The following is a 72,089-nucleotide window of genomic DNA, read 5'->3' on the forward strand; positions in this document are numbered from 1 at the left end:
GGACACTGAGTTCAAAGACTAAAAAAGGTCACCTGCTTGTAACAGGAATTTCTTTGACCAAGACAATTTTCCACTTAGCCTACTGTCATTCAGTGAAGATGGAGTACTCAGTAATGAAACAAAGCAGTAGGCTCTGCCAGAAATATCGACTCATAGACAATGTGTCGAATAGTGTATTTTAATACGACTGTACGCCATGTTAGGCAGTTTATAACACTTGTAAGTAAGCATTACAAATATGTATTGTTATAGGGTTATATCACTTGTTATGTATTTCACTGTTATCGTCTGATCTGCTTTCAGAAAACACTTGATAATGGCACGTTGAAGCCGAACTCATGATTGTGTAAGTGTAAATGTAAGACTGTAAATAAACAACAGTCTAATGGCGGTACTGACCTTAAAGAAACTCTGTAAGACTGTACACAGATGATAGAGTTGTCTATGAAAAAGCAGCATCGCCAGAAGACAGCGTCGATTTCCAGAACGGTCGGCAGACGATTGATGAACGGTGCAGGCTGATCTTGAACGTAAATAAATGTAACGTATTCCACGTACGTACGAAAAGAAATCCAGTACTGTATAAGTGCTCTGCTGATACAAATTGCTGCAAACAGTAACTCCCGTAAAATACAGAGTGGTGCACATGAAAGTTTTTCGGGAAGAGTCGGACAATATTATTTCTTCCCACATAAATCTAGCGAAATGACCATGACGAGAAAGTTCGAGAAATTAGAGCTAATACGGAGGCTTACCGACAATCATTTTTCCCACTCGCCATTCGCGAATGAAACAGAAGGGGCAGATAGTGTTATTAGAAGTACCCTCCACCACACACCGTCAGGTGCCTTGCTGCGTAGTGATGTAGGTGTAGAGTTATGAAGCATGTCAGATATTTTTAACGCGTATTTGAACGTAGACCAATAAAATGGAAGATCGCCAACTAAGTCACAAGGAGGCTACCTTTCTTCTGCGTAGAAAGTTGGGAGACGCCATATTGGTTGTTAGCTGAAGGTCATACTGGGCGTATTTTGTGTTATAACTTACGTGCTATGAATAAATGCCGTTTTGAAACACCAAGACATTGACAATCTCTCGAAGACACGGCGTCATTGGTACGATTTGGTGCAATGAAATGACGGGAAACGTCATCTGCTGGTGAAAGAATTTTCGCATTATAACTTGCTTGTTATGAAAGTATGCTGTTTCACGTAATCAACACACTGAAGATTCATCGAAAACCAGTTGTTCTTTGTATCATGTGTCGTAATTGAAGCCTTCAGGAGATGGTAATATACGTGACATGGGTGTAAGTTATGGAAGTTGAGTACAGTGTAATGGATGGATCTACGGAGTTACAAAGTGGTGTGTGCAGTGTGTAGCTTCTCTGTGGCTCTTTATATACAATAACATTTCATTCACCTTTTAGTTCACAAGTATAGGTGCCCCTTGTCTTAGGAGTGAGTTTGTTGAGTGTATTTATCTGTAAAAGGAAAATATTTTGCACTTTCTTGTTTTAAATCTTGTATTTCGCATGTTGAAAAGATTTTTCTATTGAATAGGGACGGTAGTCAAAGTGTCAACGCGAAGTTTTAACTAAAAAATGAGAATGATGAAATAATTTTTATCTTATGTGGAGGACTATTGTAAATTTGTATCACAATATTTGTAATGGAACTTTGGAAACTGATATCCTTGCTGACTGGAAATGGAACTTATCTTTTCGTTTTATAAAATGTTCATGGATATTGGCTTTTTTATTCGCGTATACTACAGATAGAACAACATACCTAGTATATGGACAAGGGAGGAAACGTCCATTTCGTAAACAGAGTGATGTGCGAGCCAGATACAGCCGACAGCTGCTGCTGAAGAGCGCTGCAGCCTCGTGTACCACACCTTGAGGGACACGTGCCGTATGTACAAGCCAGTTCGCTTCTGAGCATCCAGCACCCCGTTGCACTTTAAACGCCACTGCCCGTGTGGCGACGGATTAAGGCTGCACATTAGCACTTTGGCTGAAGAGGACGCCTCTAAAATTGGCAGTCACAAAAGTTATACCGACAGATAAAGGTAGAAGGAAGGTAACTGTGAAGAAATCTTCGGCAACAGAAAAATACTTCATCTGATCAGCTAAATAAATAAGTACAATCAATGCAGGAATATAAAATACTTAGGAAGATAATCAACCGAAAGCGCAGGGAAACTGCAGCAATATGGCTTCAGGAAGAATGTGAGTAAACTGCAAAAAGAAATGGTCGTCGAAAGGAGAAATTTGGGATATAGAAATGTCAAAAACACCTTCTGTGTAACAAATATCAAAGGCACCAACATCAAGAACATGACATGAACTGCACTGTAAACGCAGAGGAGAGAGCGGATAGGTGGAAAGAGTACGTTGAAGGTCTCTACGAGGGGCTGGACTTGTCTGATGATGTGATAGGAGAAGAAATGGGACAGAATGAATCACTTAAAACCTGCATCGCAAATATTGCAGAAATGGGGAGTGATATTGATGTGCTGTTTTCCCAGAACTGATTGGCAATCAGGGACTCGTATTGTTAGCCAATCAACGTATTGTAATAATACTTTAAAAAGTGTACTTTTGTACAAACATACACTTTTCTAAATGAGACAATGCCTATTAACATTAACAAACTGAAAGTTGGGTAAATTCGAATGTCAGTGGTGATTGTTGCAGGATTCTAGTGCGAGTCGTTTACGGGATATAGTATTTTGAAAAGCACCCACACCTGCACTTGTACAATATCTGTGGCAGAACACAATGAAAAACAACGCAAGAGTATGCATTAGTTACGTGGATTCTAACCAGTGACGAGACAACTGACCGCACAGGTTGTTCAAAATGACCACCGGCAGCGGCAATACACGCGTGCAATCTGGTACGGAATGCCTTTTGCACACTTGCTAACATTGCAGCGGAGATGGCCTAGCAGGCTGCAATAAAGCGTTGTTGCTTATCATCTGGTGTAGTTGGTACGTCCTAGTAGACAGCGTTCTTCAGCTTTCCCTACAGAAAAAGATCTACAGGCATCAAATTCTGGGAAAAGGCAGACAAGATGCAGGTCCCCTGCGTCCAACCCAACAATTTCCAAACAATTCGTGAAGACATACTGTAGTGCTTCGTGCACTATGGACTGCATAGCAGTTATGTTGGTACCACAGGTTCGTCCTAGTCTGCTGCAGGAATCAGCATTGGTTTCGAAAAAGACGATCGTGTGAAACCCAGCTCGCGCTATTCGTCCACGAGACTCAGAGGACCATAGACACAGGTTCCTCGGTAGATGCCGTGTTTCTTGACTTCCGCAAGGCGTTTGATACAGTTCCCCACAGTCATTTAATGAACAAAGTAAGAGCATATGCACTATCAGACCAATTGTGTGATTGGATTGAAGAGTTCCTAGATAACAGAATGCAGCATGTCATTCTCAATGAAGAGAAGTCTTCCGAAGTAAGAGTGATTTCAGATGTGCCCTAGGGGAGTGTCGTAGGACCGTTGCTATTCACAATATACGTAAATGACCTTGTGGATAACATCGGAAGTTCACTGAGGCTTTTTGCGGATGATGCTGTAGTATATCGAGAGGTTGTAACAATGGAAAATTGTACTGAAATGCAGGAGGATCTGCAACGAATTGACGCATGGTGCAGGAAATGGCAACTGAATCTCAATGTAGACAAGTGTAATGTGCTGCGAATACTTAGAAAGAAAGATCCTCTATCATTTAGCTACAATATAGCAGGTCACCAACTGGAAGCAGTTAATTCCATAAATTATCTGGGAGTAGGTATTAGGAGTGATTTAAAATGAAATGACCATATAAAATTAATCGTCGGTAAAGCAGATGCCAGAATGAGATTCATTGGGAGAATCCTAAGGAAATGCAGTCCAAAAACAAAGGAAGTAGCTTACAGTACATTTGTTCACCCACTGCTTGACTACTGCTCACTGGTTTGGGATCCGTACCAGATAAGAGTGATGGAAGAGATAGAGAAGATCCAACGGAGAGCAGCGCGCTTCGTTACACGATCATTTAGTAATCGCTAAAGCGTTACGGAGATGATAGATAAACTCCAGCGGAACACTCTGCAAGAGAGACGTTCAGTAGCTCGGTACGGCCTTTTGTTGAAGTTTCGAGAACATACCTTCACCGAGGAGTCAAGCAGTATATTGCTCCCTCCTACATATATCTCGCGAAGAGACCATGAGGATAAAATCAGAGAGATTAGAGCCCACACAGAGGCATACCGACAATCTTTCTTTCCACGAACAATACGACACTGGAATAGAAGGGAGAACCGATAGAGGTATTCAAGGTACCCTCCGCCACACACCATCAGGTGGCAGACGTCGATGTAGATGTAGACGAACGTTTTCTAGCATCCGTAGGAAACGGTGTGTTCGAAGGCTGCGATACTTGTGCGCGTTCACTACTCCCGCTATGAAAAACGGGCCTATGAGCTGATGGTTCACTATCCCACACCACACGTTTACACTCCATGGACGCTGACTTTCCATTTGACGAAGCTAACGGGGATTGTCAACAGATCAATAGTGCATGATTCGGCGGATTACCTGGCCATGATTAATAAATGTGGCTTCATCACTCAACAGGATATGCCCGTCTACAGGAGTTGACGCGATTCTCATGATCGTTTCATGCAGCACTTGAAAGAGAGAGGTGATAGGATTGAAACCTATGTCGATGGAGCAGGCGTAGAACACTTGCAGGACTCATACCACTTCCTCATGCGACTGTGCGGGACTCGTTGTGCGGATCAACTGCAACAACAGCAAGAACATTATCCCCCCGCCCCCCTGCGCTCTCTGCACTCGTCACTAGTTTCCCTCTGTTACGTTCTCTAGGTGTTACATTATCACTTTCATGTAACCAGTTGAAGAGATTGATAAATAAACGCCGACATGGTTGACATCTATTGGGAAATCTTGCTCCATACACCGCACAAGAAGTAACTGCAATCTCCTACACTCTCCATGCACCATGACCATGTGGGCTTTCTCTGAATTGGTAAATCCCATCGTCCATTCACAACCTACTGCTTGGACTGTCATACACTAACTGACTAGAAAGTCGCAGAGCACTCACGGAACACACAAGCACACTGTAAGCAAACGTAACAACATCGCACCTAGCAAATACGCAGGCTGAATGGCACAAACAAATGTCGCTGCGGCAACTTTTCAAAATACCATGTCTTGCAAACGACTCGCTCTAGAATCCTGTCATCCTAATTTACCCTACTTTTGGTCTATTAATGTCAATAGCCATTGTTCCATTAAAAACTGTATGTTTGCGCAAAAAAACACGCTTTCTAACTATTATGACAACCTGTTTATTGGCTAACAATACGAGCCCCTGACTACCAATCCACTCTGTGAAAACCGCATATTAATAGCACTTTCCATTTGCGCGATATTTTCGCTGCAATTTTTAGTTGATTCACTCTGTATTTTTCCTTTTTGTGGTCACGATTCTTATATTTGTTCTTATCTATGACAGCTTGTTCTAGCAATCGCTTAAGTGGTCACTGTAACAATCTTTAGTCAATGGCATCTCGGTGTACTCTAGGCTATTAGTATTCATTCGCAGGTGTTGAGAAATATGGCCCTTCTCGTCTGCAAGTAGCACTACATTATTGTTGACCACTGGCTGTTCTGATTTGCTATGGTAAAGGCACTTTTGGCTATGTTCTCATGTTGAGAAGGAAGCTGCCTTTCTCTGGTGACTTGAGCAGACATTACAATGCATCAGGAAACGAGTGAGACCTCCACAACTTAAGTTTTACGTGACGTGGTTAGTTTGACAATGTTTCTTTGCGTTACTCCATGAGTAGGTATCAGGCCGCCAGCTTCCGAGAAATAATAAGCGCCCACGGGTTGCTACTACGAACTGTTTGGAAGCTGGTTTCTGCATCACGTGTTGCTATTTCACTCCGTGCTATTACAAATTCAAAGATTTTTAGCGTTTCCTGAAGTGTAAAGATTAGTTTTTCAAGAAATCAGAATAATGTGCGTCAGACGATATTGATTTGGACTGTAATATTAAATCTTGGAGTACGTAGGTTGAAAGAGCCCTACAGGGTTTCTAACATTCTGCGTGGTGTCTGTTTGTTCTATATCGTGTCTCCCTACCACTTTCGCGCAACGACGCTCTGAGCGTGTTTTTTAGGGAATTGACTAGTTTGAACCTGGGACCTGTTGCTGGTAAGGAGACGCCAGACCACACATGACATGTAGAATTCAGAAGAGTTCAGTGAGACTAGCGATGATATAACCAAATACTTAATGATTTCAGCGTCAGCTCCACTGCACTCCCTGTAAAAGAATCTTAATACTAACTAAATTTAGTGGAAGGGGTTCAAGGCTTTCCTATTTTTAGTTAGCTGGTAAAATAACGTCGAAAAAGCAGTTAAGTTTACCACTGGAAATTTTATTCTACTCACAAAACATTGTTTATAAATTGCACTATTGATAAAAGGAAATGTTTTAATACAGGATGATAAAAACCAACTGTGTTAAACAAAAAAGTGAACGAATATTCCCTGAATGGGTTTCCAAGTTCTACAATGGATCGAAGGATGACCTATGCCATATCACATCTATAATCTAGGTTTAAATTAAGTTTCACAAAAGAGAAAACTATCAAAATGGTCTACAGTGACCCTCAATTATCTTTAATTACTTATCTAACTTGTCATAAGTTACAGTGGCTGATGTGGCTTCTCAACAACTATATAACAGAAAAATCATCGCGTTTCAGATTTTTACTTCAAGTGGCAAATGTGAACACCATGAGCTTTAATTGACGGTCGACACTAGTATTACGCAAAAAGGGGGTGTAACAGATGAGACTTCTGCAGTTCTGAGTGAAGCTTTATGCGCTGTTATGCGGTATCGCGTGCGTTCATTACCTTGTTGGTGTTCGTCAGGGGGCGGTGGCCAGCACAGCTCCGCTCACTTCGCCGTCTCAGAAGCAACTCTCTCCTCACTTCTCCTTACTACAATTTACCGAAGTTGGTTTAAAAAAACTATCTGGCTGTGTTTTCATCTGACCAATCAGGGTCTCAATGTAAACCTTAAGCTCCGCCTACAAAAATTCTGTCTGTCCAATGAGAAACGTTATACTTTTCGTGGTGGGGCAATGTTTTTAAAGTTTGCAACGTAACAGAGACGCGAAAAAGTCTCACGCTAAAACTTGCGGCTGGTGTGGCCCTTTTTGTGTTATCGTAAGATCTATACTGTTCTTCTGGAGGGCTCTAGCTTTTAACATGGGCTGGGGGGTGGTCCTAGCGGTTGGCTGGCGACGTGAGTGTCCGTCCCTTATCGTAGGGCCTTCCAGCTTAAAACGGTTCTGCTCTCGGCTTCTGTTCTCGTTTCTCCCCACGGAACTGCGTCTGTCTCACGGTGGGAAGGTATTGACATGCATTTAGGCATTCTTGTGTTAGTCTGTGGTATTCCATTTGCTCACTCGTTACTCGTATTACTTTGGTTAATTTAATGTCACGATTTATTCGGAGCTATGTGACGTACTACTGGATTTGCTTATCATGTCAGGGTTTTCATGGAAGGTGTTGGATTTGCCTGACACCTTACAGATTGTAAAATTTTCTTTTTGTGTTCGTTGATAAAATACTGCTTGTTACATTCACTTCTCTCGACTTCATGCTACCAAGAACCACATAACTCCTTGTACTTAATCTAAATTACTTGTGTAAAATAACTACATGAATCAAAGTGATTTCGAGAAATAGATAATCGGGCACTGAAACACAACTGAGGAATCGGTATGCATGCGACAACATGCTTACCAATATGTTCCCAACTGTTGCGCATAGAAACGGAATTTTGCGGTGTTCGTACCTCGAGTTTTATTAGTCATAAAAAGATTGCGTCAAGTGTTTTGGATAGCCCTTTGATTAGGGACCTTTCGTATACTCTACAGAAGGATGGCTTTAGTGTCACTATCCTACAGTACAGGGTAAAAGTGTGAATATTAGACACTTCCTCCTGCTTAGACAAATGGAGCAAATGGGTTGGTTCCGTTTTGCATTTGATGTGATCTACGGTGGGCGTCATGGGACTTGTGCGATGCAACATTAGTTCGGTGCGGTACTTCGGAAAACCCCCCAAAACCATTTTTGTCAGCGTAATAAACTCCATACGAGGATTCCAAGGCGGCTATGCACAGCAAAACATAAATGTTTTCATAATATATTCCTAAGTTTTCGGTCTCAAACAACGTTGAAAATTTTCTTGATAACTTTATCCTTTTCCCACTTACAGGGGTTCAAAGTTACCCTATCCGTAATCGTAAAATATGCACATAAAATTAAATTGATTGACTGATTGATGACTGGATTAGATAGATTGATTGATGACGTGTAAACCCGTGATTTAATTAAACTGGCGGGTATAGCCATGAATAAATGAATATGCATTTGCGTAAATTCATGGGCGGTTCCCGAGGAAATCCCAAAAAAAGCGTTTTTCACTATTTTTCGCCGTCAGCAGCGGACCAAACCACAGTCGCGGATTCCAAAACCGCCATGCACAGCAAATGGTTGTACTTTTAACGATATTTTCTTAAGATTCCGGTCTCGAACAATTTTGAAAATTTTCTAGATTTCTTTATCCGTTTCCAGATTCGAAGTTGCCCTACTCGCGCACTTGAAATACGCGCGTATTATGTGATATGAGGCAAAAATGTAGTTTATAACGTGACGTAGCACGAAAAAATGTGATGTAAAATGTCTTCGTTATAATTAGAAGCGCATGCAAACTTCTGGTGCGCCTAAAATCCGGTCTGAGGTGTAAAATTAGTTTTGCGTTATTTAGATTTCACATGCGTAAACAAACAAAATGTTGCTGATCCATCAAGTTCTTTTCATATGAGTGATATGCCCGCTGTGGCAAGAAAAGAAGGAAACCAGCGGAAAAATGCTCGTATCGGAGCAGAAAAAAGGCTAATATGCTCCTCTATATTAAGAGACTCTGATTGCATAGTGGGATACCAGCTGCCTCATTCTGCCTTCCTCAGCATCTTTAAAAATGTTCGCAAAAATATTGGGATGCGCACATATTCGTGCTTTTTATACTGAGAGATAACGAGACAGTGGCAGTCGGAAAGAGACGGAGAAGTAATACACTACTGGCCATTAAAATTACTACACCACGAAGATGACGTGCTAAAGGTGCGAAATTTAACCGTCAGGAAGAAGATGCTGTGATATGCAAATGATCAGCTTTTCAGAGCATTCACACAAGGTTGGCGCCGGTGGCGACACCTACAACGTGCTGACATGAGGAAAGTTTCCAACCGATTTCTCATATACAAACAGCAGTTGACCGGCGTTGCCTGGTGAAACGTTGTTGTGATGTCTCGTGTAAGGAGGAGAAATGTGTACCATCACGTTTCCGACTTTGATAAAGGTCGGATTGTAGCCTAACGCGATTGCGGTTTATCGTACCGCGACATTGCTGCTGGCGTTGGTCGAGATCCAATGACTCTTAGCATAATATGGAATCGGTGGGTTCAGGAGGGTAATATGGAACGCCGTGCTGGATCCCAATGGCCTCGTATCACTAGCAGTCGAGATGAGAGGCATCTTATCCGCATGGTTGTAACGGATCGTGCAGCCACGTCTCGATCTCTGAGTCAACAGATGGGGACGTTTACAAGACAACAACCATCTGCACGAACAGTTCGACGACGTTTGCAGCAGCATGGACTATCAGCTCGGAGACCATGGGTGCGGTTGCCATTGACGCTGCATCACAGACAGGAGCGCTTACGATGGGGTACTCAACGACGAACCTTGGTGCACGAATGGCAAAACGTCATTTTTTCGGATGAATCCAGGCTCTGTTTACAGCACCATGATGGTCGCATCCGTATTTGGCAACATCGCGGTGAACACACATTGGAAGCGTGTATTCGTCATCGCTATACTGGCGTATCACACGGCGTGATGGTATGGAGTGCCATTGGTTACACGTCTCGGTCACCTCTTGTTCGCATTGACGGCAGTTTGAACAGTGGACGTTACATTTCAGATGTGTTACGACCCGTGGCTCTACCCATCATTCGATCTCTGCGAAACCCTACATTTCAGCAGGATAATGCACGACCGCATGTTGCAGCTCCTATACTGGCCTTTCTGGATACAGAAAATGTTCGACTGCTGCCCTGGTCAGCACATTCTCAACATCTCTCACCAATAGAAAACGTCTGGTCAATGGTGGCCGAGCAACTGGCTCGTCACAATACGCCAGTCACTACTCTTGATGAACCGTCGTGTCGTGCTGAAGCTGCATTGGCAGCTGTACCTGTACACGCCATCCAAGCTCTGTTTGACTCAATGCCGAGGCGTATCATGGCCGTTATTACGGCCAGAGGTGGTTGTTCTGGATACTGATTTCTCAGGATCTATGCACAAAAATTGCGTGAAAATGTAATCACATGTCAGTTCTAGTATAATATAATTGTCAAATGAAAACCACTTTATCATCTGCATTTGTTTTTGGTGTTGCAATTTTAATGGCCATAAGTGTAAATACTGGAAGTTGGCAGACAATGGTTGTGGTATAGAAGGAAGGAAGGAAACAATAGTAATGTGAGAGAAAGAGAGGTACACAGTGACAGTGGGACGTAGTTGAACAGTAACAGAACAGTGCCAAGAAGAGAGAGAAGTAGAGAGACCCAGTGGGAGAGCAATAAAGAAAAGGAGAAAGTGGAAGTGGCAGAGAGCCGTTGGTAATGAAAGACAGAGTATATGACGATGACAACAAGAAAGAGAGAGATAGTGACAGTAAGAACAGAAAGCAGAAGCGGGAAAGAGTGTATGGTAAAGAAGAAGGAAGAGAGAACAACAGGAAGACAGTAATAGAGAGGGGAGACAGCAGTAGTAGGCCTGTGAGATGGCAAACAATGACGATTAGAGAGGCACAGAGAGAGATATTGACTGTGAACTGGGATGAATGAGTGGGTGAGAATGGACAAGTGAGAGTGGATGGGTATGAACGACGTACAGCGGTGGAGTAGTTGGTGTGAGCGAGCTACAGCTAGGGTTGCCTTTGGGAGTGGGAAGTGAGTTTCATGTTAAAAGGAGGGTGAATATGTTTATATGCCAATATTTTTGCCAAAATTTTTAAAGGTGTTGAGGAAGGTAGGATGAGGCAGCTCGTAGTACACTTTCCAGAAAGAGTCTTTTAATAAAAGGAGGATATTCGTCTTTTTTGTGCTCCGATAGGAGTATTTTTACGCTGGTACTAGTAATGAACGGAATTTCTCTACACGCAAATTAAGTTACATCTGCTGACAAATGGCAATTCGTCGTGTGCTGGATTGCTGACTGCTACCATGAGACATTTATATAGAAGAGCGATATAAACGAAATGGCTCACGATTTTTCACAATCTTTCTACTGGTTAACTATTTTCTGCATTGTGAATTTGTGTGCTCACAAACAAGGAGGTTGCCTCACTGCACAACTGAACGCTGTAAGCGAAAGGCTAAGACATATTTTTTAAAAAAATGGTTCAAATGGCTCTGAACACTATGGGGCTTAACAGCTATGGTCATTTTTGTGGCGGTGTTCGTAGCGACAAACACTTGGCTGTGGAAATGGCTTACGAAGTCACCGCCACACTTTTAATAGCGGGCCGACCGGTCCGCTGGAACAGTGAACAGAAAGATGAAAGCCCAAACACTCAGATTAAATAAAAGTCGGTACTTATCTTTATTCACTAAGATACAGAAACAAGGTCGTGAACTCCGTGTCTACGGAAATCTGTCTAGTTCGAATCGGAGCGGCTAGGTCAGCGTCGGCTGACGACAAACAACAACTCTGCTGCGATGAACACACAACTGACTAACAAGTACACAATTCGGTGGCGAGTATACAACTGAGCGGCGAATACAGAACTGTCCTAGCGCTCGCGACTCCAGCGCTTAAGAAGCCAGAAGCCAGCGGTGGCGCGCGCAGACTTGCGGCGATTTCCTGTACCGCTGGCGCTGCTTATGCGGACGGCGTCCGGACTTTGATGCTGCCAACCTTTTGGCAGCGGGCTCGGGTGGCATTACTGGCTAGGACATAACACTCCTCCCCCCCAAATCGCCGCACCGTCGTTGAATAATGACGTGGCGAGCGTCGACGGCGGGGGAGGGGTCTGGCCGCAGGCGTAGCAGAAGAGACCGGGGCGGAGACTGTTGTCGGTGGCAGTCCCCGGTCCGCACCCCAGCATTGGCTGCGGGGGGCCTCGGGAAACACCGACTGAAAACCGAGGTCAGGGTGCACGCCTGTGACCACGGGCGCAGCTTCTGGTACTGGACGCGACGGGGCGTCGGGATCCACGAAGAGAGGCAGCGTCTCCTGACGCTGCGTCGACGGCTGCTGAGTGGGCGCCAGACAAGGCGCTGCGGTGTCAGACTCCTTGGGGGTGCCCAAGGGAAGCGGCTGCAGGACAGGCTGCACAGCCACCGCTTGGGAAGGCGGCCCGGCTGAGGGGTCGACGTCCATCAGCTCCGAAGGCGGTGGCGACTGAAGAGGGACCGCAGGCGCCGGAGCGACCACCTGGGGCGCTCCCGAATGAAGCTGCGCGGGAGGCATCAACGGGACGGGCTGTCGGCGTGGTAGCGGCGACGGCTGCTGCTGCTGCTGCTGCCCTGGGGGCGGCAGCGAAGTCGGAAGGCGCGGCTGGAACCCGCCGCGGACCAAATCTGTGGACAAAGAACGAGCGGCAGAATCCGGGCGGCCAGCGCGGCGCAACTGGTTCTGATGCCTCCTGTGCACCCCAGTAGCACCTTGAACAGTATAAAACCCGCGACCCTGGACCCTTATCACGGTACCACGTTCCCAACGACGGCGTCCGTGATAAACTCTGAAAAAAACGGCGTCGTTGCGCTGAAAACGCGTGCGATGCTCAGAAGCGGCGGGTCGATCCGGGGGGTGCAACAACCGTAGTAGGGTCTGATGACGACGGCCGTGGAGAAGCTCCGCAGGCGAAGGGCCGTCGCGTGGCGTGGTCCGGTACGACGACAGGAACGTGATGAGGGCCTGCTGACGAGAGTGCGTAGCACGAAGGCGGTCCATATGATCCTTGAATGTGCGTACAAAACGTTCCGCTGCACCATTCTATTGAGGGTGGAACGGCGGAGTAAGAACATGGCGAATGCCATTGGCAGAACAAAAACTTTCAAATTCAGCAGAGGTAAATTGTGGACCATTGTCAGACACTAAAACTTCTGGAAGACCCTCATTACAAAAAATTGAAGTCAACGCCTGTATAGTTTGTGCAGACGTTGTAGACTGCATGGGCACAACAAACGGAAAATTACTAAATGCATCTATCACGATGAGCCAACGAGAATTCCAATATGGACCAGCGAAATCAATATGTACTCGCTGCCAGGGACCGGCAGGGCGTGCCCACTCAAAATAGCGTTGAGGCGGAGCAGCTTGGTGTTCGGCACAGGTCGAACAAGCTGTAGACATCTGCGTAATCTGCTTAGCAATGCCGATCCATGTACAATGACGGCGGGCAAGCTGCTTGGTGCGGACCACTCCCCAATGACCTTGATACAACAAGGCGAGGACCTTGGATTGGAGCACGTGGGGAACCACGACACGAAGCTGGTCATTCTCGGTGCGTAACAGCAAAACTGCGTGCGAAACAGACAACAGATGACGTTGCGGATAATAGCGACGAACCACAGGATCCGATATGTCCTTTGCCTTGGACGGCCAAGCACGTTGAACAAAACGTAGTAGTAAACTCAGATGAGGATCCGTAGCTGTCTCCCGTGCCACCTGACGATAATCAATCGGAAAATCCCGGAGGGATTGATGCTCATCGGCGTCAATCTGATGGCAAGAGTCTTCAGAGGAATCGAAGACATCATCCGCAGCAATCGGCAATCTAGAAAGCGCGTCAGCGTTTGCATGCTGAGCTGTAGGGCGATACAGTATCTCATACTGGTATTGTGATAACAAAAGAGCCCAACGTTGTAGTCTCTGAGCTGTCCGCTGAGGAACTGGTTTAGACGGATGAAACAGTGACGTCAGGAGGCTTGTGATCTGTTACTAAATAGAATGGCCTACCATAGAGGTAGTGATGGAATTTTGTGACACCGAACACAATAGCCAACGCTTCCTTGTCCAATTGGCTATAATTACACTGAGCTTTGTTTAGCAATTTAGATGCGAACGCAATAGGACGTTCGGTGTTACCGACTCGGTGAGACAACACAGCACCGAGGCCGAAAGAAGAGGCATCACAAGCTAACACCAGAGGCTTGTTAGGGTCGTAATGGACCAGACAACGATCATTCAATAAAGCCTCTTTAAGCTGCTGAAAGGCCGATTGGCAATCAGCTGACCACACAAACGGAACATTCTTACGGCGGAGACGTTGCAACGGTGCAGCAATCTGTGACGCATTAGGTATAAACCGAATATAATACGTCAATTTGCCAAGAACTGCTTACAATTCATGCAGATTGCGAGGGGCGGGCAAATCACGAATAGCTGCTAAATGTGACTGGGAGGGATGAATGCCTTGAGCATTAATAACATGTCCCAGATACTCCATCTCCGTAAGGAAAAATGAACATTTATCAATGTTGCAACTTAGGCCTGCCTGAGACAACACTTTAAACAAACACTCCAAATTACGGAAGTGCTCAGCAGGCGTCCGACCGGACACAACAATATCGTCTAAATAGTTGCAACACGATGGCACATTAGCCAGAAGTTGGGACAAAAAACGCTGAAAAACAGCTGGAGCTGACGCACAACCAAAAGGCAAACGCAGAAAACGGAACAACCCCAACGACGTGTTTATGACAAAATACTGTTGTGATTGCTCGTCGAGGGGCAATTGCAAATATGCTTCACGGAGATCAATTTTGGAAAAGAAACGAGCTTCCCCTAACTTATCCATCAGCTCGTCCGGTCGAGGCAAAGGAAAAGAATCAATGACAGTCTGAGGATTAACTGTCGACTTAAAATCAGCACACAAACGTAACTTGCCAGACGGTTTCTTTATAATAACTAAGGGAGAAGCCCACTGGCTCGCTGAAACGGGTTGAATAACACCGTTGTTTTGCCAACGACGAAGTTCATTTTCTACAGGTGCCCGGAGGGCGTGAGGCACTGGACGAGCACGACAAAATCGAGGCTGAGCATTATCTTTTAACGTAATATGAGCGGCAAAGTTCGCAGCACAACCTAGTTCGTCTTTAAATATGTCACTGTATCGTTTACACAACTCGGTTATGCTGTCTTGAGGAACAACAACAGAATTAATTTGCAACACATTGTCTTGGATAGACAGGCCAAACAAGTCAAAACAGTCTAATCCGAAAATGTTTACACTGTCTGTAGCGCGGAGCACTGTGAATGAAACTGTTTTTGTATTGCCGCGGAATGTGACTGGCACGCTACATACACCTAACACAGGAATTCGTTCTCCACTATAAGTAGCCAAAGAATGTTTTGCCGCCGAAAGTTTAGGGCGGCCGATAGCCGCATACGTAGCACTATTTATGAGAGTCACAGACGCACTAGTGTCTAATTGAAAATTGACGGTCTTATCCTGGATGCGTAGCTTCACAAATAGTTTATTACACTGTCTCTGGATCGGTGCAGTGGAGGCGGAAGACACAAAACCAGCGCGTTTAGCGCGTGTTCGCTGCTTACGACAACTCGTGGGTTGGGCGGGCGGAACAACAACTCCCGCTTCACTTGCAGTCTGTACATTACTTTTTACAGCGTTGGAATTATGCTTGGGTCGCATAGCAGAGGGCTGGGTGGGTGGCTTATTGCGAACAAGTTTATTACCCACACGAACCGTGGAAGAGTCTTTAAACGCGACCTTCTGGGCGGGCTGGCTTTGAAGAACATGAATATCCATGGGCTGGGCAGCACTAGAATTGTTCTTGCGTTTACGCAAACAAACAGTCTGGATGTGTCCTTTCCTTTGACAAAAGTGACAAACCGCGTTTCGTAACGGGCAACGTTCACGAAGATGAGCAAGAACACACTTAGGGCAAGACTTAAGTCTATCATTTTGCACACGCGGCTGACGAATGTGTTTAACATGACGCGGCCGGCTAGTGGTTACAGTCTGACTCTGCCGGTGGGGCCGCGGGCGTGACATAACGTGCTTAGCACAGGCAATTTGAGAAATACATGGCTGATCTAACTCACACTCAGCATAGTCAAAAGTATCTTGGGCTTCAATGATGTTCATCACAGTCTCTAAAGCCGGGTCAGGCAACTTTAAGATAGCAGCACGAATACGAGAATCTGCAATGTTTTGAGTAATAGCGTCTCGTAACATGACATCACTGTAGGAAGCTCCACACACACAAATCGGCACTGACGGGTGACGCCCCGTAAATCTGTTAACCACTGTTTATTAGATTGATGTGGCAGTTTCTTTAACCTGAAGAACTTGAATCTGGCTGCTGCCACATGAACTCGCGACTCGAAATACTCAGCAAGCTTGTTAACAACAACGTCATAGTCTAAAGCTTCTGGCTGGGATTCCGGGAACAACTTACAAAGTAGTCGATAGATTTCCACGCCTGCAGTGGAAATTAAATAAAGCTGCCGCTCAGTACCTGTGATTTTGTAGACTGTCATGTGCGCCTGTAACTGCGCGAAATATTCTCGCCATTCTTCTCTGGATTCCTCAAAAGCCCGGAACTGTGGTGCTGCCTGTGCTTGTTCCTTTTGTGTTGGAGGATTAGCCGCTTGTTTGGCGATTGCTTCCACCAGACTTTGTATTTGCTGACTCTGTAACAAGATCAACTGTTGTAATTCGGCAGACATAGTGAACACAAATTAAACCAGCCCCCAAAAGTTTATCGCTATAATTAGTATAACAAGAACAAGTTGAACCAGCCCTGCACACGAGTTCGGAAGACCTCGTCGCCAGTTTTGTGGCGGTGTTCGTAGCGACAAACACTTGGCTGTGGAAATGGCTTACGAAGTCACCGCCACACTTTTAATAGCGGGCCGACCGGTCCGCTGGAACAGTGAACAGAAAGATGAAAGCCCAAACACTCAGATTAAATAAAAGTCGGTACTTATCTTTATTCACTAAGATACAGAAACAAGGTCGTGAACTCCGTGTCTACGGAAATCTGTCTAGTTCGAATCGGAGCGGCTAGGTCAGCGTCGGCTGACGACAAACAACAACTCTGCTGCGATGAACACACAACTGACTAACAAGTACACAATTCGGTGGCGAGTATACAACTGAGCGGCGAATACAGAACTGTCCTAGCGCTCGCGACTCCAGCGCTTAAGAAGCCAGAAGCCAGCGGTGGCGCGCGCAGACTTGCGGCGATTTCCTGTACCGCTGGCGCTGCTTATGCGGACGGCGTCCGGACTTTGATGCTGCCAACCTTTTGGCAGCGGGCTCGGGTGGCATTACTGGCTAGGACATAACAGTCATCAGTCCCCTAGAACTTAGAACTAATTAAACCTAACTAACCTAAGGACATCAGACAACACCCAGTCATCACGAGGCAGAGAAAATCCCTGACCCCGTCGGGAATCGAACCCGGGAACCCGGGAGCGGGAACGCTACCGCACGAACACGAGCTGCGGACCGTTTTAGTTGCATTCAAGGACCGGTACCACCATATGCTGCTTACAGATATTACATATGGAGGCCCCATTTCTTTGAGTTGCGCTGAATTTATGAAAGTGTGTGTTGTGTGACTATTTTCTATTTAATTTACGAGTCAGATTGCTTTACTAAATTTCTTATATTCTGCATCAAAGTGTCGCGGCTTATTTCTCATTCTCTCTTGTGTCACTTCACAGAGACACAAAAACACACACACACCTTTCCAGGGGATCCGTTGTTAGAATTTCATAGATCTTTCGAAGACCTACGATTAAGTAAGGTAGCAGGTATAGACCATATTGCTTGTAAATTTCTAAAATCATCGTGGGAAATGGCAATGAAACAATTATTCAAGCTGGTGTGTAGAATCTATTAGACTGGAGACATACCATCAGACTACTCGGAAAAGTATCGTCCAAGAACCCACGAAGATAACAAGAGCAAATAACATCCAGTCACACGGTCACCTTTTAACATGTTACGCACTCAAACTGCTGAAAAAAATAATACACAGTAAAATACAAAAGAAGACTACCTATTAGGATTGTGCGACCGTGGTGTGCGAACTGTGATTAGTTTCAGTTATAATTCCAGTTTCCCAGTTTGAATGTGCATGTGCTTGCGTTTCTTATGTTAGTTATTTTTCTGTTTCATTAATTACATCTGTATTGCGTAATTTCTATCCGTTAATACGTGTATCTTTGTCCAACCCCATGTGTTCGTCGTTGGTTTGGAGAGCCTCCAGTTCTCGGAATCTGCTTCATCTTGCAATTCTTTCACCTGATTAACTGACTTTTCGGAATTTTCATATTGTTTCTTGGTCTGGCTCTGTGTGGCTAACGCCACACGTTTGAAAAACGAACGAGCCTTCAGCTCGTCGGTTTTCAGTTCTTGTTTTGTATCAGTAGGGCATAAATTACGTTGCCTTCACATGTGTGTTGTGTCTTACATGAATTCCCGACCTGATTTGCATTTCGGATCGTGACTCTCACTCAGTTCGATGGCTTCAGGTTTCCGTGTTGTACGTCAGGCCGATGGAGCAAGCTTTTGCCGACAATGTGTGTTTGTGGTGCACGTCTCGTTTATTTAGTTTCTTTTCTATCTTCCGCTTGGTGTTAGTATGAATGCGAGGTGCAAGTTTGATTCTTTACCAACATGTTATTCCTATTTAGTATTTTATGAGAGCTTAATGCTTTAAAAGCCCATCAGGCAAGGTATCCGATTATTTGTTGCAGTCGCGTGATTATTTTAGGCAGGCCTCAGCAACCATTATGTTTTTATATAAATGTGTAGTGTTTTCCTAATTGTTTGCAGAAAATAAATGTTCAGCCACGTTGAATTGAATTTCACTGTTACTGCTGATAATTTATCCCACACATCATAATCTTTTTTCCATGGGATACATCCCATAGCGTTTACCCTTGTGAGAATGTATACAGGTCCATTCATTTATTAAGTAAAGATTTATTTTGTAAAGTAGTCAACACAGGAACAGAATGGCTGTTTGATTAATGATAGATTTAAGCTGTTAGTCATCTACTTTCAGCTTGCCCCTTAATCAAAGGACCAGTATTTTGAATCTGCACTATTTGTCGATTAAAGGCTTCTCCTCTGCTTGTTGAATGCAAATTATTTACTATTGAGTAAGAAAATTACATGTTGCTGGAGATCCTTTTCACTGATCCTAAGCCTTGTACAGCAACTGCACCACTTGCTCATTCAATCTATTAATGACAAATAAAATATTTGATATCATCGATTATTTTATTTAATGGCGACCCTGAACAAAATCTGTATCGAGTATGTCTCTTAACTGAGTAACATGCATAAAGCAAAATAACTTAAATTGTCATTCCAGTATATAGTTTCATCATTTTATCATCATTTATCGCTAAACGGAACAAAGTGGGAACAAAGAATAGCTTCCAGAGTGGGATTAAAATTCAGGATGAAAGTGTATCAATCATACAATACACTGACAACATTGTTACCATCCGTGACAGGAAGTATTTTAGGAACTGTTGAATGGAATGAGCCGCGCGGGATTAGCCGAGCGGTCTCAGGCGCTGCAGTCATGGACTGTGCGGCTGGTTCGAGTCCTCCCTAGGGCATGGGTGTGTGTGTTTGTCCTTAGGATAATTTAGTTTGTATGCAAGCTTAGGGACTGATAACCTTAGCGGTTAAGTCCCATAAGGTTTCACACACATTTGAACATTTGAATGGAATGAGCAGTCTAAGGAGCACACCCTATGGACTGAAAGAACATCAAAGTAAGAAGAAAATAATGAGGAACAGCAGAAATGAGATTATAGGCAAAGTTGACGTCAAAATAAGGAACCGCGAAGTAGATGAAGTGAAGAAACTGTACTACTTTGAACTCAGAATGATGCAGGACGGACAAAGCTGGGAGGATACAAAACGTAGACTAGCACCTTTCTTGCTAAAAGCAGTTTACTGATATCGGACCAAGGCGATAGTTTGACGAAGAAATTTCTGAGAATATACGACTGGAGGACAGAATTGTGTGAAAGTGAATCACAGGCTGTGGAAGAAGAAGAAAACTGAAGCGTTTGAGACGTGCTATTACAGAAGCGTGTTGAAAATCAAGTGGAATGATAATAAATCAGGAGGTTCTGTGCAGAATCGATGAAGAAAGGAATGTTTAGGGAACACTGTATAGAAGAAGGGACAGGATGATAGAACATGTGTTAATCTGGGGAAATAACTTCCATGGTCCTAGAAGGTGCTGCAGAGGCCAAAAACCGTAGGGAAAGACAAATAAGAGAACAAATAAGTGAGGACGTGGATATGTTTGCTACTCTGAGATTAAGAAGATGGCACAGGAAACTAAGCCATCTCCAGGCGTATCAAACCAGTCAGTACACTGCTAACCCCAAAACAAAAAATATATTTAAAAAAGTTATACCTTTCTTACGACAGAATAATTTTCTGATTTGTTTCAGTTTTCTGATTTGTTTCTTAACAACAGTTGCGTAAACTTTTATGACGCATTTGTTAATTGCTACATTGACTGAGATTGTTGAGGAGAGTACCTGTTACGGAGTTGTACTGTGTTATGACTTTCACTAACACTGGTTACTGTGGTTAGGTTGGTACTGGTCAAGTAAACGATAAGTAAGTTATCACTATGAATAATCTTTCGAAAGGAATTTGAGCTAAGGAAGCGTACAGTCGATGTTACGAAAGCAGCATGGTGGAAATAAATGTGATTTTCTTTTTGTGGCTCAATTTGCTGAAAGTACTGCTTCTGAAATCGTTCTGACAAAAAATATCTGTACATATATGAGTACGTGTGCTAGAAGACCCTCCTCAGAGCTGTTACGTCCCTAGTTAAAGTTACGTCACTAATTAAAGTGTGTAATGTGAAATTACACAGTTATACTACTATCGATTATACAAACTTCTCAGCGAATTCTGTGTTATATTGGTGACCAATATAGCGCAGAACAGACAAGTTGTTCTTAATGTTTATTGGTGCAATACTTATTGTTCGGTGTGGTTAGGTTAGAACTGCGCATTGTGACTGCAGTACATCCTATAGAGCCCCTCAAAGTGAAGGTAAGAGTCCGTTTAGTTTAAGTAAATGGTTCCACAAGCTGATGGTCTTGAATATCAGTAAGAGAAACATGTCCGTGGAGCTCTCAGGTCCAAATTAAACATTCTGGAACTACTTTCGATTACATGTTTGGTTCAAATGGTTCAAATGGCTCTAAGCACTATGGGATTAACATCTGAGGTCATCGGTCCCCTAGACTTAAAACTACTTAAACCTAACTAACCTAAGGACAACACACACAGCCATGCCCGAGGCAGGATTCGAACCTGCGACCGTAGCAACAGCGCGGTTCCGGACTGAAGCGCCTAGAACAGCTCGGCCACAGTGGCCGGCTCATGATTGGTAATTTCAAAGCTAATCGAGCTATAATGGATGTTGTGATGAACTTGCAGGAACACAAACTACTCTCGCTCATCATATTGTACTTGATGTGACCACTCAATTGTGTTATGTTCGAGTGCAAGTGTTAAACTATTTCATGTTCTGAGTGTATGTGTATCTTGTTTTGACAGGAGACAGTGTCCTGTGATTCTAAAACTGGTCAAGGTGCAAATAAAACGTTAAATATAATTCAATTACTGGTCGGAGTTTTCACAGAAATCGTCAGCTCATTTACTACATTCGAAGTCTTCAGCGTCTAAAATGGATATGATAAACTTTGTTGTTTCACCTGTCTTGATAGTTTCACGTCTAAAGTAGCAGTATTTAGTTGCCAAATAGATGTTTTTGTTGAACCTCGGTAGGATATTCATTTACTGAGTAGACAGGTGTAATTTTCCTGTAGGGCATGCGGAAGGTAATGGACACGAGGGTACACAATTGTTTCAAACGCCGTTTACACACAGAGGACAGCCTAGACACGTGACCTTGTTTGCTGTTTGCTTTTGCTAATACAGGATCCGTAGCACCACAGATGTAGATCGAGTTAGATCGAAAATCGCTGGTATGCCTTCATGTACCCGTATTATTATCAACGCATGTAGGGTGTCTCGCCTACCGATCACCGTCTTCGGGAAACCTTTTGCCGGTGGTTTGTTGTGCAAACAGCCAATCCGTTATTTGTATCGCGAGACTCGAAACTTCCTGGCACGTAAAACCTGAGTGTCGATCAAAACCTCGAACCTTCCGCGGTCGAGCGCTCTATCGAATGAGCTATCCAAGCACGATTCATGACCGCGGCGTTAAGTCTTGCTTACATACGAGGCAACATGTGGAAGGGATGGAGTAGCAGCTTTTCTCAACCAACGTTTGTGAGTAGGTTGAGACACTCATGCAATAAATCAGGCTAGACACCAGTATGAGCTGATGGGCTGAAATTGTAGGTGACAGTGTGATACATTCTCCCAGCAAGTGCTACAGGTTCTGTGTAAGAGAACGTTAGACAGAACATTCTTTCTTCTGCAAATAAATGGAAGCATGCCGTTTATGCGTGATGGGGCTCTGACACATTTCAATCACGCTGCTAGAGAAGTACTGGATGATATCTGTACTGGCAGGTGGATAGGAGGCCCGTAAGTTCTCCCGACATCCGTCATCATAATATCAATACGTGAACATCGAAAACCGAGGTACCGATTTTTAATATTAATTACGCAAGGAAACCAAGAAGCGTATATAATTCGAAAGGTACTTATCCATAGATGTGCACAAACAAACAAAGAAAAGTATGGGTGTTAGTAGACGTTAAGAGAGGTAGAAGGAAGCTGACATACACACATAAGAAAAGTTTTCCTCTGTCTCTCCCACTGCTACCGACTTCTATCTCGCGTATCGATCAGATGCTATGGCAGAAATGACACACGGAAGTAATAACGTTTAGTGAAATCACATTCCAGAAACTTTCTAAATGTTGCAGACTGTTCATATGCAGTAACACACATTTACCTGACAGCTATAATACCAGAACTGTTACGTCGTTGACGTTGTCAGCAGTGGAAAACAAAACATCGTAGTAAAGAAGTTTTCTTAGGCAACGCAGACTGTACATAACATTGTTTAGTGCGTCGTTTTACCGCTTACTTTTGTCTTTGAGTAAACGGATGTAGTTCTGTCTTCATTTTCCGCCGTTACCATATAATTTGAAGTTACTAATTTTCAATTTTGTCGTTTCAAATAGCTACGACATCCCTTATTATATGGAAACTATATTTCTTTTACGCTATGACTCGAAGAAGAACACTAACAGGTCGGACTGACAGACAAAGAGGTAGAGAGCGAAAATTTTTGTGTGGACAAAGTAATAGGAATAATGTGGACATCGATAATGATTATCGTTGTTTTGAAATATACATTTAAATGTGCACTGAAAGGAATTCCAAATAATTTTGAGAGGTATAACTGCGATCTCATCAATTTACAGTGCAGATTTTGTAATGTAAAACAATTCGCGTCTGAAGTTACTTTACGTGATACAATAGCATTCACATTGTGTTGTCGCAAGAGAAAAGTTAATTTGCCGCCGTTAGCACTGTATCATGGACACACTTCAAATGACCAAACAGTTAAAAAGAAATCAAAGAATTAATTCAGTAATATTCGTAGCTTCAATGCAGCATTTGCTATAGTCAGTTCTAAGGCTAAAATTTCAGACACAGTTATCATGGAATGTATCACTTTAAATTGCAGGACATTTTTTGTACGTGTGGTCGTTCACCATGTCACGCGCAGTTAAATTTTTATAATATCGAACCAACTGGTCGAATTTCAGCGCTAGCTTGGATTATTATCTGTAAAGCCAGGCAAGAAAATTGTTTAATGCAACGCACGTTCCTAACGCAGAGAAGCTTCAGCACCCTGTCGTGGTGACCTGCGAAATCATTCGATGCCATACCGAACGTTTGAAAGGCTACATGTTTATCTAGACGCAAGTGCAGGACGTGCTGTGTTGTGGGCAGATCCCTATAAAGACAGACTATACAACTACTAGCCTAGACCTTACTTTTGCTAAGGCGGGAAGATCTACTTAAATTTTGTACTGAGTGAATTGAATCACAGTTTCTGTACAAGTTAACGTGAGGAGTGATGTATTCCCCTTCTGCTAAGTAATATTTTTGTTAATTTTAGTTTTCAAGAAGGATGGCCATTTTTTATATTGCAGGAAGTAGCTGTCTTTGCGTTATTCACTCTTTTGTGTTTTTCCCCTGCCACTATATGTGCAGCGATACGTTCCAAACCCCTCCTGTCGTATTGTTCATTAACTCTCTGCGAGTTGGTAATATGGCAAGGGGGCTTTCCACTGGGTAACATTCAGGAAAGGATCCGTTTCCAGCACTTGCCTTACAACGAAGAGACATCTCCCGAAAGCCTTGGCCGAAATCATTAGATTGGATCTATTTTTAATTTATTTCTGAGTCAATTTCCGATCCGATGGATCGATAGATAAATCCAAATGAGCTGGAATACCAACACGCGAAACATAAACGCTTCGAAGTTTTCCATCGACCTAATTGTTAAGAGGCCGACTTGTTAGATTTATTCAACGATCCTGCCGCCGGTTTTAAGAGGCTTCTGCAGTGAATGCTGAGCTGACGAAATGTGTAGTGATATATTTGCTTACGATAGCTCAGAGAGTCGATTTTTTTTTATTTTTTTATTTTTTTATTTATTTTTTTTTTTTTTTTTGTGATATGTTACATTACAGCATCACCGGTCTATTGCGGTCTAACTGTGTTGGTGAGGCAGTAAATTTCCACAGGGCAGTGACTGCATCACTGCAATTCACTTTGGAGGTGTGGCAGTGGGACTTGTAGTCCCGTACCACCCTCTGACGGTGACAGTACTACATGAGTCAGGCAGAAAAATTTAGCCTAACATGGGCAGGTATGATTGGAAAGTATTGGACGTAGAATGGGGGCTAGTCCCGCCAAAGGATGCGTCCGTGGTGGACGTGCCAAACCTATCGTTAGCCATGGTCGGAATCCGTTTCCTCTAGGATGGTTAGGGGAACCGGATGTCGATGCCAGCGGCGTGGAAGTGTGGTCCCAACGTGGCGTAACCCATGGACAGTGTCCCGCAAGGCATCCACTTTCTCATAGAGCCGCCGCGCGTTGTTGCGTATGGTCGTCTTTAGGGGGACGATATCCGCTTCCTCGTGGAGAGTGACAATTCTCGTGAGTGGTGGGGCGTGCAGGCTCCACCTGAGCACCTTGTTCTGCAGGCGCTGCAACGTCCGCATCCTGGTGACACTAATCGTGGCCCATGCAGCAGATCCATACGTGAGGGCAGGCAGGATAACTGTTCGGTAAATGCGGAGCTTGGTATGCAGGTTAAGTTCCCTACTGCGAAAGAGCGGGTACAAAGCCCTGGTTAGCTTTTGCCCCTTGTTGGTGACATACTCCGCCTGACAGTGGAAGAGCAACTTGTGGTCCATCTGGACCCCGAGATAGGTGGTTGTCGGGGACCAGGGCACCTGCACACCTGCAATCAAGATATTGCGGCGGAGGACTGGGCGCCGTTTCGTGAAGTAAACTGCCGTAGTTTTGGCGGCATTGAGAGCTATTTTGTTTGTCCGGCACCAGGTGATAGTGGCGTCCACCTGTCGCTGGAGGCGGGCGACGACGGCGTCAGTAATGCGGCCAGTGGTGTATAGCGCTGTGTCGTCAGCGTATTGTGCAAGGTGGCACTCGGGGATGACCGGCATATCATTGACATAGATATTAAATAGCATGGGAGATAGCACCGATCCTTGCGGAGTGCCTGCCGACAACTGGCGAATGCCAGAACGCATTCCCCGTTGAGCCACTAGGAAAGTCCTACCACGGAGGAAGTCATCCACGATCTTGACATAAATATCCGGTATAGGGGTCTGTGTCAGCATCTTGTGTACGAGGTTGTCTTGCCAGATCTTATCGTAGGCGTTTTGCAAGTCCAGAAAAACGGCAGCTGTCGACTTGGCAGTGTTGAAGCCTTTGCTGATGTGTTCAGTGATCCGTAGGACCTGAAGTTCAGCAGAGAGGTGCGAAGTGAATCCAAACTGTTCAGGACGGATCGTCCCAGCTGCTGCAAGAGGTTGGGAAAGTCGGTGAAGGATCACAGATTCAAGGACCTTCGCCATAGTGTTTAGGAGGCTGATGGGCCTGTTGTTGGTGGGGACTGTAGGGTCTTTGAACCTCTTGGGGATCGCAATCAGCTTGGCTTGTTTCCACTGAGGGGGGAAAAGGCCAGATGTGAGACAACAGTTTAAAATCTTGGTGAACAAGATGAGTGGTGTGCGGGGAAGGTGGCAAATATGTTCATTTAAAATTCCATCCAATCCAGGGGCCGACCCAGGGGCCCGGCACGAGAGGACTGCGCACACCAAAAGCTTCCCAGCTATCCTGCGGTAAAAACTACCAAGACACCAACGCCGAAATAGTAGATATACAAACGCTGTTAGGCGGAGCAAAAACTATAACGATACGACACGGTAACGCACTCGTATAAGTAATAACACTTTCAGGGATCCAACCTGAAGCACATTTGAACGAGTCGATGTGTACACTACTGTAGTTAAAATAATTAATCCAATTTCCGTCTGCGAGCGAAAATATATGCGTTAGCCGGCCGTAACACGGTGTTACAAATGGCTCCTGCATAAACTTCCTACCAACACATTCACTACTTGGGTCTTGGACATATAAATGTGCTGAAGAGTCTCATTCATAAACTCACGATATGAGTTTCTTACATAGTTGTCAAAAACGTCGTCAACTATGTATATTAATTTCGAAGAAATTGTTAAGTTACTTCTTATATTGTTTTTCGAAATAAAGCTTGTGCTTTGAAATTAATGTCACATCTAATCCGATAGTAATGGATTGCTAAAGTGAAATCTGAATTAACGTTGTGGAGTTGTTGGATACTTGCTTAAAATCTTAATTACACATATAATGAGCTGCAATTGTCCTCTACTTATTATGGGACTGCCGCGAGTATTGAGTGTAATGGGCAGGGGCACTACGAATGTAGTGTGTGGACATTAAGTTGGGAATGTGGGCCTCACGGGGAGCGTGTAAGAGATAAATCCCTGTGCCCTCGGTGACTCAGATGGATAGAGCGTCTGCCATGTAAGCAGGAGATCCCGGGTTCGAGTCCCGGTCGGGGCAAACATTTTCAATTGTCCCCGTTGATATATATCAACGCCTGTCGACTGCGTAGGGTCTTGATTTAATTATCATTTCATTCTAGAGTGCTGCATGGTCACCGATGTATGTACGTAAATCGCGTCGGAGGCGGGGGGGCGGGGGGGGGGGGGGGGGGGGGGGCTGGGAAACAGTGAAGTCATGGTCGTAATGCGAAAATGGAGCGATTTATCTGACGTCCCTTGGCGTGATCATTGGCTTTCGACCAAAAGTGGAAGCATTTCTGAAACCGCTAAATCAGTAAACTGTTCACGTGCCACCGTGGTTAAGGTCACCGTTCATGACGAAACTATGCTATCCAGAACAGGCTCTGAGGCAACTGTGGTGCACCACTGGCCAAAAATAACAAGGGTAAACGACGGCTGGGAAGATGTGTACAGGTGAAAAGATGTACAATTGTTGAGCAACTGACCGCCCGCATAAACCAAGGGGCTACAAACATTGTCTCCTCATCAACCGCACAGTCGTTCTTGCATATGGGCCTCCGCATCAGGTGCCTTGTCGATGCAATCATGCTAATTGCTGCTCATTGCAGACAAAGGCTGGTATTTGCACGCCAGCACCGCAGCCCGACGTCCACTGAATGGTGACAGGTGGCCTTTTGAGATGAATCACGTTCCACGCTCACTCGGACAGATGGCTGTTGGCACGTGTGGCCCTGCAATAATCGTCGGAACGGTCCAGACCAAAGGAGGGAGTGTTGTTGTCTGGCGAATGTTTTCGTGGCATTCCTTGGGTGATGTCGTCGTTCTGGAACGCACAGTCGATCAATACAAATATGCATCTATCCTTGGGGACCATTTCCACCTCTACATGCTGTTTGTTTTTCCCTCGGAACTGTGGCATCTACCAGCAGGATAATGCAACGTATCAAACATGTCACACAGCTTGCAGTGAACGTCCATAGTTCGAAGAGCACCAAGCTGAGTTAACTGTACTTCCCTGGCCACCAGACTCTCCGCATTTAAACCCAATCAGTGAGGCCACCTCGATCGGACTCTTCGCACCGTGGTTCCTCAACCGGGAAAACTAGGCAGCTTGCCACGGCACTGAAGTCACCATGGTTCCGCAGCCCCGTCGGTGCTTTCTGGAACATCATTCACTCTCTTCCTGCACGTCCTCGCTACAAAAGGTGGTTATCCATGCTTTTGACAGGTGGTCGCATTTATGTACTCGACGGCATGCTACAGATTATGCTAACGGTTTCCCGAAGTCGTGGAACTGCTGCTATCAGTCCAAAACTATTGTGCAACCAACACTTTTGCAGTACTTTGCTACATCAAATTGTTGAGAGTTAGGCTAGTTATATGTCCTTCCCAATTTGAATACTTTCACGCATAGAGTACGTCGCAATTGGTTAATGGAATTACATTCATGCTCATAAATTAAGGATAATGCTGATGCGTGTTGAAACAACGCTCTGATGGGCGGTTTGCGGGTTTAAATCACCTCGGGGTATGACCATGCGGTGCATTTGACCTGCGGTCGTCGCACGGTGGCGCTGGCAGCAGTCCACATACGCAGAGGCGTGTTGGTGCATTTCAGAGTACGGTGCAGCGAGTAAGTGTGCAGACATTTTCAGACGTGCTAATGGTGACTGTGTGTTGAAAATGGCTCAAAAAACACATCTTGATGACGTTATGAGGAGTAGAACACTAGGGCGACTGGAGGCTGGTGAAACACAGCAGGTCGTAGCACGGGCCCTCCGTGTGCCACAAATTGTGATCTCAAGATTATGGCAACGATTACAGCAGACAGTAAACGTGTCCAGGCGCTACAGTACGGGACGTCCACAGTGTACAACACCACAAGAAGACGGATATCTCACCATCAGCGCCCGCAGACGACCACGGAATACTGCAGGTAGCCTTGCTCGGGGCCTTACCGCAGCCACTGGAACAGTTGTCTCCAGACACACAGTCCACAGACGACTGAACAGACACGGTTTATTCGCCCAGAGACCTGCAAGGTGCGTTCCACTGACCCCTGGTCACAGGAGAGCCCGTAAAGCCTGGTGTCAAGAACACAGTACACGGTCATTGGAACAGTAGTCCCAGGTTATGTCCACGGACGAGTCCAGGTATAGTCTGAACAGTGATTCTCGACGGGTTTTCATCTGGCATGAACAAGGAACCAGAAGCCAACCCTTTAATGTCCTTTAAAGGGACCTATATGGAGGTCGTTGTTTGATGGTGTGGGGTGGGATTAAGATTGGTGCACGTACACCCCTGCATGTCTTTGACAGAGGAACTGTAATAGGTCAGATGTATCGGGACGTCATTTTGCACCAGTCCGCCTTTTCAGGGGTGCAGTTGGTCCCACCTTCCTCCTGATGGATGATAGCGCACGGCCCCATCGAGCTGCCATCGTGGAGGAGTACCTTGAAACAGAAGATATCACTCGAATAGAGTGTCCTGCCTGTTCTCCAGACCTAAACCCCATCGAGCACGTCTGGGATGCTCTCGGTCGACGTATCGCTGCACGTCTTCAAATCCCTAGACACTTGAGGAGCTCCGACAGGCACTGGTGCAAGAATGGGATGCGATACCCCAGCAGCTGCTCGACCACCTGATCCAGAGTATGCCAACCCGGTTGTGCGGCCTGTGTGCGTGTGCATGGTGATTATATCCCATATTGATGTGGGGGTATATGCGCAGAAAACAGTGGCGTTCTGTAGCTCATGTGTTTCGGGACGGTTTTCTCAACTTATCACCAATACTGTGGACTTACAAATCTGTGTCGTGTGTGTTCCCTATGTGCCTATGCTATTGGCGCCAGTTTTGTGTAGTGCCAAGTTGTGTGGCACCACATTCTCCAATCGTCCTGAATTTACGAGCATAAGTGTAGTTCATGTCATTCTGTTTAGTTTTCACTGTTTTGCAAGTAACTGAAATCAATCGGCTCTTTTTCATAGTTACTAAATAACGCAGATCACTATGTTAAGTTTTACTCCACAAAACTCGATATAAATTACTTCCGTGACCTCGTGTGCAAATCGATCTCCCACGAACATAATCGCTACTCGCGTATTATAATTAGATAACTTTGGCACGCAAGGATATACGCCGACTAGGATATCAGACCATTCGACTGACAAGTATAATTACAAGCATTCAGCTGCAGATACCCGCCAGTCCTAAGAACATTGCTGCTGCCGTATCAGGCATGAATAACGGCCTTTGGATGCAACCGTTGTTGGATAGCACGATGGGCTCGAAACCCAGGTCTTAAACTAAGCCCCAATAAGTTACAGGTCCTTCTCATATCACACCGAAATTTGGTCAGCGGATATTTTCGTGAAAGTTCTTCCAGTACGCCTTGACGTTATCCAGTTACCCTACTCAAACACACTAAAATATCTCTGCATAAACTTGGACGAGCCTCTAAATTGGGAAGAACAGTCAGTCACGGCTTGTAGGAAAGCTCGCTTGTTCACATGTAATCCAAAAATTCTGAAAAATATTTCTACCTGAAACTAAAGAAAAAGCGATCCATGCTTCAGTTCAGCCCAGAGTTTATTATTGTAATGTAGTTCAACACGACACCAATGGTGAAGACTCCTGACAACTGGAGCTGTCATGTCAGGCTTTCCAGGGTTCGTTCATGAACACCATCCCCCACAAAATCTATTTCGTCACTGTGAATCAAAGGTAGCGCTTATTTTCAGTATATGTTTGCAAACCTGGGTATGATTCATAAAAGATCAGTTACGAAAAATTTGAACCGTAGGAACAAACCTGATACAGGTAGCCGTGCAGCCAGGCACAAACCTGATACAGGTAACTGTACCATACGTGCAGCCACAGAGGGGTACCTGTTGAGAGGTCAGACAAACGTGTGGTTCCTGAAGAGGGGCAGCAGCTATTTTGGTAGTTGCAGGGCCAATAGTGTGGATGACTGTCTGATCTGGCCTTGTAACATAAACCAGAACGGCCTTGCTGTGCTGGTACTGCGAACGGCTGAAAACAAGGGGAAACTACAGCCGTCGTTTTTCCCGAGGACATGCAGCTCTACTGTATGGTTAACTAATGATGGCGTCCTCTTGAATACAATATTCTGAAGATAAAATAGTCCCCCATTAGGATCTCTAGGCGGGGATTATTCAGGAGACCGTCGTCAACAGGAGAAACAAAACTGGCGTTCTACGGATTTGAGCGTGGAGTGTTAGATCCTTTAATCCAGCAGGAAGGTTAGAAAATTTGAAAAGGAAGATGGATAGATTGAAGTTAGATATAGAGTGAAATAGTGTAGGTCTGTGGTAGGAGAAACAGGACTCCCAGTCAGGTGAATATAGGGTTAAAAATACAAAATCGAATAGGGGTAATGCAGGAGTAAGTTTAATAATGAATAAGAAAATAGGAATGCTGGTAAGTTACCATGAACAGCATAGTGAACGTATTTTCGTAGCCAAGATGGACACGAAGCCCACACTCATCACAGTAGTAGCTCTGCTGATGAAGAGACTGAACGGCCTTGAGATAAAAGATAAAAGAAAGTATTCAGATAGTTAAGGGGGACGAAATTTAATTGAGATGGGGACAGGAATTCGAAAGTAGGAAAAGGAAGAGAAGGAAAAATAGTAGGCGAGGCCGGCCGGAGTGACCGTGCGGTTCTGGGCGCTACAGTCTGGAGCCGAGCGACCGCTACGGTCGCAGGTTCGAATCCTGCCTCGGGCATGGATGTGTGTGATGTCCATAGGTTAGTTAGGTTTAATTAGTTCTAAGTTCTAGGCGACTGATGACCTCAGCAGTTGAGTCGCATAGTGCTCAGAGCCATTTGATTTTGAATAGTAGGCGAATTTGGAATAGGGGAAAGGAATTAAAGACCAAGGCCCCTAGTAGAATTATTACGGCTTTGGTACAAGTTGTTGAGTTGTGTTACTTTCGTTAAAACGACCCCAAGAAGGAGTAATTAGTCCATACTTCAAGAAATTTGTACACTGTACCATGGGTAGTGTAGCCCCCATTACTATCCACCATGTCCAACGACTACAGCCAACAGGTTACGAACGGTATAACTAGAATTGTAGACGCGTGAACCGTTAATTCAAAATTAACATTTTTTAAATAATTGTTGTGCTAAACATAAAATATGGTTCACTCTGTTCTTTTATTCCAAATCATTCACCTATGTAGGGTCGTTTCCTAGTGTTTGATTACATCGAGTAAATCTGTTACAAAAACATTTGACGTGCTGTATTCAGTATCTACATGCACTAATTTTCATCTTTGAGTAAATGTCTGAAAATAATGATGTGGACTAACTTTTAAAGTCCAGGTAAAAGTACTAGCCTATATGATTTACGCAGTAGAAGCGCTGAAGCGAAATTTTGCTTAAGTACTGAAGTACATGTTTTCAGACAAATTTAACGATTTCAATATTCTTACAAGGTTGAAGCCTATCCCCGATGTTATTCAATCTGTATAATGAGCAAGCAGTAAAGGGAACAAAAGAAAACTTCGGAGTAGGAATTAAAATCCATGTAGAAGAAATAAAAACTTTGAGCTTCGCCGATGACATTGTAGTTCTGTCAGAGACAGCAAAGGACGTGGAAGAGCAATTGAACGGAATGAATAGTGTCTTGAAAGGAGGATATATGATGAACATCAACAAAAGCAAAACGAGGATAATGGAATATAGTCGAATTAAATCAGATGATGCTGAGGGAATTAGATTAGGAAATGAGACACTTAAAGTAGTAGATGAGTTTTGCTATTTGGGGAGAAAAATAACTGATGATGGTCGAAGTAGAGAGGATAAAGATGTAGACTGGCAATGGCAAGGAAAGCGTTTCTGAAGAAGAGAAGTTTGTTAACATGGAGTATAGATTTAAGTGTCACGAAGTCTTTTCTGAAAGTATTTGTATGGAGTGTAGCCATGTATGGAAATGAAACATGGACGATAAATAGTTTGGACAAGAAGAGAATAGAAGCTTTCGAAATGTGGTGCTACAGAAGAATACTGAAGATTAGATGGGTAGATCACGTAACTAATGAGGAGGTACAGAGTAGAATTGGGGAGAAGAGGAATTTGTGGCACAACTTGACTAGAAGAAGGAATCCGTTGGTAGGACATGTTCTGAAGCATCAAGGGATCACCAATTTAGTATTGAAGGGCAGAGTGGAGGGTAAAATAGTAGAGGGAGACAAAGAGATGAATACACTAAGCAGATTCAGAAGGATGTAGGTTGCAGTAGGTACTGGGAGATGAAGAAGCTTGCACAGGATAGAGTAGCATGGAGAGCTGCGTCAAACCAGTCTCTGGACTGAAGACCACAACAACAACTCCCTTTGTGGTAATAAGAAAGTGAAAGTGAGCAAATACGTTTTGCTAAAAAGACGAACTTGTCACGCATAAATACTGAGATTTTGCAACTTTAAGTTTTGAGTAAAGTAAAGATAGATTTATATCAGTTGTAAATGAAATTCAGTAAAGCATAAAGAGTAATAAAAAGAAAATGGATTATGTGGCTGAGCAACAGTGAAGCAGGGTTGCATAAAAATACTGAATGAGAAATGGACTGACCACACCCTTGTTTGGCTTTTGACTGATCGTTTGTTAAGAGAAAGGTATAAACAAAGTGTCTTAATAAATTTAAATTTGTGTATTATGCAATTAGAATATTTAAGTATTTAGTTTGTTAGGTATACAGAACGCAAATATAGAAGTCACCCTCGACAAATTTTTTTAGCACATAGTGAAGATTAAAAATTCGTGGCCTTCTTAGATCAAAAGTATACATGTATGTGAGTGTAGTAGCTGAAAGATTCCCGCAGCTTTCTCGGAACCATATCCTGTAAAGTTATATTTATTTGTGAAACTATGTTAGGGAACAGCAAGAAAGCAAGCCAAATTTACTACTTCTGCTTTTCTGAAACTTAACCATTTCTTTGCCTAGATAGGCTGGCGACCGTAAATCCTTTTGATAAACCACTTAATGAAAGTGGTACAAAAAAAGTCATAGATTCAGCATTATTCCATTTTTACCGCGTTTCTTTCAAACAGCTGGTAAAATCTTCGTAAAAGGAATTAATAGCCTGATTTCCAAATCCATTAGTCATACATCACGGCCAAATTCTGTAAAAGGGGTAACATTATACAACAGTTGTGTAAAATAGGCACGTTTACGACGTGTTTACTATATTCACAATTCCCCGTATAATAGTGTTATACTTGGCTTTACCCGTGACAGGACTATTTATTCTATTATGGTTCAGTGTTACACGATCAGATAGGTAAAATGACAAGCCCTAACAGAAATCCTTGCATAGAGGATATTGAATTTAATTGATGAAAGGAGAAAATATAAAAATGTAACGAATGAAGCAGGCAAAAGGGAATGCAAACATCTAAAAAATGAAACTGATGGCAAAATGGCTGAGCAGAAATGATTAGAGGACAAATGTAAGGATTTAGAAACATATATCACGAAGGAAAAGATAGATACCGACTGCAGGAAAATTAAAGAAACCTTTGGACAAAAGAGAAGCAGCTGCATCAATATCGAGTGATCAGAAAGAAAACCAGTACTAAGCAAAGAAGAGAAAGCTGAAAGGCTGAATAAGTATATAGTGGCTCTATACAAGGAGATGAATTTAAAAGCGATAAGACAGGATCGGAAGAGGGCGTAGATGAAAATGAGATGGGAGATATGATACTGTGAAAAGAATTTGATAGAGCGGTGGAAAAACTAAGTCGAAGCAAGGTCCCAGGAGTAGACATTATTTCATCAGAAGTACTGATAGCCTTGGGAGAGCCAGCCGTGACAAAACTCTTCCATCTGGTGCGCAAGATGTATGAAGTAGGCGAAGTACTCTCAGACTTCAGGAAGAGTATATTAATTCCAATTCCAAAGAGAGCAGGTTCTAACAGATATGAATATTACCGAACTGTCAGATTAATAAGTCACAGTTGCAAAATTCTAACACGAAATACTTAGAGAAGAATGGAAAAACTGGGAGATATCAGTTTGGGTTCCGGAGAAATGTAGAAACACGTGAGGCAATACCGACCCTATGACTTATCTTAGAAGATGGATTAAGGAAAGGCAAACATATGTTTATAGCATTTGTAGACTTAGAGAAAGCTTTTGACAATGTTGACTGGAATACTCTGGATTTCTGAAGGTAGCAGTGGCATAATTCAGGTAACGAAAGAAATTAGACGGCAGTTATATGTGTCGAGGAGCGTTAAAGGGAAGGGATGCTTGAGAAGGAAGTGATACACGATTGTAGGCTATTTCCGATGTTATTCAGTCTGCACGTTGAGCAAGCAGTAGAAGAAAGTAGAGAAAAATCTGAAGTAGGAATGAAAGTTCATGGAGGAGAAATAAAAACTTTGAAGTTTGCCTGTGAGACTGTAATTCTGTCAGAGGCAGTAAAGATGTTGGAAGAGCAGTCGAACGGAATGGACAATATCTTGAAGATACAAGATGGACACCTACAAAATCATAACAAGGATAATGGACTGTAGTCAAATTAAATCATATCAGGCTGGAATTAGATCAGGGAACGAGACGCCGAAAGTCGTAGATGGTTTTTCTTATTTGGGCAACAAAATAACTGATTATGGCTGAAGTAGAGAGGATATAAAATGTAGACTGACAATGGCAAGAAAAGTGTTTATGAAGAAGAGAAATTTGTTAACTTCGAATACAGTTTTAAATGTTAGGAAGTCTTTTCTGAAAGCATTTGTATGGGAGTGAAAGATGGAACATAAACGGTTTAGGCAAGAAGAGACAGGAAGCTTTTGAAATGTAGTGCTACAGAAGAATGCTGAAGATTATATGGGTAGATCACGTAACCGATGAGGAGGTACTGAATAGAATTGAGGAGAAGAGAAATTTGCGGTACAACCTGACTAAAGAAGGGATCGGTTCATATGAAACATTTTGAGGCATCAAGGGATCATCAATTTAGTACTGGAGGGAAGCTTGGGCGGTAGAAATCGAAGAGGGAGACCAAGAGAAGAATACAGTGAGCAGATCCAGAAGGACGTAGGTTGCACTATTTATTCGGGGATGAAGAGGCTTGCAGAGGATAGAGCAGCTCGGAAAGCTGTATCCAACCATTCTCTGGACTGAAGACCACAACAACAACAGGGAGAAACCTGATAACCGAGCGAGGTGGCGCAGTGGTTAGACACTGGACTCGCATTCGGGAGGACGACGGTTCAATCCCGCGTCCGGCCATCCTGATTTAGGTTTTCCGTGATTTCCCTAAATCACTCCAGGTAAATGCCGGGATGGTTCCTCTGAAAGGGCACGGCCGACTTCCTTCCCCATCCTTCCCTAATCCGATGAGACCGATGACCTCGCTGTCCGGTCTGCTTCCCCAAAAAACAACCAACAACAACAAACCTGATGAGGTAAGTACTGTTCAAACAAAACATTCAATATGGAAATGGTCGGATAATTTCAAATAACTCTATGTAGCGCTCAAAAGAATATATAGTTACAGCTGAATATTCTTATTTGAGCAAGACTTCAGGCCTCATTCAAATCTTCGCTGTCACTGATGTATTTTCCTGTGATTCCCGAACACTTCTACTGTTGCTTCTCCCTCGGCGTGTATGGGAATAACGCCATTATGGGCACGGAGCCGGTGAAGCTGATCGATGACAACGCAAAAGGTGTGTTTAATTAGTTAAAAACTAATCCTTCTACACTTCAGTCCTGGCAGAATGGAGAGGTTCAGTAACCAACAGGGACTAAATCTCCCGAAATGCGGAAGTTGACAGGTCCCTGGATATAGGAGGCGGGGTGGTGAGCCCTCTGGAGCATACATTCCGTTGGCTCGTGTTACTGTTTTCTGGCATTGGCAGTTATTGATAGATAGAGTCATTCTGCTATTACTGCAAGCTTAGAAAAATTCGCAAGCGTATTTCACTCGGCGGGCGTAAAGTTTTCATCAGCATTTTTCCGATTTTTTCCTGTAGATGGGCATGTTCTTGGTGAAGGCTTTCAATTAGATCGTGGAGCCATTAGCTATCCGAAAAAGGAGTTGACTATGACACGGTATTCACGATGCTTATTTATTGTAAACATATTGCATTCCTTTCTGTGGGGATTTGAGGTGTTTTAATTTTGGTGTGACTCTCGAGCTATTGTGACTCTGTTATCTGTTATTGTGATTTGTCTTTGTGGAGATTATTGCAAGCAACCAGTTGGAGGCGCTGTATGTGGCTGTTAATGACGTACTTTTTGCAGTCGACTTCTTGAATTTCTGAATTTTTTTGCATTGAATTGAGATTACTACAGGGCATATAACGTTACTAGAAGGAGTTGTAATGGTTTTGATCCTGTTTTGACACACAAAGCGAGGCTGGACACCTTTATTAAGACGTATGTACCAGTTGTGTACGGAAGCTATTCATCTGCATCAACATTTACACCTGAACTTTGCAAGCCACACTACAGTGTGCGGTGGAGAGTAGTTCTGGTATCACGAGATTAACCACCCACCTCTCCCCTGCTCCATTCACGAATGGCACCTGGGCAGAATGACCTATATTCTAACATACTACACATATTTACAAATCTTAATTTTCAATTATGAAAGAATTAACCAAATGGGATGGTTCTGGTATACTGGCTCCAGTTTTGAATAGCACTTGAGAACAGGTGCCGAAATATTAGTTTTCACATATAAATTACTTGAAAAATTAACAAAATTCTCTTTTGCTTCACTTTGATGACGTATTTCATTGTATTTTCTTCTGAATAATAGTTCCATTTCCTGGAACAGATTCAAATTGCGTTTGGGTTCCGAAAAAGTTGAATACGTTCTTTGTTTTGAAAAGTGGCAGGACAATTTTACCACCTAACATAACTTTTATGTCAATAAATCGATTGTACTCATCAAGCCATTGATGAATTTGATACCCCACAAGCCATACTTTGCTTATTTGCATATAATGGAGAGTAATTTGCGTGGCTCACGTGAACTCGGTACTAAAGAAATGTATCTAATTTGCATGTTGGTAGACAAGTAGCTTTTCTGTAGCAGAGGCCTGAAGTGCAAGCGAGGCCTATCACCAGACATGGACACAGCAACATGGAACTCAACTTAGGAAAGCCAAAAGCCAATGAACTCTCCCAACAGGAGATCAATAAGGTGTGCGACACGTGGAGCGCACCTGGTATTTTTGGCAGAGACAACTCCACAACAGTGAGTCACTGTTGGATGAGTCTTCTGACTCACACCTGTGGTAAAGTAAACATTTTAACGCAGCAGGGGATCCATTTGATTGGTCTCAAAGGGGAACACAGCCCTTCCATTTACTCGGAAACGTAATAACGTAGCAAGTGCGTCATCAGTTTGACATAAGCAAAATTCACGTGACACTCGCATGTACAGGTCGTGAGACCCATACTAGCTCTGCGGAATCCTATTAACTTAAGAAAACACTCTGGAACACAGCGGGAGGCCACTTTTGAGATGCAGAATGACAACATTGTGAAACACTGGTATTTTCGTAAACATTCTAAAGTCACGTGATACTGGCGAGGACGACGCATGATGTTCACGTGAACAGCTCCTTTTTGGGCGGAGCTTATTATTAAACGAAAGAGGAGCGAGCGCTCATTGAACTGGGTGAAACTAGCGTACACCCCAGATCGTTGGTGAAACCCCACTGAGCAAAGAAACGACGAAATTTGTGGCAAAAGCACTTACTGGCCGACACTAGTTGTGGCAGGAGGCGAATCCACGCTACGACGGGGGAAGTCTGCAACAATATAGTCAGTTATGAGTTAGTATTTAGGGGACACACTGTTCCTAGAAGTCCGTGTGCTGGACGGGGCTCATCCCACTCTGCCGTGGCTCCAGGAGAGACATTTTGTTGTCAACACCTGTGTGTGTTCACGAGGGTCTGATATCTAGTAATCTCTCTGGATTGGAGATTATGAGCTACCAGCTGTGCTAGTTAAGTTGCGCGGAACATTTGAGAGCAACAGTGTACACATCGCTCAGCCTTAGCGAGTGGACACAGCCAGCTGATTTAGCTGGGGAAAAACATAGGTTTTCGCCTCAGGAAAACTTAGGATAGTTTACGATTGTGTATCAAGTCAAGGCCAGAGCATAACTGTGAGGTCAGCAGGTTCACAAGGCACCGACGCATCCACCACCGACACACGCCACAGCCGACCACGGCTGTCCTTATCACCGCAGTCTGCACAAGGTAAATACCGAGTTGCTCAGGCGCTAAGTGTGAGTGCGATCACTTCAGATCTGTTTTAGATTGGTGCTGAGTTGCATAGTTTTTCTCATTCCCTCGTGTCCATGTCAGCCACGTTTGCGGAGAGTTCTTGGGACTGAAATTCGAGGAAGCCATTCGGCAGATATACGATATTGTCCTGCTATAGTAGAGAAGTCAGTGTACAGTCGACTTTGTGATTTTATAACGTTGTCAGTGTAATATTTTGGGGGTAAATTTTCTTGTGTCTAGTGAGCTTGAAGTTGTATTAGTATTTATTTTTATCTTGATATTACACAAGTGTAAGAATTGTTTTGGCAAATTTTCATGTGTTTATTACGCGAGTGTAAGGATTGTTTTGGTAAATTTTCATGAGTATATCTTGCTCTAAGTTTGGTTCATTAAGATTTTCCTGTGTTTATTTTACGGGATTCAGCGCCAAATATGCAGCCTGAACCCACTGTGTATTGTGATTATTATAGTAAAAATATTTATTACAGGTAATAATTCGTTTGTTACAGGTTACTTTTTCCTCACTGACATATTTTAGGTCACGTGTGACAGCTGTTATTCTGATGTCTAAACGTCACTATGTCCGGAATCTCCTTACCTGGCAGACCCTAGGTTCACAGGCACTTTAAACTTGTCAGAGATATCCGTGCATGGTAAGTGGTAAGGACAGGTCATACCAAACTGGACAAGTACATTAGAGCTTCGTAGTGGCAAAATATTAACACTTGTTTGCAATCCGCGGACACGACGAATTTATTCTCTAGATTCTTCGTTGTTAGAAAAATACTCGTATTTCCTCCATTGGCAACATAGGACTTCATATAACAACTGCTCACAACCGACTTTTTCTCCAGCAACTGGTAAAACACATTAAGAAGAAAAAAGATATTGAATGATGTCACAGTATGTCGACTTTATACAAAATCGATTTTACACGAAAGAACGTTAATAGACAGTGAGTTCGTTTACAAATACTGTAAAATCGTTACTTAGCATAAATAATAAAATGGTATTAATAATTTCAAATGTGATTATAATTTCGAATAAAATTGGAAGTATGAAAAGTAGTTCTGTTTCACGAAAATAAGTTTTATGTTAATTTCATGTGTTATTTACGTCTATGAAAGGAAAATGTAAAATAATTGTATGCCATCAAAGTCACAGAAAATGCAGAGTTACACTTTTGATACAACTGGATCGCGTCGTGGACTGATATGTGTCGGATTCTCCAATACATGACGAAGAAAAAGGTGCACTGACCAGTTCCATTACTCTGTGACATGTAATTTCTCAGACTTCCTCGTTGTGCTAATTTCGCGAGATGTGTCTGGGAGAAAGTAGTATGTAGTCCGAATATTTTTGGTACATATGGTCCCGTGAATTCAACAACGCATCTCTTGTAATGTCTGCCACCGGAGTGTGGTGAGCATCTCTGTAACGCTCCCACGCCCACCAAACGATCCCATGATGAAAATTGATGCTCTTCGTTGGATGTTCTCTTTTCTATTAATCCTACGTGGTGAGGATTAATGATGAGTAATACTCAAGAACCGGTCCAACAAGTGCTTTGGACGCCACTTCTTTGGTGTACGAATTACGTTTCCTCAAGATTCTCCCAAAGAACCGCAGACTGGCATCTACTTCTCCTACTATTTGTTTTCTGTGGTCGTCCCGTTCTAGGTACCTATGGAGGGGGGGGGGGTATCTCTTTACAAAGATTTGTCCCCAATACCGTAATCTAACAGTGTTGGGACTCTCCGACCGTTTTTAAGCGCTATATGTCACATTCAGTTACCTACGGGGTCAAGTTCCAGTCCCTGCATCAATACTTGATCTTCTGTAGATCTTCCTGCGTTTCAGCACTGACTATGCAAGCTTCTTAAAGCCAGCAGCATCTTCAGCGAATAGCGTCTCGGTGCTACCGACGTTATCTACTAAACCATTTCTACATACTGTAAACATTAACGACGCCATAACACTCTCTTGACGTACACCCAAAATGATCTTGACATGTGTCACTTTCTGTATGTCCATCCTTGTGATAGGTAGTCTGTGGGACTTCGGCAATTCACTTATGTAAGAAAATGAAACATCTACAGCCATCCTTATGATGTCATTTACCGTATGGCTACCAGTTTCGGTGCTTCAGTGCACCATCGTCAAGCCTTAGCTGATGCTGAGGTGGTTAACTCCATCCATATAGATAATGCATCAGTGGCCAGCATCCATAACTGGTTTCGCAGGCTACCTGTAACTGCAGTGTTGTCTCTCTAACTATCAACTATCAACTTGATAGTCGATAGTTGGAGAGACAGCTGTTCTGCGAAAGCAGTTATAGATGTTGTCCACTGATGCATCGTCTATATGGATGGTGTTAACTCCCTTACATCTACTAAGACCTGAAGATGGTGCACTGAAGCACTGAAACTGGTAGCCATAAAATAAATGACATCACAAAGACGGCTGTTGGTGTTTCACTTTCTTACATTTGTCAGTTTTATCCTGTTAAGAATAACGTTGTTGCTTTCTGCCTGCTAGGAAGTCCTTAATCTACTTTACTTACACATCTGGTCCTATACTCAGTACGCTCGTTTTTTTATTGCGGGACGGTGTGAAATCCTTCCACAAGTCGTGGAATACCGCTCAACCAGTGCGTCAGTGCCTACAGCGCTATGAATCTCATGGAGGAACAGAAAGAGCTGAGTTTTGCAAGATTTCTGTCTGCGGAATCCATGTTGATTTTTATTTCCGTTTTCCAAACGGTCGTAATTTGAAAGGTAACCCTGGTGTGACATTTTAACTGATTGAGAATGTAGGCAAAATTTAGTGTACTAACAACATTTATTTTCCCAAAACAGACATAAATTATGCTAAAAAAGTTATTTATTTAATACTGTAAACAACTAACAGTTAGTGTAAGAAAACAATGGACAAGGATCCTGGGTGACAGAAGTGCGTCAAGTACTCTGACCCTAAAAATGTTGATAACACAATCTCAATTGATCTGACGCTGAGCAGACTTTGATTGATAAAATCTGTTGTAGTTTCACCACATAAGTGTAGCTGAGAGCAAGTAGCAGCTGAGATCTGTACGCCCTGACAATGCCGGAGTGGCAGTACGTTACCGTGTTTGCTTGGTGGGAACGACATGACTTGCAGCTGGCAAGAAGTGCGCAGAGGTCGCAAGACGTGGAGGTGACTCTTGTGAATCGACTGTGGCCACGAAATAATTGCAAAAATGTCACAATCTAGCAGTCAGGAAGACGGATAACAAATCATTCTCTGCCAGAGCCCTTAAATCACAGTAGATTTCAGTGTGTGACACACCTGTTCACTGGTCATACCAAGGACCAATTTGGCTCACTTACACGACAGAGCGCACAAGGATTCCAAACGTCAAGACGGGTGAACCACAAACGAAGAAGTGTGCCCTCGGCAAACGAGTAGTTCGAGGCGTTTGAAGTCACACTTTCGGAACAGTAAGGACTTCACCACAGGCTCCCCAGTCTAAACAACTCACAAGTCAAGTCAGTCTCAGGACAGGTCCCAAGTACCAACCACAGATGCCAGAGCTTCAACCAGAAGTGCTTACCGGACCAAAGTCCTGCACCTGAGTGCTTTGCACCTCTCCAGAAAAAAAAAAAAAAAAAAAACCGTTTTCTTGCAAAGTGCACGGACGACACCGCCTCCACACCATCTTGAGCCAATCACAGAGCTCAAGAGGCGCTAAATCTCCCCTCCCACATGACAGCACAAACTCTAGTCGAACAAGGGCTAGAGTTAAGAAACCTGTGTCTCTGGAAAAAAGAAATCGCCAATTACTGGCTTTCTTAAGTTTTTGCAGAGGGGGAAGGTATGAAATTTTTCCGAAGTCTTGTCTCTTCCCACGGCAACAAGTGAACAGATACAATCTCAAAGATCTTTATCTAAATCGCCTGTGTCTTTGAGCTGTTAGTCCTAGCTATGAGGTGTAATAAAGATCTCCAAATGTTTCTCAGAAGCCGGATTTTTCTTATACAACCGAGGCGGCCAGGGGAAGTGGTCCACTGGCCTATTTGCACTATCAGCAAACACGAAAACAGGTGAATTTTTATTATGTGTGGCTCTGCACACAATGCCCAGTTTATGACTCCACTGTGTAGACACGTTCCTTCCGACAATAAACCCCAATCCAGGCTTCAGCTGGCGCTGTGGCAGGTATCGTAGCATTGTTCTGCTAGAGACCTGTCTTGACGAGGGCCTACCCTGTCTGCCCTGTCCGGCAAGATTTACTGACGGACGGGCTCGCCGCCATACTTTCAACTCCCAACATGTCATTTCTGTGAGCTAAGAGCCATTAAAATACGTCAAGCTTTTAGCGCTCTATCAGACTCCATCAACGTCTGCTCAGGCCATTAACTTTCTAGAGTCTCACTCAAGGTATGTCAGGTTGTAATGAAATCTTCAATAATTTTTCGTATGCTAAAAGTAGGTGAGAGAGTAACTCATTCTCTCTCAAATTCTTCAGCATAAAACAATTCCATAATTCTATAACAGAATGATGTCAGCGATATAGCTATATAATTGTGTGCATGGTCCTGTGGCCCTTTTTGAAAACGGGAATGACCTGCGCTTTTTTCCAGTCACTAGGTACCCTTCGTTGTTCCAGTGGTCTACTATAAACTGCTGCTAGAAGAGGTGCAAGCTCTTTCTCATAATCTTTTTAAAATCTTATAGTTATCTCATCTGGTCCTGTTGCCTTTCCACTACTAAGCAATTGTAGTTGTTTTTCTATTGTGATCTGTTATCTCAATATCTGCCATTTCAGCTTCATACGATGACTGAAAGGCAGAACTGTGTTACGATCTTCCGCAGTGAAACAATTTCGGAATTTGGCCTTTTCTCTGTTATTTTCTGTTTCAGTGCCTGTAAGGTCACTGAGTGACTGAATAGATGCCTTTGAACCATTTACTCATTTTCTATAAGACCAAAGTCCGCCCCGATAGCTGAGTGGTCAGCATGATGGATTGCCATCCTACAGTCCCGGGTTCGATTCCCGGCTGGGTCGGAGATTTTCTCCGCTCAGGTGCTGGGTGTTGTGCTGTCGTCATCATCATTTCATCCCCATCCGGAGCGCAGGTCGGCCAATGTGGCGTCGAATGTAATAAGACCCGCACCAAGGCGGTCGGACCTTCCCCCCATGGGGCCTCCCGGCTAATGACGCCAAACGCTCATTTTCTACTTTTTATAAGGCCAAAAAGTCTTAGGGTTTTAGTCATACCGGCTGATATAATATTACTTTCAAAGTCGCTGAATGCCTCTCTCATTGCTCTCCTTACGCTCATTTTCGCTTCGTTAAACTTTTGTTCCTCTGGTAGGTTTTGACTTCTCTTGAATCTGTATGAAGCTCTCTTTGTTTATGTAGAAGTTTTCTAACACGGCTATTAAACTACAGTTGGTCTTTCCTTCCCATCCCTTAAGACTTTGCCCGCAACATACTTGTCAAAGTATGAAATATCCTTTTGAATTTTTTCCATTGCTGCTCCATGTCTTCGTTCTCAGAACTGAGTATTTGATGTTGAGTACTGAGATACTCTGCAGACTGCCGCCTATCACTCTTGCTAAGCAAGCTGCTGATGTGCCTTCGATTTTGGCAGTACTTTTGGCAATTGGTCCTCGTCTTCTTCAAATTTTCACGTTTATATTTGTTAAGCAGGATGTGATTGCTCTCCCGTCCTCACACTTTCTAATCGTCTTTTAAAATTTCATCCAGTTCAATTTCTTTTCCAAATTTCAGTTACATACAGTTATTGCCTTTCTTCTCTGACTCCTCTCAGGAACCATTCGTTTTTCACTCTGTCTACTAATTTCATTTGTTTATCCTTCTAATTATACTCTTTAATATTCAGTAACGATATCGAAGTCAAACCGCAACTGACGTCAGATATTATTTGCAATCATTTACATGTTCATACTCTCAAAGATTTTAGTCTTCGGAACTCTCCAGATGTCTGGTTTATACTTTTTAAGTTTCTCTACAAAGACGGCAAGATAATACGCAGGAAGGCTACTCTGTTAGTGATATTCAATTAGGCGCCGCAGCGGGAAAGCCTGCGCCAGTGCTTACAGACAACCAGTCGTACCAAACTGATGAGCGGGTACTCCACACTGTACGCAGGAGGCGCTGCATGCTAGAAGATGATAATATCAGACACTACTGGACATCCTAAGCTGTCTGGCCAAGCTATTAATCTGTTTCAGGTTACTTGGTTATTTTACTTATGGGAGATGCGATTCAAAATTAGGGGTCGTAATGTATAAAAGATGATTGACTAGAACCAATCGTTTCTTGCTTGTGTAACACTTGTATAATTAATAAAATGAATTAGCTGTCTGGTCTGATATTATTACCCTGTTAGCAGATAAGAGATCTTAAGTGCAAATTTGACCACTGATCGTGCAGACACCGTTCTTCTACCTTACTACAAGCACTTCTGCTGGCAGAATAAGTGATATATTTTGGGGACTTTGCTGAAGCTACAGACAAGTAACAGATAAGTAATACATTATAGGAATCTATGTACACTGATGTACAAAACTTAAAAGGAAATAGCTCGCTGAAACTTGGACCATACGTAGAAAGAACTGCTGCAGTCTAGAACAGAAGGTAACTGAAAGAAACACCCCATGAGACGAACAAAAATGAAATGTTTATTCAAAGACAATAACTGCAGTGAAGACACTGCTGTTCATGATGGTCCTCTGGACATTACAAAAGGCAGGACATGTTTCATGACAGGGTATGTGATCACTGCAGACAACAATGCGTGCATTGGACTGTGCCACCACGCCACAAGGTTGGTAAGGAGTTACCGTAGTGGGTCGTTCTACTCCTTCACCAGCTCGGTTGTCAACTGCTGGATGGTGTTTGGTTGATGTGAACGTGTCCATCACACCTCTCAATGCATCCCACACGTGCTCGACAGATTTTAAGTCGGGGGAATGGGCAGACCAGTTCATTCGCTGAATATTCTGAATATCCCTCGTTCCAAGAGCTCTTCCAGCTGCGCTGTTCGATGCAGCCTTGCATTGTCATCCATAAAAATGAAGTCAGAGCCGAACGCACCCCTAAAAAGAGGCACGTTGGGAAGCAGTACAGTGTCACAGTAAAGTTTATTGTTGTGTGTACCATGCTGACAGATTTGGAGGTCAGTACGCCCATGCAACATTATTCCTCTATAAACCACACCGTCTGGACCACCAAACGATCATGTCCGACAATGCTGGACGTACCCTCATCTGGCGAGAGGAGGGAAGACTCAGTGCAGCGAGGAATATTTTGAACTTTACTGTACGCAGCATGCTGTGCGTCTTCGCCATACTTCCGCCAGTCCGTCAGTAGAATCTTTGTGATCACCGTTTCTGGATTTGGTCGTTAACGTTGCGTACGTCAACCAGACCATTCACATCATAACTTTAGTATAGTTCGGCAAACCTGACGGCGTACTAAGAACTAAATCGGTAGTACCACAATAAACGTATAAAATACAGATGAGTTGAGTGTCATTCATAATTAAAATATCATCAGAACATATATCTATTGGGAAAGTAAGTGTGATAAAGTTGATTACTCTATGGAACTTTCTAGATCGAAACCTGCAAGGACATTGTTAAGAACGCTGAAATCAAATAGGACTAAAGCGTCAATAGTAGATTTAAATGATGTGGAAAATGAAGAAAATGTTATAGGAATCTAATAAGAAAAGCGAATAATTTATGAACTGTTACAAAACAGACGAACAAGTTAATGATTTAACTCTACCAGTGTGGAGCAGAGAAGTTAAAAATATGAAGGGTAACAAAGCGTCTAGTTCTGGAGGAATGTCCATAGAGCTGCCGAACAGTTCCTCTGTAGTGAATTGCTTGCAGTTGTCTTTGGCTGCTGGTTGAACGTAAATGAAATGTCCGTGAAAAAGAAATTAGTCCTTCTAAGTTTGAAAAGTGGCAAGCCATTCGGCACGTCTCTTCGTTTATTTGTGAATAATAGTAATGCGAGTGTACAGGAGCTGAGTTAGTTTATATGGATTACTGAGATTACAGTGTTTATATGCACTGGTTTCGTTTCCTATTTTTAACATTCTTGAATCTAAAATGATGCTGGGTGTGTCAATTGCTTTTCTTGAGTGACGTTTAGACCTGAGGAGCACTGCGTGCGGCGACGTGGGTTGTTCTCTCACTACCCTTTAAAACAAACTGTCCACCTACCTGGATTGGCTTCAGGTTGTCTGCCCCTTCACTCTGCGATGGTAGATACTGGTTTAGCCGACTAAAGGAGCGTTGACAAATGTTTAACTAGATATCTACCACACAAAGGCTACGTCACTCCAGCCCATGGGCGGTAGCTGAAAGTTTGTTAAACTATCAAGTGTTCGAGCTTGTTGCATGACTCGTTTGAAAAAAATGTCTAAAATTCCTTTTAGTTGGTTTATTGTCTCTAAAACAAGGAAAATGGCTATCAAATCCATATTTACTATCGCGTCATTACTGACCGTCTCAGTAACAAGTTATCTCCCAAAAGCAGCCAGAAGATATTTAGTCAGACCCGATATTTTAAACGTCCTAAACAGTCACTGACCCACACCTATTTGCGAGTTAACACACTCAGTCGTTGAGTAGTTTCCACGTATAGAAGTGCTCGCCATACTATCTCGTAATCTGCACGAAACACGCCACGCGGCGTTTATGTACGACTTGAAATGCTCACAAGCGAAATCTCCTAAAATAAACCACTCACAAAGCTCAAACTTTCACAAAATACTCAACACTGTAGTCGATTTTCGTCAACGACACAGAACCGATCAAACGTGCGAATTCCTTCATTTTGGTAGAAATTTGATCAGTGCGGCTTAACATGGTTTTTATCAGAAGACGGGTCCCGAGCGACTCTGTCGAGTCGTAGATCCGAGGCAGGAAGCTCTACTCAAACGCGCGGGAAATGTTGAATTCCATTTGGTTAGTATGTTAAGCAGCCAATCGGATCATCTCGGGCACTTCTATATTCGCGGTATTTCTAATGTCAGCCAATCAACATATGTAGACTAGAAATCACGTAATTCTGAAACTAGGTAAAATGTAATAAAAAAAATACGATTCCTTTTCACAAAATAAATTACTAATAAATTTAATAATCAACGCCCCTTGTGGCTGCCTTTTACAGAATCAGTCTCACCCTGACATACATCACAAAGTCCAATATTGCACAACAACTTTCTCACGCATACATTTACATTGTTTTCATAAAATACTACATTTTCACTTTACGTATGTCCTACATTCACTCTCTCACTCTCTCCAAAACACTCGCACAACCAAAGCACAATGAAATAATATTTTTTCAAAGCACTTTTTATTATGTCAGATATCCGTGGTAATGAAACTAAAGAACAGAAAAGTTGGATTATATGAACCTACACTCTTGGTTGTAGTTTCATTTCATAATACAGATGAATTTCCTAATTCGGTTTCACAATGCCAGAACAGTTGTTACGCGTTATAGGTAAAAAAGTCATATCTCCGAAAATATTGCAGTTACTTATTTGAAATTTTAACAGTATCGTTGCGTTATCCATAGAATTTGGTATACTAAGTATGAAAAATATCGATTCATATTTAATAGTACTTCTTCAGATTCATAGAGAGTACGTGTAACGTACTGCACGCACCGTTAAGCAAGCACACGGCTCGCTCGGCCCAGTAGCCAGCGTCAGCTGTGCCAGCGTGAGAACCAAAATCTGCTCTCCTGCCGGCTCCATGGCAAACTACGGTTTCAATGTGAGATTAAAACTCGTAATAATTTGCTACGCTACATGCGAATAAGAGAGAGGTGTTGTGTAGCGAGGCGGTGAAATGACCCTCAGTGAGCAGAGAGAAGGCGGCGCTTCGCAGAACTGCGGGCTGGGGACCGGCAGGTACAGCTGCTCTCGTGTGGTCTTAGGGAAAGGCGCCTCGGCCAGTGTCATGCTAGTGCTGGCCTATCGTACAGTTTATTGCACATATACCCATTTGAATCCAGTCTGGATGATGGAACTCTGCTAGCAGGAGGTAGGAGCTCAGACGGCGTTAAGAAAAATACTTTCAGCAAGTAAACATCTCCCAATTTTGGAAAAAAAGGCAAAACAGTTCTGACATACTACAGACTCAGGAGATCTCGTTGAATTGGCGGTTAGCCTCAAGCACAGTTTCTTTAGCTTTTTCCGAGATCTATAACGAAGTCTAGCTGCTGGTTGAGAGGGCAGCAACTGGTGAAATAAAAGTGATGTCAGGAGTGCGTAACACATAGCACGAAGTTCTCTATTGAAAAGACGGGAGGAAATTGAGATAACTGTCTTTTTTTGTTTCGCGTCGTATAGGCGGGATATTTTTTGAAATAAACGGTTACACAATTGGTGAAGCAAGATAGCCTTAGAGAGGCTTGGTGATCGAGTTTTTCTTGGCAGGAAGAAGGGAGTAGTCAGTTCTTTGCTGGCTTAGAAATAAAGAATTAGTCTCTGGGCTTGACACTGAACACTTCGCAGGCTGCACTCTCAACTGGAAGACCTGAATGGGGTCGAATGCTTGAGTCCAAAGCAGAGCGGTCCTAGCGACAAACTGTATGGAAGTGCAAAACAGTGTTACTACTCTGTTCGCATTATACTGAATTTCATGGTGAGCATAGCTACCACCTCTGGCACGTTAGAAAAGTCAAGGCTTTGAAGTTCAGATCCACGACAGGGTTCACTGCCCTACGTTTATCAGTGCATCCTCAAATTTATGGTTTCTTTGGTTCCCTGTTCAGTCTGTAATCTCTACGTAGTCAGGTTGCGATAAGTTTCATAATGTCAGATGCGAGATTATTATGCAAATCTGACGCCGTCAAGTAACCTTCTCGACCAATAGCTCTAGTTTTGTAATTTTCATAGTTGATTCTGTGATTGAAACTTAAGTATTTTCACGATTGTTTTGTATGCTTTACGAGTCTAACGCTTCTTTTGTAATAAACTACAGAGTTCATTTAATTCTTGTGTTTATCATCATATTTAATACTTGTCAGTGATAAAATGCAAATTCCCTTCATAATATTCACTGATAGGGCCAGTGTTTCCTAGCGTTAATCATTCGATCGCGTACACTACCTAATGCCAGCATTGGGTCTCAAGGACGTGTCTGTGTCGCGATTAATTCTCGTTCAGTTAAATTCACTTACAAACGCATTGACTTTTGCAAGTTTAGCAGGTAAAAAAGGAAATAAACGAGTTTCCAATAACTGTACGGGTGTAAATGTTAAGTCGTCCATTTATAGGCTGCATTGATGAATCAAGGAAGAAAAAATAGAATAACACATAAAAGATTCGAAAGAGCAAAACGGGGTTTAGGGAGGAACATCAGGCAAAGGCTGCCTCAAACATCTAACAGAAAAAATAGAGGCATATGGTAGGGAGATGCATATAACATTTATTGAAATTCCGTTCGGGAACAAAAAGTAGTCTTTTGTTAATGTTGTGGTTGTTCTTGATTGGGTGTGGTGTTAGCATAACTTGAACTACCAGACGAAATAAACTTTGTTACCCAATCGGTATAAAGTGACGTAAACTGCATGAAAAGCTAACATATGATGAGCAAAAACCGACAGATTAACTTCATAATACACATGTTTGCTCTCTGTACTTTATTGCAGGCCGCTGTGACCGAGCAGTTCTAGGCGCTTCCGTTCGGAACCTGCTGCTGCGGTCGCAGGTTCGAATCCTGCCTCGGGCATGGATGTGTGTGATGTCCTTAGGTTTGTTAGGTTTAAGTAGTTCTAAGTCTAGGGGACTGATGGCCTCAGATGTTAAGTGCCATAGTGCTTAGAGCCATTTGAACCAATTTTTTGTACGTTATTTAAAACCTTTTATTTAAGCTGTAGTCATGTAGCACAAAGAATGGATACTACATGCACTTTTTAGTGTATGGTTGTTCTTCATTGTGAATTTTCCGCCATTCCAGTATTTCCACAAATATTCCGACTCCGTTTATGATGATATTTTTATAATATTCGTCTTACCAGTGACTGCTTTATTTTGAGATATTCGATGAAAGTCAAACGTTATGACTTCGTTTTATGAGCGTGTATTATCGATGTTGCTATACTTATAGCATCCGACATACATACTTGTTTTGAAATCTGAGATATGGGTCGCAACGAAGTTTCAACACTACGATACAGTTTTCCTGCGACCACTATTGCCGCTAGTAGTAGAGTGAGTCTGTAAGTTCTCAACAGTAAGGCAGCACGCTTCAACATAGAGAACGACACTAGTATACGACAGAGTTCCTCGGACTATTGTTTATTATACAGGTATCCATGCTATTTTTTTTTTGGACCTCCAAACAATTTCCGCGCAATATAACCCGTTTTCTCCTTCACAGTAAAGCGATTATGAGACTTCCTTTGCACTTCCTGGGTGGAAGATAATTCGTCTCGTCTTTATATTTCCAAGCGGGTGTATTACAAAAAGAGATAACTGGAAAAACAGAATTCTAAGTAACTACTAAAGCAGACTGAAATATTATTCAGTTGCCATGTTTAGGTAGTGTAGAAAGTTTGCGGCTCTGTATTAGTGTCATCAATACAAGCTCAAAGAGGTGCTGCTGCTGACTGTTGCCGCAATCAATGTACCAAAGAGAAGACATTGAAGGATTGTTCAGCTGTCCCGTAGAGAAGCCACAAGATCAGAGCACAGAAATGGACAATCCCTGCGAGATCGAGGTTATGCGACCCTCTCAACCTGTATGCGCTGCGGGTTGCGAGGAGACAGGCGTAAGCTGTCAGATGGAGTCGAGGCACGGACATTTCGTTCATACAGGCTATTAAGTACGTTCGTCGCATTAACACACACACACACACACACACATTGACGCGTAAATGACAGGTAATTAGTGACGGATACGGAGGAAACTACACGTTCACTGCGGAAGTACAGAACCGTTCAGACGGAAAGGAGATCTCCTGAACCCGAATTTCCCAGGTTTTCTCGATGTCGTCGTTATGCGAGATTTAACGAGTTGGGTGGTTCTTCTTGGAACGTACACTCTCATCATTCCGTGGTGCACAACGCTCTTCTACCATTTGCAACTGGAGTTGGATAAGCACCTCGGTAGCACTCTCGCGCTTTCTAAACGATCCCGTAGCGAATCGCGCAGTTCTTCTTTGGATCATTTCTATTAACCTTACCTAGTAAGTTCCTAGACTCACACGAAATTCACAAGAATCTGCCGGACGAGTCTTCCGTAAGCCACTTGTGAGCTGCCGTCTTCTGACAAACATAATACAGGAATACCTGAACACATCACCTGACAAAAGGAATCGATGAGCTGCCTTCGGAGGTTGGGCAAATGTACCAACCTCTTTACTGCTTCCTCGTTATCCGTCGTTCACTGTATATTTATGCCTTGTAGCTATTCTAGCTGACACTAAATAGGTTACATGAGTGATACTGGAGTCGAAATTCTAAGAATGGCAAGTTAGTGATTTTGATAACCAATAGTTGTGACAAATCCCATAGGATCAATGATGGTAGGCTGTACTTATGGCATAAGGTTTAATGTATTATTTATTCATTCATTGAAAAGACGATAAACAGAATCGTGGTCATCAAAAAGTGTGTTGATATAGTGTGAAATAAACTGATTACAACAGAATATGTGCAGTAAAGTGCAGGCAGATTCCCTGAATCAAGTATTCATTGCAAATGTGAATAAAATAATGTCCCATAGCACATTAACTATTCACAAAGCAACTATTAAACCACGTGTTAAAATCAGTAGATGGTTAAACAAATTATAAATTTCTTTAAGAATTAATAAAGTTTTTCAGGCTAGCCAGTAACAGTTGTTAGAACCAGTAAATATATTTCTAAGTTCTATGCCTCTCGCAGTACGACATTCGCAAAAGTTCCAGCTCTAACTGGGTGAGAGACTATAAATTCAAACCCACAGCCACTTTTGCGAAGTCTCTTAAAGTGTCGAAAGGCTTCTTGCCTCCCAATTTCTATCGGCCAACTATCGCAAATCAACACGTACAAGTTACCGTATCGACGTCGCAGAATAGAATGAACTTTAGCGTACCTGATAGCCGCCTCGTATGCTCTTGTGAGCCCACCATACTACAATACAAACTATTCAAATTGAAAGCAGCTTACACCTGAAATTATATACTGAGAGAAGCTCTCCTCTTCGCCAGTACTTTACAGTCTCAAGCATGTTGTTGTTGTGGTCTTCAGTCCTGAGACTGGTTTGATGCAGCTCTCCATGCTACTCTATCCTGTGCAAGCTTTTTCATCTCCCAGTACCTACTGCAACCTACATCCTTCTGAATCTGCTTAGTGTATTCATCTCTTGGTCTCCCCCTACGATTTTTACCCTCCACGCTGCCCTCCAATACTAAATTGGTGATCCCTTGATGCCTCAGAACATGTCCTACCAACCGATCCCTTCTTCTGGTCAAGTTGTGCCACAAACTTCTCTTCTCCCCAATCCTATTCAATACTTCCTCATTAGTTATGTGATCTACCCATCTAATCTTCAGCATTCTTCTGTAGCACCACATTTCGAAAGCTTCTATTCTCTTCTTGTCCAAACTAGTTATCGTCCATGTTTCACTTCCATACATGGCTACACTCCATACGAATACTTTCAGAAATGACTTCCTGACACTTAAATCAATACTGGATGTTAACAAATTTCTCTTCTTCAGAAACGCTTTCCTTGCCATTGCCAGCTTACAAGCATAACTTAAGCATAATGGCTCAATGCTAAACAATATAAGAACAAAAGTTTTATGCTGCAGCGTAACTGGCGTTTTAAGGCGGCAGATATATTGTGAGAGCGATCGTCAGCTGAAATCAATTTGCTGCTACCTAAGTACCAGAGGACGAGCACACAACCTTAGATCTGTTCACAGCTCGTTTGCTAAACGGGGGTTCGTGATCACTGTGTTAAAGAAGCATCAATTAATCATATAAGGCCAGCTTAATGAAGTGTTAGTGAGCAACACGTAAACGAATATGAAAATTACACTCCAAGGCAAAAAAAAAAGAGCGACGCACCACGAAGGAACTATCCGAATGGAACGGAAATCGACATGTCGTGTCTACGTAGAGACAAATAGATAATAATAATTTCGCAATAATTGAATGATTTTTTCAAGAGAAAAAGCTTCACAAATCGACCAAGTCAATAAAGCGATGGGCCGGCCGCTGTGACCGAGCGGTTCTAGGCGCTTCAGTCTGGAAACGCGAGACCGCTACGGTCGCAGGTTCATATCCTGCCTCGGGCATGGATGTGTGTGATGTCCTTAGGTTAGTTAGGTTTAAGTAGTCCTAAGTTCTAGGGGACTGATGATCTCAGATGTTAAGCCCCATAGTGCTCAGAGCCATTTCTGAATAAAGCGATGGCCCTCATGCAAGCACTCATTGTCTTACCATTGATGAACAGAGTTGTTGGATGTCCTCCTGAGGAATATCGTGCCAATTCTGTCGAACCGGCGCGTTAGAGCTTTAAAATCCCGAGCTGATTGGAAGGTTGTGCACATAATGCTCTAAACGTTCTCAATTGGGGAGAGATCCGGTGACGTTGCTGGCCAAGGTGGAATTTTCGAGCACTAAGACGAGCAGTAGAAATCTCGCTGTGTGCGGGTGGGAATTATCTTGCTGAAATGTTTGCGAAGCACTAAGACGAGCAGTAGAAATCTCGCTGTGTGCGGGTGGGAATTATCTTGCTGAAATGTTTGCGAAGCACTAAGACGAGCAGTAGAAATCTCGCTGTGTGCGGGTGGGAATTATCTTGCTGAAATGTTTGCGAAGCACTAAGACGAGCAGTAGAAATCTCGCTGTGTGCGGGTGGGAATTATCTTGCTGAAATGTTTGCGAAGCACTAAGACGAGCAGTAGAAATCTCGCTGTGTGCGGGTGGGAATTATCTTGCTGAAATGTTTGCGAAGCACTAAGACGAGCAGTAGAAATCTCGCTGTGTGCGGGTGGGAATTATCTTGCTGAAATGTTTGCGAAGCACTAAGACGAGCAGTAGAAATCTCGCTGTGTGCGGGTGGGAATTATCTTGCTGAAATGTTTGCGAAGCACTAAGACGAGCAGTAGAAATCTCGCTGTGTGCGGGTGGGAATTATCTTGCTGAAATGTTTGCGAAGCACTAAGACGAGCAGTAGAAATCTCGCTGTGTGCGGGTGGAAATTATCTTGCTGGAATGTTTGCGAAGCACTAAGACGAGCAGTAGAAATCTCGCTGAATGCGGGTGGGAATTATCTTGCTGAAATGTAAGTCCAGATGGCTTACCATGAAGAGCAACAAAAAAGGGCACAGAATGCCGACAGGATACCGCTGGTCGTCAGAGCTCAGTTCGAAGCGGGACTCACCACTGAAGACAATCCTACTCCAATCAGTGATGTCCGTAAACGTGTCTGGAGCGCCCCCGACAACGGTGGGATACCAACATGACTGTCGCCCCCCATAGGGCCCGACAGCCAGGAGTGATGGTCTGGGATGCAAATTCTAATCGTAGCTGGACCGCTCTGGTTGTCATCCGCAGCACAGCAGTACATCTATGATTTTCTGAGCCCGTGTTGTTGCCCTTCATGGCAGGCCAGCCTAGGCTTACATTTCAGCAAGATAAGGAACGCCCGTACACGGCGACAATTTCTAGGGCAGTCTTTGTGCTTTCTACGGCAGTGTTTGTGCTTTCCAAACCCTACCTTGCCCAGCAAGGTCACCGTAGCTCTCCCCAATTGAGAACGTTTGGAGCATTACGGACATAGCCCAAAAATCAGCTCAGGGTTTTGAAGAGCTTAGGCTCAAATTGGCCAGATTTTGGCACATACCTCAGACGGACATCTGTAAGTTTTCTATAAAGGGAATAGTCTACATGTGAGAAAACTGAACACACTGATTTCGAAAACTTTCTAATGTGTATTTAGGTATCGTAAGCTGTTGCTGAGTAAAACCGGCTGTTGGATGTTGTTCATGTGAACAGTAACGTGAAATAAAACTTTAGGAAATGAATCTAATTAAACGCCAAAAGAAAATAATTGAGTGTTCAATGAGAACTATCTAGCTATGACTTTGCTGCTGTAAACCTTTCTGGGTATAAGGTAGTAGACCACGAAATTCTTCTGTTCCTAACATTTCGACCAGAACTGCGCTGGACGTCTTCAGAGGCGTTGTTCCTGCGCTGAGTCTTGTAATGGACGAGCAAGATATACAGCGCAATTCTGGACGAAACGTTGGGAACAGAGGAGTTTCGTGGGCCACGATCTTATACCCCGAAAGGTTTTCCAACAGTAGTGTATAACTAAAACTCAGTGAGCCGTGCTGCGGCTCGCGATGGTGCTGTTTCTGGGTTTCTGTCCTCTGTTGGAGGCCAAACCGTATGGTTTAGTTGACATGGTTGCAGTTGTTTGTCTTCTTCTCGTGTTGACTGGCGCCACTTGGTTTCGCAAGTGTTATCTGTCCTCTATTGTCAGCAGTGGCGGTTTTCGATATGTAGTAACTGTGGCCCTATCTTTGGGGAGACGACGGTGGTTTTTCCGGGTCGTGTCAGTGAGCAGTTCGGTTGGGGACTCAGGAGGAGCCAGGTCCGTGCAGTGCGAGAACACGCTGTGACTGCTGGCGGCGCGTAAGTCTGCCGGATCAGAGGCCTGTGGTCATCAGGAGCACGACCTCGTCTTAAACCGGATCCTGCAAGTTTTAAGTTGAGTGCATTTGGATTCAAGTAGAGAAACCTCCACCATTGAGAGATCTTGCGATTCTCCAGTGACTTGGGTTCATGTTGCTGCTCATAGTGTTGACGAGGTGAAGAGCAGTGATCTGAGTGCTTGGGAAAGGTGGATCTGATTAGCTTTCCTGGACTCCTAATTACTATTTATTGCGTTCAGTTAGTCACTATTTGTTGAGTTGAACCAGCGGTATTTTTGCTGCCTCGTGGCCACTAACGCTCCAGTTACCTGCCCTGGGGATTAGTGTATGTAACGGCAGTGTACGTTTCCTCGCCTTGCCGTCCGGTGAGGTGTGTAGTTTTGACAGCTTTCTTGATTGTGGGTTGGTTGGCGATTCTTCTACTCTGGTGGTAGTGATTCCTTTCTCGTTCCGGGCGCTCAAAGCACAGTATTCTGCAGGCGGAGTCCAGACCGCCGGTTCTGGTTTTGGTGTATTTTTACATCTTTTCATTTGGTCTATTGGATGTCAGGTAACCTCAGCAAGATTATCATTAGTCATTCGTTAGACTGCCACTAGTCTGAGTTACCATCTTTGAACTGAATGCAACTCTTGGCTGCCTATCTCATTGATCGCGAAAGTGTTTTTTTGCCTGACCCACCCAGAGATCGATTCATGGTGTACCATCTGTGACTGGCCCTTGTGTTTTATTATTGTATTTGCTGTTTTATTGTATGTTTCTAAATTTTTTAATAATTGGTGTTCTTGGCGTTAAAGGTCTTCAGTCATGACTGTGGCTACTTGCCTTAAAATCCTAATTGGGATCACATTGGCTTGTTTTTAAAACATTATTTGCCGTGTCTGTATTTTATGCTCATTTAGTAAATTGTAACGCACTGAAAGCACTATTAATTACGCAGTTGTTTATTCCTTCATTAATAATGTGTGATATATTTAATTATTGCTGAGTCTGGAATTACCGCTTTAAAATAAATGTGGGTAATTGCAACTGATTACGGCCCCGTCCACGATCATAACCGAATCCTGCCTTCCTTGACTTCCAGGTTTCACTCAGTACCGGTGCACATTATAACGTTGCGTGATATGTATTGCAATGTTTGACTTGGAATGTACACAAAAAATAAATTATTGCTCTACTTGGAAGAAAATAACTGTTTGAAATTACCAAAACTGTAAACTGACTATCAATGTGCTTGCTAGGACGACACCTGACTATCCCGTTCGCACACTGTTTGCTCAAGAACGCAAGGTGGAGATCTGCTCTGAAATAAAACTGACTTACCTCTTGCTAAGCTTGCTGTCTTTCTCGAAAGCAAGCGCAATTCAGCAGATTCAGCAGCTAAAGACAAATAACCTACAATAAGTTTGTTTGTCAGAAACTATATACGACTTGGATGTGGCGAAAGGTGCAATGCATAGACAACAAAATCTCCACAACTTTATTATGAATCACGGAGGTCGATTTACTCTCAAGAAAATAGTTCCTGAGAAATCAATTTTTGATTATTAATAAAAAGACAGAACAACATAAGAAGACTCTCACAATTACAAAATCCTCTCATTACAAAAATAACAAACATACATTTAAAATTCATCCAAAATCTTCTCCGTCAATACAAAGAACAAGGAAGTATTGCAAATGAGTTTTCCTCTCCATAATAAAGTATTCCAGATAGCTTCTCCCAGGCTCACAGAAAAGACATATCATTCTTTGAAAAACTCAACTGCAGGTTACTATGCCTCATAAGAATGCCACAGTACGTATAGCAAGTCAACCACAGAGAAAGCTAACAAAGAGTCAAAGATCTTATTCGCTATTCATGTAGTGTACCAATACAGCAGAAAAAATTTAATAACTCCCCCCTCCCCGGGAAATTTTTACAAAAAATTATAAAGAAAGTGAGTACATAAGACATAATTATAAATAATATTACACGTGTTAGGGTTTAGATTACAAAATGAAAAAAACAATGTTCTGACCGATGCTTTACATATAAATATTGTCTTTGCACAGGGAGGAAACACACACACTATTTGGTGAGTTATCTAGATTTTAGGTAAATATTGCATCACTCAAAATCAACGAAGATTTGCTTTAATGTCTCATATCATTAATCCTGCGGCTACCGAGTACAATTGAAGGTAAAACGTTGCATCACTTAGCTCCCACGAAGATATTGTTAATGTCTGTTGTCATTAATCCTGTGGCTAAGAAAAAGAATGCAACTAGCACACTATTGAAGTACGGCAACCGATGAGGTCGCTGACCCTGTAGTATCGAACACATGGATGAGCAACCCAGATGATTATGAAGAATGTTTCAGGATTATTGGCAGCCAGTAAGGCAACTGAATGTCTATCACCGATTACCTTCTGAAGATTGACAGTAAATGTGGAATCAAATATGAGCAGATTCAGGATGTAGGTTTCCACTGACAGCTCATACGTACAGTTGGAGTCTAGCAGATAACTTTGCTCTCGGCAGTACTGTTTGCTTTAATTGTGTGAAAACTTAGTTAAATCCCCGGAAATTTCACTGAATTTCTGGTTTTGTACAATACAAAACAAAATGTGAACTACACATACAGTATTGTTACTCTAAGAAATGACATTATTCCTAACAAATATGTGAAATAGTACAAGAGCATCTCACGAAAATGTAAAATGAAGCTTATGTATAAAAAATGAATATTTGTAGGTAATAATAGTCAGCCGGACGTGTGGCCCAGCGGTTCTAGGCGCTTCAGTCCGGAACCACGCGACTGCTACGGTCACATGTTCGAATCCTGCCTCGGACATGGATGTATGTGATGTCCTTAGGTTAGTTACGTTTAAGTAGTTCTAGGTTCTATGCGACTGATGACATCAGATGTTAAGTCCCATAATGCTCAGAGCCATTTTTACAATAGTGTGATCAGAAAATATCCACATACAGAAAGAATTGTGCAATATTCTGTGCCAGATACAATGTGAAGTTAACAAGAGAAGCAAATGGCAAAATATCGTTATCTTCTAGTTGTGACAGTGGCCATGGAAACGTACAAGAAGATCTAGTCTGCACACAGTAAGAGATCTTATGTTACAGACAATGTTTAATTACTCAGAACTAACATCTAACATGAGAAACATAGGAACAGTGGAGAACTTACACGTAACTCTGCGTTAGGTTGTGCAAGACGTGTCGCATCAGCACCATCTGGTGGCCGTCCGCGCGATTAACCAAATACTGCGACATTTCGCAAATAATTGCGTCAATTAATTATAACGAGTTTTTGAGCCCAAATTAAATACTGCGCTGGAAAGCGAAAATTTAATTACCGCCGCACTGATTCTGCGTTTACCGCGGGGCCTCGCCGGCCCATTCTGGCTTTTTGGTCAGAGCTATCTTTGCCAAATATTAATATTTGCAATGACAGTATCGCGATTTTTTTATCGTAATCTGCAGCACGGCTCGCATAATCATTATAACAGGAATGAAGTGTGCTGATTTAAACGGACAGCTGGGGATGTAGCAACAAGGGCGTCAAATCCAGAGTGACCTTTCAGGACGCAAGTTATTGCAGATCTCGTGCTAACATCTACACTCTGAGCTGTTCACTCCATTGCAGCACCTTTAACACTGGCATGCTGTAAATTTGTCAGCAGCTGAGTTCGTTTCATATTATGTGAACTGTCACGTATGACAAAAACAGTTTTCAGAACGTTTTCCAGTGAAAACAGGTATTACAAATGGTTCAAATGGCTCTGAGCACTATGGGACTTAACATCTATGGTCATCAGTCCCCTAGAACTTAGAACTACTTAAACCTAACTGACCTAAGGACATCACACAACACCCAGCCATCACGAGGCAGAGAATATCCCTGACCCCGCCGGGAATCGAACCCGGGAACCCGGGCGTGGGAAGCGAGAACGCTACCGCACGACCACGAGATGCGGGCAGGTATTACACAACCAACAAACTCAGTAAGTTGAATAATGAATTGAAGTACCCTAAGCCGGCCCCTGTGGCCGAGCGGTTCTAGGCGCTTCAGTCCGGAACCGCGCTGCTGCAACGGTCGCAGGTTCGAATCCTGCCTCGGGCATGGATGTGTGTGATGTCTTTAGGTTAGTCAGGTTTAAGTAGTTCTAAGTCAAGGGGACTGATGACCTCAGATATTAAGTCCCACTGTGCTCAGAGCCATTTGAAGTACCCTAAACACTCCGTAGCCAGTCACTGAAATTTTCTTTAATAAGTTGTTATTATCAGTGAAACCAGGGAACAAAGCTTATGCGAGGGTTGTCCAGAAAGTAATGCACCGCATTTTTTCTCCAATAATTATTTATTGAAGTTATTAAGAATTACACACACAAAAGAATGGTGTTCTTCCTGCACACCTATTTTTCCCCGTAATCTCCATCCAGTTTTATGGTCTTCCTCCAGCGCGAAACAAGGGCATGTATGCCCTGTCGGTACCAATCCTTGTCCTGGTGGCGGAGCCAGTGCTTCACTGTGTGAATCACCTCCTCATCGTCCTCAAAATACCTTCCACGAATGGCATCCTTAAATGGCCCAAATAAGTGGAAGTCCGAGGCGGCTAGGTCAGGGATGTAGGGTGGATGGGGTAACACTGTCCAACACTGTTTCGCGATGTGTTCAGCAGTCCTCAGATTTGTGTGGGGCCGAGCGTTATCGTGTTGCAGCAAAACATCTCCTGGGTTGCTGTGGTGACGAAGTCGCCGAAAGCGCTTCTTGTGTTTTGTTAATTAATGGTACCGCCTCTCGGTATCACATCATTGAGAAGCACACCTTCACAGTCCCAGAACACGGTGATCATGACCTCACCAGCGGAAGCAGTTGCTTTGAATTTTTTCTTCTGTTCGGTGTGGGAATGGCGCCATTCCATCGACTGTTGTTTTGTTTCGTGCTCAAAACGGTGAACCCAAGTTTCATCACTTGTCAGAGTCCGGGACAAGAAGGCCTCTCCCTCAGCTTCAGAACGTTGCAACAAATCGAGACACATTGTGCGATTTGTAATCCACCGTTAGACACCTCGGAACCCATCTTGCACGCAGTTTTGAATATCCAAGAGTACAGGTGGTTGCATCCACACTTCCCTTGGTGATTGATAGATGCAGCGCCAACTGCCGAGTCATAACGAGTCTGTCCTCTCGAATGACAACACCAGCTGGCTGCAACATGCCAGGTGTGACAGCCGTGGATGGTCTCCCCGACCGCTGCAAATCGTGGATCTCCGCCGAACCGCCTTCTGATGACCTCACCCTCCGTGCCCAGCGACTAACTGTATTTCTGCCTACGCCAGATGCTCCATAAACTCTGCACAAGAGCTTGTGAATATTCCCCACAGCTTCATTCTCTGCAGTGTGAAATTCAATGACGGCACATAGCTTGTGATGTACGTTACCTACAGACGCCATTTTGAAACTGTGCTGCAGCTACGCTATCTGTCAGAAGTGATGGAAACTTGACACGCTCCCTCAGGAGACTTCAAAATACACATATGTAACGTTTCGCATTCGTAGCATTGCTTTCGACTGAGAAAAAAATGTGGTGCATTACTTTCTGGGCAACTCTCGTACATTAATCAACACCTGTGTACCAACAACCAAACAACTACAACAAAAAAGAGACACATAATGTGGAGGAATTCTTTAAATTACTGGAAGAAACTAAGGCCGCCGTTCCCCATCACCATATTAAAATTTTGATAGGACACTTTAATGCAGAAATTGGCAAGGAAAGGAAATTCAGGACTGTATGATTGCACCCTCCTCACCAAAGGACTAATAAAAACGCAGAGAGTAATCAACTTTTGTGAAGCCATTTTCCGGCTTGTTCTAACGAGAAGAAAACTTGATCTCAAAATACTCATCTTCGAGAATTTGAAATAGATCTTACAGCCATTTCAAAGAATAATCAGAAAGAAACTTTGAATGTAAAAGTTAAAAAAGGAGTCGTAGATTCTGATCACCACCTGTCGTCAATTAAAGTTCCAGCCAAATGGATCTGAAGAGAGAATAAGTAGAAACTCAAGAACTGATCCACAATTTCTTAATCAAAATTGGAATATCTTCTGTGCAAGCATCCCCAGCCAAGAATTTCCCAGCTGGCCAGACTTGAGGAAACTCTTTTACAGACTTCTCAAAACTGGGTACACTCCAGGAAAACGTATAAATATGCGGTAGAATAATATCTGTGACAAGGTCACAGAGCAAAGAATTAAAGCGTGAAAGACTGGAGTTTCCATAAAACTACAGAAAAGTGGCAAGGCTTCACCGCAGTCCAGAAACAGACTTCAACTGTTATTCTATCAGCAAGACATCATTATGATAACACCAGGCTAGCAATAGCAGAAATAGAACACGAATTCGAGAAAAATAACACGCAGAATCTCTATGGACTGTTTAGAGAAGAAATGTCGCAAGCACCCGGTCTCTGTTTTAGAAAATGAGATGGGACTCTGAAAATAAATAATAAAGAGAATTGTAGACGCGTAGCGAATTTTAAAAGTCGTTTAGATGTGAGTCTCCCACAGTCGAATTCACATTTGAAAAACCTGAGTCAGACACAGAATTAGAACGCCCAACAACAGAAGAAGACAAAGCAAGGTGATTCACTTGCAAGATGGTAACTTGGGGTAACAAACCTTTCCTGTTCCGGCAGAAACGATCGGGAAAGTTAATTGCTCCCCATTAACTTAGATATGAGGTACTGAATCGTGTTCTAGCTTATAAACCTTGACGATAAATGCGGTTTTGTGTAAGATCTTACAAAATCATTGAGGATTAATATCTGGGGAAGTTTATTTGTCTACTGAATTGATAATATAGGTCCCCATTAACCCCAATTTTATTCGCTCTTTGTGAGTAAACGTACCAACAGGACGGACACATTAATGTGATTTATAAATACCAACAAAATAAGAAAAGGAAATTCAAGCACTGAACATCGGGATCATTTAATGACTTCTTAAATCTCCTCGGCAGGCGTGCAAGGAATGGGTAAGGTAAGAGTGACGGTCTTCTCAACATGTCCTTCCCTCAAACGTATAATAGCTGTTGGATGCGTAATAGTTTCTCCTATCGTACTAGGAAACCAGGAACTGATTTCAACTGTAAATATTTAAACCCGCTCAGTCTTGGATGAGCCATCTACTGCAAGGCTTAATATCAAGTCGCGTTATCTAATGAAGTTTGGAAGAAATGAAATGAAAACCCCTAACCGTTCATCTTCTGCGACAGCCCTCGCTACAAGTCATTCTCACCAGAACAACTACTCAGAACGGCAAGGCCTGCTTCTCCCCTCCCCCCCCCCCCCCCTCCCGCCTCTCTCTCTCTCTCTCTCTCTCTCTCTAAAAAATGGTTCAAATGGCTCTGAGCACTATGGGACTTAACATCTATGGTCATCAGTCCCCTAGAGCTTAGAACTACTTAAACCTAACTAACCTAAGGACATCTCTCTCTCTCTCTCTCTCTCTCTCTCTCTCTCTCTCTCTCTCTCTGCGCCATGCTCGCAGCATTATCCCGTCAATCAGGCAGTCGCTGTTTCTATCAGCACTCGTTTGTCTCACAGTTGATATTCTTCTGTCACTTTTGTATCTTTATACAGCAACACAACAGCGCCCAATGAAGGATGCCTGGTGGTATGGTCCGTGCCGTATTTGGTATGTGGTGTAATTCGTCATTTCTGGAATACAGCATATGGCTCCTTCATACTTAGTATCTGTAGGTCCATGTCTTCCAACATTTTTCCGAGTTCTTGCATCGCCATGGCGCTGCGTATCGTATTTATGCAACAAAAAAAAAAAAAAAATGGTTCAAATGGCTCTGAGCACTATGGGACTTAACATCTGAGGTCATCAGTCCCCTAGAACTTACAACTACTTAAACCTAACTAACCTAAGGACATCACACACATCCATGCCCGAGACAGGATTCGAACCTGCGACCGTAGCGGTCTCGCGGTTCCAGACTGAAGCGCCTAGAACCGTATTCAGCTGACCAATTTTAAATATTAGTCTACGTTTCACTGCTGTTGTGGTGCAACTATGTGAATTCCATTGAAATCCAGTGAGCACATACGGGGGTTGAACAAAATATGGGAACGCCACAAGGAAAGCATTCTTGAACATACTTAGATGCAGATGCTAGAGAAGCCTGTAGAATGTGCTATTGTATTTCGTCACAATTGCTCCTGTGCAATGTTCTCACCACTTTGCAAATGTCAGTCGCGGTCAGAATAGTGTTCTGTGTAATCGAGTCGAAGCTAAGAGACTTCGAAAGTGAGCAAATTGTTGGCGCTCATTTGCTGGGTGTTTCCGTAAGCAAGGGAGACGAAGGATTTGGAGTTTCAAGAGGCACCGTATGGAAGATACATACAGCATACAGGAAAAGCAGAAAACTATTATCCGGTAAGTCACAACGTGGTCGAAAGTGTGCATCGTGGCGGATGGACACTGAAGAGGACTGTGAAGAAAAATAAGAGGAAGACGGCTGTAAATGTCACTGCAGAACTGAATGTCGCACTCGATATCGCTGTCAGCACCAAAATAACACCAAGGAAGCTCCATAACCTGGGAATTGTTGGGCGAGCTGGAATTGTAGAACCTCTTATGCAAATGCCCATAACAGGAAAACGTGGTGCCGAAGTCTAAAACCTGAACTGTGGAGCAATGGAGAACAGCCATTTTGTCGGATGACTCTTTCCTCATACCGTTTCCAACTCCTGGCCGAGTTTACGTCCCAAGAGTGAAACATGGCGAAGGTTCAGTGATGACATGGGCAGCCATATCGTGGTATTCCATGGGCCCCATGGTTACTGTGCAGGGTCACATTACTGCCAAGGATTGTGTGACTATTTTGCCTCATCAGGTCCATCCGATGTTACAGTGGTGATGCTGTGTTTCAAGAAGACAGGGACCCTTTTCACACAGCTCACGTCGTCCAGGACTGGTGACCACGAGGGTTAAATGTCTCGTCTCCCCTGACGACCACAGTCACCGGACTGAGCATTGTATTATTGAGCCTTTGTGGTGTACTTCGGAGAGAAACGAGTGTAATCGCTATCCACCTCCATCGCCCATATCTGAATTTGCCACTGTTTTGCAGGAAGAATGGGTTGATATTAACTTAAAAACTGGAAGCTATTTTGAATGCCAACGGGTTTCCTTCGCCGAATTAGACACGATAATGTGTTGTGTTTTGGTGCGTTCATATCTTTATCGAACCCCTGTAGCTATGGGGCCAGTCTAATCTATGGAGCCACTCTAATCATCTTACACATTTCTACCATGTGTCATCAATAACTGCTTGTACAAATGGTCGATTTCGAGTGCCTTCTGGCCCCTTTTCTGGACGACGTCAAGCAGTGTTTGCAGTTCCTCTGTGTTTGTAGGCAAATTGTTGACAGTGAGCTGAATAGGATCAGCTTCCTCCGTGAGAGGAAAACATACGTTGCAGACTTTTGGGTGAATGTGCTGTCCCAAGTGTCCTATTGCTATGGTTAAAGCATGCATATCCTCCAATTTAGCTAGCCTCATAGCTTTTTCAAACGTTTCGTAAACAGGTCTCGGTCCGGACCGGAAGTTTCTTCCTTTTCTCTGGTATTGTCCATTACTGTTTACATTCTCCGCGTAATTCATGTTGTCATCTGTGGGTTCTCATTGTCATGTTCGTATTTTCAAACTTTTCCGCTATTAGCTGTTGCGTGTTGTCGCACTCCGCTAAAACAGCATGCTGCATGCTCTCATTCCTGCATTCATTACGCGTTCAACTTGTTCTGAACTAGAAAGTGTGTTCGCCTTTAACTCTTCCTTGGCTATAGGTAGGCATGATGTCCGTTCCTTGTTTCTCTATCTTCTTAGCCACTACCAGAATCTCCTCTCCTTCTCTATATACCCTTATTATTAGCCTTTTCACTTTCCACTCATTATCTCCCTTGTCGGTATGTTTAGTCACGTTTTCGGTTTGTGTGGCTATGTCCCTTATCATTCTATCCTTCATATTGTACCACAGTCTTTTGGCTCCTTCTTTAGCCCGCTTTCTTTCCAAAGGAGGTATTCGTTTTTTACAAAGATGGCAGATAATTTTATAATCAGTTTAATCAAAAGAATCGAGTTCTTTATTTTTCTTCCAGGGCAGTGTTTCACTTTCTTCGACTGTCGACCCGATATCTGTTACGTCTATAGTTACTCTGTGGTTTCCTGTGATGCTCGTTAGCAGGTTAATCAGTGGTTCAGAGTCCACACTCAGTTCTTAGAAGTTCCCTCTCCGAGAACATTTGTTACGTCGCACAGTTACTTACCTCGTTGCCTGCATGGTTTCTCTCTTATCACACATGGAACACACACTAGAGCCCGTTTGCTATTATTAAAGGTGCTGTTTTTTCACATGGTCAGATTTCTTCCAACCGTGGGAGCATATCGGTTTTTTCCTTAAGCGCAACATGCCCGCAGCCGTGGCAGGTATAGGATTTGGTGGCTGCAAAGTAGTCCTGCAGACTGGTTGATCAAAACAATATACAATGAGCAAAACAAAGTATCACTTTTCGAAACCCCTTAATTGTCTTCCACTGAGACGCATTAAGTTTGAAATTCGGCTCAAAGGCGTATCTGTTACCTTATTCTGTAATGTTGCAGAACCGTCACGCCTTGCGACACCAGCCTCGGGCTTGGCGATGTTTGGAGCAGCAAAAGCACATGCGAAACACATGCGAAAAAAGGCCACAGCTTAGAAGTTCAAGTGAGGTGCAAGGTGGGATAAGCTGGCCGTGCGGTTCTAGGCGCTCCAGTCCGGAGCCGCGCTTCTGCTACGGTCGCAGGTTCGAATCCTGCCTCGGGCATGGGTGTGTGTGATGTCCTTAGGTTAGTTAGGTTTAAGTAGTTCTAAGTTCTAGGGGACTGATGACCACAGCAGTTGAGTCCCATAGTGCTCAGAGCCATTTTTTGAACGTGGGATAATAAGTCTTGAAAGTCTCTTCGGATTTGCTGCCGGATCCTAAACTCAACTCGATTCAATATTTCGGTGATCCAAGTGTTCGCTATATTCAGGAAAACGCTGCTTCTGCTGATGAGTCCATAAGTTTGGATCGCCGAAATACTGGATCGACTTGATTTTAGGATCTGGCAACAAACCCAAAGAGACTTTCAAGACTTATTACGCCTGGAAAGGCTACGATGGGTTAGTGATGCCATTTTAGCACCAAATTTCACCACTATCCCGTCCAACGCCGCCGTACACGTGTCACACGATGCGAAGGTCGTCGCAGCCCCTCTTACCCACATTTCAGCCCTTCTTTTGACGCCTCTGCTATGGAGGTCAGAAACGCGACACCCAGCGTTGGAACCACGCGCTTTGCTTACGGCTGGTCGAGGAAACATCTGAGATACACCTTCGCTCTGAATCGACATGAAAAGCCCTCAGGAGGTGACATAAAGGGCGAAAATGAGCCCACCCCTTTCCCTTGGGGTGCTGATTCCCACACAGTTCGCGGTTAAAGACGACAGTTCACAATGTGAAGAGCAACAAGACTACGTTGTTGACAAAGTTCGACACTGCTGAAAACCCTTCCTGCCCCCCCTCCCCCGGACGATTCAACCTTACTGTAAGGACATTGTATACTTCAATTCCACTCAACGTGATCTGACATCTTTGGTGTGTAGTGCAACCTAACGGGTGTCAAAGGGGTTGCCTGCACTCAGGCGCTGGAGCGGCAGCGAGGCACCTCCCAGCTGAATCGTGTCGAAGTTCCCACAGGTACATTTTTAACGTGCGCAGCAAAAATGAGTGGGTGGTACCGGGGATGTTGCCAAGCTGGGGTGTCACAGAGGAACCCTTTGGCGCTTTTTTTCACGCATGTGTTAGTATTGCACCTATCCACGATCACGCCACAAGAAGAGTGAAAAAGCAGAAATACCCTTTGCTTCTTCGGATTACGTTCAAATTTCGTTGAATGGGTTTGAACAGTCCCCAGTGGTTCCACCGAGTTTACCAGAGCGGTCGCACTACACTCCAAAGCGATCAGATCACGTTCAGTGGGGTCATAGCACCACAGTGTTCTTAGAGTAGGGGTGAATCGTTCGGGGGTGTCAACAGAGTCGAATGTTGTCAAGAATGTCTTCCTGTTGCTCCTCACAATGCGAACTGTCGTTTCGACCGCGAACTGTATGGAAATCAACGCCCCAAGCGAAGGGGTGGTTTTCACTCACACCTCCTCCGTTCTGAGGTGAATCTGAAATACTTTCCTCGACCATCCATAAGAAAAGCGCGTGATTTCATCGCTGGGCTTCGCAGTTCTGACCTTCTTCGCAGAAGTGTCAAAAGGTCCACGTTGGTCAGAACTGAGGTGAAACTTGGTGCCAAAGCGACGTCATTAACCCACCTTGCTCCTCACCTGAGCTTCTGAGCTCTGGCCTTTTTTCGCATGTGTCGACATCTCGATGTCTGAAGCGTCGCCGCGTCGAAGGCCGAAGTCGCAGGGCGCAACGCTTTTGCACCATTACAGAGGGAAGTTGTTGGCACCTTTGTGCCAAATTTCAAACTTAATCGTCGCAATGGAAGACAGTTACAGGGTTTCGAAAAAATGACTTTTTGTACAGGGTACACTATGTGATCAAAAGTATCCGGACACCTGGCTGAAAATGACTTACAAGTTCGTGGCGCCCTCCTCCGGTAATGCTGGAGTTCGGTATGGTGTCGGCACACCCTTAGCTTTCATGACAGCTTCCACTCTCGCAGGCATACGTTCAGTCAGGTGCTGGATGGTTTCTTGGGGAATGGTAGTCCATACTCCACGGAGTGCTGCACTGAGGAGAGGTATCGATGTCGGTCGGTGAGGCCTGGCACGAAGTCGGCGTTCCAAAACATCCCAAAGGTGTTCTATTGCATTCATGTCAGGACTCTGTGCAGCCCAGTCCGTTACAGGGATGTTATTGTCGTGTAACCACTCCGCCACAGGCCGTGCATTATGAAGAGGTGCTCGATCGCGTTGAAAGATGCAATTGCTCATCAACAGTGGGAAGCATACGGTGCTTAAAACATCAATGTAGGCCTGTGCTGTGATAGTGCCACGCAAAACAATAAGGGATGCAAGACCCCTCCATGAAAAACACGGCCACACAATAACATCACCGCCTCCGAATTTTACTGTTGGCACTACACACGCTGGCAGATGACGTTCACCGGGCATTCGCCATACCCACACCCTGCCATCGGATCACCAAATTGTGTACCGTGATTCGTCACGCCATACAACGTTTCACCGCTGTTCAATAGTCCAATGTTTACGCTCCTTACTCCAAGCGAGGCGTCGTGTGGCATTTACCGGCGTGATGTGTGGCTTATGAGCAGCCGCTCGAAATCCAAGTTTTCTCACCTCCCGCCTAACTGTCATAGTACTTTCAGTGGATCCTGATGCAGGACAGATGTCTGGCTTTTTAATATTACGACCGTCTTCAACTATCGGCGGTCTCTGACAGTCAACAGATGAGGTTGGCCTGTACGCTTTTGTGCTGTACGTGTCCCTTAACGTTTCCACTTCACTATCACATGGAAACAGTGGACCTGGGTATGTTTAGGAGTGTGGAAATCTCGCGTACAGACGTATGACACAAGTGACACCCAATCACCTAACCACGTTCGAAGTCCGTGACTTTCGCGGAGCGCCCCATTCTCCTCCCTCCCGATGTGTAATGACTACTGAGGTCTCTGATATGGAGTACCTGGCAGTAGGTGGCAGCGCAATGCACCTAATGTGAAAAATATATGTTTTTGAGGGTGTCCGATTACTTTTGATCTCATAGTGTATATTCTTTCCCGAGCAATTGACTGTGCTCTGACTTTTCGCTTTACCTCTAGCACATAATTTTCTATAGGCTACCTTCTTGGACCTGTTTTTAAATCTGGCTTTTGTTTGTTGTAAGAATTGTTTCCTATCTGTAGTTCTGTATTTCTGCTCGAAATATTGACTCGATTAATTCACCTTCTGGTACGATAACTCTGACATGACACTCTATCACATCCGGCCTCCATTTCGTAGGTTGCTACTATACTATTTCCGTATTTAGTTCCGAATTCTGCATCTGCTTCCTGCTTTGCTCTACTGTTTCAATTATGAGGACATTGTCTGCTGGCTTCATTTTCTTGGCTCTGTTCTTTTCATTCTTCAGATCAGTTAATTTCGTGGGACATGACTATATTTGCTTTGTATGTTTCTTGATGACGCTATTTGATCAGTAGCGTGCTATCTTGTTTGGCCTGCGCGGTGTCGACCTTTGATTCTGCGGCAGGCGAGTGGATGGAACAATGGCTATGCGCGTGTGTGTGTGTGTGTGTGTGTGTGTGTGTGTGTGTGTGTGTGTGTGTGTGTGTGTTCAACATCTCTTATGCCACTGGACCGATTTCAACTAAACGCAGTACACATATCCCTTAATGTCTGAATGTCTGGCAGCAATTGGTGTCGTGGGAAGAATCACCTACCTATCATAGTCCGGGAGATAGGACATGATAAACAATGAGATTCGTGAAAAAACTGCCGCATTATGTACGACATTTAAATTCGTACTACTAACTACTAAACTGCTACTAACTGTATTCGCATTTCGCAGGTATAAAGGGACCGGCATCCGCAAAGTCTCGGCACTTTGCCAAAAGATGATGAGTATGTTACTCGTCGAAACGTCACAGTTTGAAGACACCGCCTCCCGGCTGGAAGCCCGAGAACTCTTCACCAGCTGTATACGCCGGGAAAGCATACATTCACATTTACTG

The 72,089-nt window shown here is 43.5% G+C and overlaps 1 non-coding gene across 1 annotated transcript; it reads left to right on the forward strand.

Moving 5' to 3' along the window:
• The first annotated feature begins 27,268 nt into the window (after positions 1 to 27,268).
• Trnat-ugu lies at positions 27,269 to 27,343 on the forward strand. Its single transcript has one exon. It is a non-coding gene; the product is annotated as a tRNA-Thr (tRNA).
• Positions 27,344 to 72,089: the final 44,746 nt, after the last annotated feature.

This window comes from Schistocerca piceifrons, chromosome 2, assembly GCF_021461385.2.
Source record: "Schistocerca piceifrons isolate TAMUIC-IGC-003096 chromosome 2, iqSchPice1.1, whole genome shotgun sequence".
In the NCBI taxonomy this organism is placed as follows: domain Eukaryota; kingdom Metazoa; phylum Arthropoda; class Insecta; order Orthoptera; family Acrididae; genus Schistocerca; species Schistocerca piceifrons.